At 42.0% G+C, this 66,719-nt stretch overlaps 4 protein-coding genes across 8 annotated transcripts; 3 read left to right on the top strand and 1 right to left on the bottom strand.

Moving 5' to 3' along the window:
- The first annotated feature begins 10,096 nt into the window (after nucleotides 1-10,096).
- LOC115201234 (phenylalanine--tRNA ligase alpha subunit-like) lies at nucleotides 10,097-20,028 on the top strand. Its single transcript, XM_029764691.1, has 13 exons — nucleotides 10,097-10,283; nucleotides 12,112-12,249; nucleotides 12,439-12,537; nucleotides 12,666-12,784; nucleotides 13,396-13,488; nucleotides 14,075-14,203; nucleotides 14,324-14,439; nucleotides 14,660-14,744; nucleotides 15,227-15,326; nucleotides 15,479-15,647; nucleotides 16,298-16,375; nucleotides 16,537-16,651; nucleotides 18,530-20,028. Exons 1-13 carry the CDS (start codon nucleotides 10,137-10,139, stop codon nucleotides 18,633-18,635), a joined length of 1,494 nt encoding a protein of 497 aa, XP_029620551.1. The 5' UTR covers nucleotides 10,097-10,136; the 3' UTR covers nucleotides 18,636-20,028.
- Nucleotides 20,029-23,871: 3,843 nt separating this feature from the next.
- On the top strand, nucleotides 23,872-26,552 carry LOC115201227 (synaptonemal complex central element protein 2-like). Its single transcript, XM_029764677.1, has 5 exons — nucleotides 23,872-24,163; nucleotides 24,477-24,563; nucleotides 25,733-25,821; nucleotides 25,899-26,115; nucleotides 26,268-26,552. Exons 2-5 carry the CDS (start codon nucleotides 24,480-24,482, stop codon nucleotides 26,460-26,462), a joined length of 585 nt encoding a protein of 194 aa, XP_029620537.1. The 5' UTR covers nucleotides 23,872-24,163; nucleotides 24,477-24,479; the 3' UTR covers nucleotides 26,463-26,552.
- A 960-nt stretch (nucleotides 26,553-27,512) lies between these two features.
- Nucleotides 27,513-34,496, bottom strand: LOC115201218 (glutaryl-CoA dehydrogenase, mitochondrial). Of its 2 annotated transcripts, XM_029764664.1 has the most exons (13): nucleotides 34,390-34,409; nucleotides 33,951-33,954; nucleotides 33,705-33,824; nucleotides 33,541-33,576; nucleotides 33,277-33,417; nucleotides 33,047-33,109; nucleotides 31,733-31,903; nucleotides 31,497-31,626; nucleotides 29,853-30,069; nucleotides 29,629-29,732; nucleotides 29,351-29,476; nucleotides 29,025-29,185; nucleotides 27,513-28,741 (listed from the first exon to the last, which is right to left on the bottom strand). In XM_029764664.1, the coding sequence occupies exons 3-13, from the start codon at nucleotides 33,805-33,807 to the stop codon at nucleotides 28,668-28,670; spliced, it is 1,326 nt and encodes a 441-aa protein (XP_029620524.1). In that variant the 5' UTR covers nucleotides 33,808-33,824; nucleotides 33,951-33,954; nucleotides 34,390-34,409; the 3' UTR covers nucleotides 27,513-28,667. The 2 variants fall into 2 exon arrangements, with proteins under 2 accessions (XP_029620524.1, XP_029620515.1); XM_029764655.1 differs by lacking the exon at nucleotides 33,951-33,954 and having other exon boundaries at nucleotides 34,390-34,496.
- A 1,962-nt stretch (nucleotides 34,497-36,458) lies between these two features.
- LOC115201198 (choline transporter-like protein 2) lies at nucleotides 36,459-62,051 on the top strand. 4 transcript variants are annotated; one of them, XM_029764632.1, is made up of 23 exons: nucleotides 50,463-50,650; nucleotides 50,719-50,929; nucleotides 52,593-52,641; nucleotides 52,751-52,824; nucleotides 52,996-53,080; nucleotides 53,242-53,326; nucleotides 53,432-53,542; nucleotides 53,768-53,828; nucleotides 54,032-54,158; nucleotides 54,256-54,339; nucleotides 54,464-54,576; nucleotides 54,741-54,872; nucleotides 55,123-55,222; nucleotides 55,367-55,459; nucleotides 55,594-55,678; nucleotides 55,836-56,098; nucleotides 56,238-56,332; nucleotides 56,502-56,605; nucleotides 56,782-56,855; nucleotides 56,954-57,024; nucleotides 57,172-57,260; nucleotides 57,396-57,480; nucleotides 58,261-58,671. In XM_029764632.1, exons 2-23 carry the CDS (start codon nucleotides 50,896-50,898, stop codon nucleotides 58,422-58,424), a joined length of 2,178 nt encoding a protein of 725 aa, XP_029620492.1. In that variant the 5' UTR covers nucleotides 50,463-50,650; nucleotides 50,719-50,895; the 3' UTR covers nucleotides 58,425-58,671. The 4 variants fall into 4 exon arrangements, with proteins under 4 accessions (XP_029620485.1, XP_029620492.1, XP_029620502.1 ...); XM_029764625.1 differs by lacking the exons at nucleotides 50,463-50,650; nucleotides 50,719-50,929 and adding an exon at nucleotides 36,459-36,636; XM_029764642.1 differs by lacking the exons at nucleotides 50,463-50,650; nucleotides 58,261-58,671 and adding an exon at nucleotides 61,136-62,051 and having other exon boundaries at nucleotides 50,651-50,929.
- The last annotated feature ends 4,668 nt before the right edge of the window (nucleotides 62,052-66,719 follow it).

Here is a 66,719-nt window from a genome sequence, read left to right as displayed (position 1 = left end):
TTGGTTTAACCATTTTATGAGGCTATACAGTGTTAGTTCACATTTACAATGTTTACAAACATTGGAGAAAAGCAAGCATATATTTTGTGTTCTCATGGAGTGTGACAGTTGAATTAAACTCATGAGGGATTTATTAGTTATATTCTTCAAGAATCAATGATGTATATGTCAAAAAATGGATGTAGCAACTACAGACTGCCCCTATAAGTCTATCAAAAGGGTGAGTTTGAGCATGTGTCCATTAGGCCTATGGATTTATTTTTATCAGCATGAATTAGATTGAGCAATAAAAGCCCCACTTTTATTCCATATGCTGGGATCCGCACTATGCAGCTGTTGCAAGAACGCATTTTTCACTGGCTGTCCACTGGTTTCAAAAACAATGATTGATAGGCAGCTTAAACGTCTTGAATTCAACCATTATTGGGTTCAAATACACAGATTTGTGAACACTCATCCACTAAAACCACAATCAGTAAGGCGCAAATAGATAAATGAGAGAGCAGCAGTGTGATTCACATCAATGAGCTATGTAGATATCAGTATCGCCTTAGACTACACCACTGCTGTCATCCTTACCGCCAAGTGTTTATTCAAATTGGATAATCTTTGGATGCAGTCGCACCATTGGAAGACATAGCTTGGACTGTAGCCTACAAAAGCCAATTCCTACTCTTTTCCCGCGATCCATCAAACACATTTGGTGTGTCATCATAGTGCTCTCTGACTTGTGGTCAGACTCGCTTAGGTGGAACAAACTTACATTTGATTTGAAGGTCATTGAGAAAACAGAAGTGTCAAAGATTTTTTTTTGCAAACATCCTTTCTGAATTTATAAGTAATCCTCGAAGTAATCATCTAGTTTTTATAAAGTATCTAATCTGATTCTAATATTTCTGCTGGTAACGTAACGGATTACAGTTACCGTTTTTTGTAATCTCTTACATTACATATAATCCGCTACTCCCCAACCCTGTTCAGATGTAGCCTGAATGAGGTGAACGTGGGGGATTGTGATGAAGTGTCATGCTTCGACAATTTCATCAGAAACCGGGATAACAACAGCTCATTGCCCTTACAATGCTGGGACAGCAGCATATGATCCAGCTCTTTGGTTTGCGACCAACTCCTACAAATTACATTAAGTGTCAAACAGATTGGATGAATCTAGGTATCCGGTACTTGATGAAGTGTTAAAATGTGTATTGATACAAAAAGGAATGACAGTTTACAACCAAGTAGTACTTGGTTGGGTATCAACTGATTCCTCATCAGAGTTGTCTGTGGAAATTGTTTGTGCCACAGCCCACTGAAAGAAGAAAAGCAATGGCATTACATGTCAAAATGTTTGATTCGATTAATACCATTTATAGCCTAACCAAAAGGCCTTTCCATTTGTGGTCAGCATACTCTGCTTACCCCAATTTGAGCTGATCTGGATGTCTCCCTCTGCCCCGCCCTTTCTGCTTCAGCACTGACTGTCAGTCTCGAGGAGCCACGGTGGGATGCCAGCTAGGTGTTTGTACCTACAGATGGTGGAGTGGAGACGGGCTCTGGTACCATCACCACATCAGGAATTACCTGCTCCGTCTTGATGTCTTTCGATGGAGTCGGAGGAAGCTTGGAAAAATGCTGGACTGTCAGGTTGCTCATGTTAGCCACCACCAAACACCGTTCTGTTATGAAGGTCTCGATTTTCGGGCTATTTTCTGGGGGGAACAACTTTGTGTAATCGTCGTACAGCATGCCAGGCATCTTGTCATTTGTGCAATGAATCTGGTGATACAGTTTTGCCAAATGTCACAAATGCTCTCCTCATATGAGCTCTTGACAAGAAGCCCAGAACCAAGGTAAGCAGGTGTTCAACTACAGCTTGTTACAGAGTGAAGAGCTATTGGTCTGTGATCTGTGCTTCAGGGTAGATCCTCCCTACAAAATTGCAGAATATGTATTTGAGGACAAACTCATAGTTAATACCAATATCTGGACTCACTAAAACCACATCTTGAAGGACTAGTTTGTTTCCCCGGTGTACCAACAGTCTCTTATGGACAGAAGTTACAAATTCTAAAACCTGCCTTGGTTCAAGACGGAGGTTGGCCATCGTTTTCAACACTGTGACTCGTTAAAATAAATCTACCTTGCTCACAACACAATCAATGAGCTGCCAGTCATGCAAGTCTATGATTTTGTTTTTTGGGGTGTCATCGTAGATCTGAATATGCAAGAGAGAGACATTGCACCTCACAGTGTCTGAGTGAACCAGCAAGTCCTCTTCTTCTGTTGGAGTCCTATTCCTAGTAGCCTCCGATAAAAGGCTGAGGGTAGTGCTGACTGTTACATTGAGGCTGCTGGGACCCACACATTCTTAACTTTAGCTGTGATCTCAGCAGTAATGGTGTTGAACAGGTGTGTGTCACCTGTGCTTAGTTTGTCAGTCAGGAGTTTAGTAGTGCCAAACTGGTGCTCTAGCTTCCTGAGCATTTTTTGGATGATCTTCTCAGCTGTAGGTATGGAAAACTAGAGGTGCATTCAAGAAGGCTTCCGTTTGCAAACGCTCGCGGCTAACTATATTTGTTTTCTACAGAGTTTGTTGAATGTTCCATTTCTGTTAGTTATTGGAAAAACTGATATGGATGCGGCAAGAAGAGCAGCTGTGTTTTCTGCAGCTAGAGCAATTGTGGATATTTTTTTAACATTTTGGTCCCAATCTTATTGAAGCACTGCTTCCCCAACTAGCAGTTGCTATTGATGGGACTGAAGATGAGTCCGGGAGAATACCTTTTCAAACTGTTAGCTAACGTTCCATTATGGCCAAGATCAGCTTCCACCACCTCAGATGGAGACTGCAGGCTAGAGCAGGACTTGTAGGCCAGGGAGCGTTTGATACTTATCAGAGCTCTTATGACCATAATGTTGGCCTCTTCGTCGTAGATGCTGGGTGGATCCAGAGATAATATAGACAAGGTTGATTATGCAAGTAAGAGGTATGAAAAAACATTCATGTGAACCGCCCAACTACAATTGAGGACATTTTAGGTAGGCTATTACATCTGTTACATCTTTCTGTAAAATGATGCAAGTAAATAATATAACTACTGGAGAGTGAATGTGGCTCATAGATTTCCCTGACTTGTTCCCCACACTGGCATCGTGGTCATCGCTGGAGGAGGATATTTCACCTCTACCTCTGCCTGATTCTTCATGTCAATCATCTTCAGGCGTTTGTTCACCTCCCAAACCTGGTCTCAGAACATTTTGTATTATTCTGCACATAAATCCAAGACACTCCATTTAGTATGATATTCTACGTATTGTATGGTATGTATTCATTTGTGGATGTCCATCACTTATTTCATATGATATGTTACGAATTACAATTCATATTATATATTATGAATTTGCAAAATGTACAATATGTTACGAATTTGTGAAAGATACTATATGGTACGAATTTGCAAAATGTATGATGTGTTATGAATTCTGGCGAGGTGGCTAATGTTAGGTAGTTGGCTAACGTTAGCTAGGCTAGGGTTTAGGATTAGGGGTTAGGATTAGGGTGATGAGATTCTAATTCTTAACCTTTGGGTTGCTAGCTGTTCGCCTTAGAGTAATTAACCATGACAGTTAGCCAAAAGGCACCTAAAGGATTCTGACCATGAGAAACAAGATTCTCTGGTCTGATGAAACTAAGATTGAACTCTTTGGCCTGAATGTCAAGCGTAACGTCTGGAGGAAACCTGGCACCATCCCTACGGTGAAGCATGGTGGTGGCAGAATCATGCTGTGGGGATGTTTTTCAACGGCACTGACTGGGAGACTAGTCAGGATCGAGGCAGAGATGAACGGAGAAAAGTACAGCGATAGCTTTGATGAAAACCTGCTCCAGAGCGCTCAGGACCTCAGACTGGGATGAAGGTTCACCTTCCAACAGGACAACGACCCTAAGCACACAGCAAAGACAACGCAGGAGTGGCTTTGGGACACATATCTGAATGTCCTTGAGTGGCCCAGCCAGAGCCCGGACTGGAGCCCGATCGAACATCTCTGGAGAGACCTGAAAATAGTTGTGCAACGACGCTCCCCATCCAACCTGACAGAGCTTGAGAGGATCTGCACAGAAGAATGGGAGAAACGTCATACCCAAGAAGACTTGAGGCTGTAATTGCTGCCAAAGGTGTTTCAACAAAGTACTGAGTAAAGGGTCTGAACACTTATGTAAATGTAATATAAGTTTTGGATTTTTTATAAATTTGCAAAAAACGTCTAAACCTGTTTTTGCTTTGTCATTATGGGGTATTGTGTGCAGACTGATGAGGGAACAATAACTATTTAATCAATTTTAGAATAAGGCTCTAATGTAACTAAATGTGGAAAAAGTAAAGGGTTCCGAATGAACTGTATATACTGCTTTGAGTGATGAACTGTCACGAGAATTTTCAATCCCAATGATGATAACTAACAATTAATAAGCTTTGACTAATACCCAAGGTTTGTAAGACACTGGGTTAAGAATAATTTGGCAAAGACTCAGTTTATGCAAAAGGTTAGTACAGTTTATTCAGAGAACGTTCTGAAGTCCATAATACAGAGACATTCATTTTATAACTTGCTTCTTCCTTACACACATACATACACACGAACAGTAGGTATCCTACGCACATACATACACACAAACAATAGGTGGGATGTATCCCTCCCCAGAGTTCTCACCACTGTTTATCACTACCCAGCGCTGTCCATTCCATTCCCCCGAGATTAGAAACACTGAACCACTGTAGTTTACATCAATTATAATTTCTAAAGTGGAAGTTGGAAAAGTTATATTTGAGTGTTTCAGTGAATGGTTAGTGAGGGAGGCCCTGCTCTCTCGCTTCCCCAGTTGTTAAGTTAATTTTCATTCCAATCTCATTTGCATTAGCGTAGCCTCTCCTGTAGCCTGTCAACTATGTGTCTGTCTATCCCTGTTCTCTCCTCTCTGCACAGGCCACACAAACGCTTCACACCGCATGGCCGCTGCCACTCTAACCTGGTGGTCCCAGCGCGCATGACCCACGTGGAATTCCAGGTCTCCGGCAGCCTCTGGAACTGCCGGTCTGCGGCCAACAAGGCAGAGTTCATCTCAGCCTATGCTACCCTCCAGTCCCTCGACTTCTTGGCGCTGACGGAAACATGGATTACCACAGAAAACACTGCTACTCCTACTGCTCTCTCCTCATCTGACCACGTGTTCTCGCATACCCCGAGAGCATCTGGTCAGCAGGGTGGTGGCACTGGAATCCTCATCTCTCCCAAGGGGACATTCTCTCTTTCTCCCCTGACCCATCTGTCTATCTCCTCCTTTGAATTCCATGCTGTCACAGTCACTAGCCCATTCAAGCTTAACATCCTTATCATTTATCGCCCTCCAGGTTCCCTTGGAGAGTTCATCAATGAGCTTGACGCCTTGATAAGTTCCTTTCCTGAGGATGGCTCACCCCTCACAATTCTGGGTGACTTTAACCTCCCTACGTCTACCTTTGACTCATTTCTCTCTGCCTCCTTCTTTCCACTCCTCTCCTCTTTTGACCTCACCCTCTCACCGTCCCCCTCTACTCACAAGGCAGGCAATACGCTTGACCTCATCTTTACTAGATGCTGTTCTTCTACTAATCTCACTGCAACTCCCCTCCAAGTCTCCGACCACTACCTTGTATCCTTTTCCCTCTCGCTCTCCTCCAGCACTACTCACTCTGCCCCTACTCAGATGGTATAGCGCCGTCGCAACCTTCGCTCTCTCTCTCCTGCTACTCTCTCCTCTTCCATCCTATCATCTCTTCCCTCTGCTCAATCCTTCTCCAACCAATCTTCTGATTCTGCATCCTCAACCCTCCTCTCCTCCCTTTCTGCATCCTTTGACTCTCTATGTCCCCTATCCTCCCGGCCGGCTTGGTCCTCCCCTCCTGCTCCGTGGCTTGACGACTCATTGCGTGCTCACAGAACAGGGCTCCGGGCAGCCGAGCGGAAATGGAGGAAAACAAGCCTCCCTGCGGACCTGGCATCTTTTCACTCCCTCCTCTCCACATTTTCTTCCTCTGTTTCTGCTGCTAAAGCCACTTTCTACCACTCTAAATTCCAAGCATCTGCCTCTAACCCTAGGAAGCTCTTTGCCACCTTCTCCTCCCTCCTGAATCCTCCTCCCCCTCCCCCCCACCTCCCCCTTCTCTGCGGATGACTTTGTCAACCATTTTGAAAAGAAGGTTGACGACATCCGATCCTCGTTTGTTAAGTCAAACGACACCGCTGGTCCTGCTCACATTGCCCTACCCTATGATTTGACCTCTTTCTCCCCTCTCTCTCTAGATGAAATCTTGCGACTTGTGACGGCCGGCCGCCCAACAACCTGCCCGCTTGACCCTATCCCCTCCTCTCTTCTCCAGACCATTTCCGGAGACCTTCTCCCTTACCTCATCTGCTCATCAACTCATCCTTGACCGCTGGCTACGTCCCTTCCGTCTTCAAGAGAGCGAGAGTTGCACCCCTTCTCAAAAAAACTACACTCAATCCCTCCGATGTCAACAACTACAGACCAGTATCCCTTCTTTCTTTTCTCTCCAAAACTCTTGAGCGTGCCGTCCTTGGCCAGCTCTCTTGCTATCTCTCTCAGAATGACCTTCTTGATCCAAATCAGTCAGGTTTCAAGACTGGTCATTCAACTGAGACTGCTCTTCTCTGTGTAACGGAGGCTCTCCGCACTGCTAAAGCTAACTCTCTCTCCTCTGCTCTCATCCTTCTAGACCTATCTGCTGCCTTTGATACTGTGAACCATCAGATCCTCCTCTCCACCCTCTTCGAGTTGGGCATCTCCGGCACGGCTCACTCTTGGATTGCGTCCTACCTGACAGGTCGCTCCTACCAGGTGGCGTGGAGAGAATCCGTCTCCGCACCACGTGCTCTCACCACTGGTGTCCCTCAGTTCTAGGCCCTCTCCTATTTTCGCTATACACCAAGTCACTTGGCTCTGTCATATCCTCACATGGTCTCTCCTATCATTGCTACGCAGACAACACACAATTAAGCTTCTCCTTTCCCCCTTCTGATAACCAGGTGGCTAATCGCATCTCTGCATGTCTGGCAGACATATCAGTGTGGATGACGGATCACCACCTCAAGCTGAACCTCGGCAAGACGGAGCTGCTTGTCATCTCCCGTCTGGATTACTGCAACTTGCTGTTGGCGGGGCTCTCTGCCTGTGCCATTAAACCCCTACAACTCATCCAGAACGCCGCAGCCCGTCTGGTGTTCAACCTTCCCAAGTTCTCTCACGTCACCCCGCTCCTCCGCACACTCCACTGGCTTCCAGTTGAAGCCCGGATCTGCTACAAGACCATGGTGCTTGCCTACGGAGCTGTGAGGGGAACGGCACCTCCGTACCTTCAGGCTCTGATCAGTCCCTACACCCAAACAAGGGCACTGCGTTCATCCACCTCTTGCCTGCTCGCCTCCCTACCTCTGCGGAAGCACAGTTCCCGCTCAGCCCAGTCAAAACTGTTCGCTGCTCTGGCACCCCAATGGTGGAACAAGCTCCCTCACGACGCCAGGACAGCGGAGTCAATCACCACCTTCCGGAAACCCCACCTCTTTAAGGAATACCTGGGATAGGATTAAGTAATCCTTGTAACCCCCCCCCTACCCTCCCCCCCAAGAAATATATAGATGTACTATTGTAAAGTGGTTGTTCCACTGGATATCATAAGGTGAATGCACCAATTTGTAAGTCGCTCTGGATAAGAGCGTCTGCTAAATTACGTAAATGTAAATGTAAAATTAGAGAAACCTTGAGAAGTACTCCCTATCATATCATCTAGCCAGGTCAAGCCAAACACAGTCTCTATTGTTCTCGGTATTTTCTTAGACACACACGTACACACATACATTTCTCTTCCTCATGGGTCTCTACTAAACCTTATGGGACTTACGTTTAGTACTTTAATTATTCATTATACATGCTACATAAACTAGTAATTACTAATTAGTTACGTTTCAGGGTGGGATTCTTTAATCATTACCTTCAAACATATAATTACCTTATCATGAACACACAGCTTTCTTTCTGCATAGGTGTATTACAGTCAATTGAGCCAAATATACACTGAATAAAAATATAAATGCAACATGCAACAATTTCAATGATTTTACTGTGTTACAGTTCATATAAGGAAATCAGACAATTGAAATAAATTCATTAGGCCCTAATCTATGGATTTCACATGACTGGGAATAAAAATATGTATCTGTTGGTCACAGATACCAACAAAAGAAAAAGTAGGGGCGTGGATCAGAAAACCATTCAGTATCTGCTGTGACCACCATTTGCTTCATGCAGCACGACACATCTCCTTCGCATAGAGGTGATCAGGCCTGTGGAATGTTGTCCCACTCCTCTTGAATGGCTGTGTGAAATTGCTGGATATTGGCGGGAACTGGAACATGCTGTCTTACACATCGATCCAGAGCATCCAAAACATGCTCAATGGGAAAAAGTGTCTGGTGAGTGTGCAGGCCATTGAAGAACTGGGACATTTTCAGCTTCCAGAAATTATGTACAGATCCTTGCAACATGGAGCTGTGCATTATCATGCTGAAACAAGAGGTGATGGCGGGCGGATGAATGGCACGAAAATCGGCCTCAGGATCTCGCCACGATGTCTCTGTGCATTCAAATTGCCATCAATTGTGTTCATTGTACATAGCTTATGCCTGCCCATAATATAGCCCCACCGCCACCATGGGGCACTCTGTTCACAATGTTGACATCAGCAAACTGCTCGCCCACATGACGCTATCTGCCATCTGCTCGGTACAGTTGAAACTGGGATTCATCCGTGAAGAGCACACTTCTCCAGCGTGCCAGTGGCCATCGAAGGTGAGCATTTGCCCACTGAAGTCAGTTGCGACAACAAACTGCAGTCAGGTCAAGACCCTGTTGAGGACGATGAGCACGCAGATGAGCTTACCTTATCAGTCGCGCAAACCCACAGTTTAATAAGCTGTCCGGGTTGCTGGTCTCAGACGATCCCACAGTTTCATCAGCTGTCCGGGTTGCTGGTCTCAGACGATCCCACAGTTTCATCAGCTGTCCGGGTTGCTGGTCTCAGACGATCCCACAGTTTCTTCAGCTGTCCGGGTGACTGGTCTCAGACGATCCCGCAGGTGAAGAAGCCGGATGTGGAGGTGTTGGTCTGCAGTTGTGTGGCCGTTTGGACGTACTGCCAAATGGCTTATGGTAGAGAAATTAACATCCTGTTAACAGCTCTGGTGGACATTCCTGCACTCAGCTCCCTCAAAACTTGAGACATCTGTGGCATTATATTGTGTGACAAAACTGCACAAAACTTTTAGAGTGGCCTCTTATTGTCCCCAGCACCTGTGTAATGATCATGCATTTTAATCAGGTTCTTGATATGCCACACCTGTCAGGTGGATGGATTATCTTGGCAAAGGAGAAATGCTCACTTACAGGGATGTAAACATTTGAGCGAAATAAGCTTTTTCTCTGTATGGAACATTTCTGGGAACTTTAATTTCAGCTCATGAAACATGGGACCAACACTTTACATGTACATTTACATTATATTTTATATTTGGTACAGCTATCCATCCAGATTTCCGTAGTAATTTGCTTTTGTATAAAGTAACATTTTATTATATTTCTATTGAAATATTCCTTCCAGTTCTAGGCAAACACGTTATAGCCCCCTTTTGTGGGATAATTCTGGTGTTGAGAGCCATTCAGAAAAACAGAATTCCAACTGTATGATCTTACATCCATTTAAACTTCACCTACCTACAGCAAGCACAATATTTCCAAGATATATCAGATCAGTCATTCAACTATATCCATTCATGTGAAGTGTTAATCATTCTCATCCTCAGTCGCAATTCAGTCACTGTCAGTACATTGCATGCAATGCATGGGATAAATCAAGTGTGTTGTGGATTTTTTTAATTCTTTAAGACGTCAATTCAGGTATTCATTTTCGCTTGTTCTTAGGAGTTTACGGTATTTCAAAAATCTTGCTCTTGTATTCCAGTACTTTCGACATATCCAATACTGAGCTCACTACCGGTCTCTTTTCGGCTTCGCTGTGACAAGCATGGCTGACACTGGTCTTGTAGAAACGCTTCTTCGGCGGGTGGAAAAGGTGGACGGTGGTCTCGACAGTCAGGATGTTGCGACCAGTCTTGGGGTGGACCACCAAGCTATCGTCGGGGCTGTGAAGAGCCTACAGGCACTTGGTGATGTGAGTTTACTTGCCCGTGTTGAAGCGGAAGTCAAGCGACCGTCCACTTTGTTCACTCGGCGGAGACTTTAAGGACACAGTTGACGCTTAAACCGACTAGCAAAAACATAAAACTGACCATTACCTTAACCCTAACCTAATTTTAATACATTTTGAAATTAAATATCGGTTTGGGCGTCAAGCTTGTACTAATAGCATTTTCTGTTCATCCTATGATGATGGGCGATTGGATAGGAAAGTGATGCAATAGGGACGTAAACGGGATCGTGATAACCATGAATAAATGCAGTGGTGACTGATAAGTCTGACTGTTAACTGCACTGCTTGTCAGCAAACTTGACTAAAAACAAAAACTGTTAAGACATTTTCAATATTTGCTTTTATTGAATCGTCATTAAGGCAATCTACCAACGTCTGATACACCTAGCTGGCTACTACTTGTATAGGATGGTAATTAATGGAAGCTTCTCTAATGTCAAACATGTAAAGTGTGGTGTACCACAGGGCAGCTCTCTAGGCCCGCTACTCTTTTCTATTTTTACCAATGACCAGCCACTGGCATTAAACAAAGCATGTGTGTCCATGTATGCTGATGATTCAACTATATACACATCAGCAACCACAGCTAATGAAGTCACTGAAACCCTTAACAAAGATTTGCAGTCTGTTTTGGAGTGGGTGGCCAGTAATGAACTGGTCCTGAACATCTCTAAAACTAAGAGCATTATATTTGGTACAAATCATTTTTTAAGTGCTAGACCGCAGCTGAATCTGGTAATGAATGGTGTGGCTGTTGAACAAGTTGAGGAGACTAAATTACTTGGCTTTACCTTAGATTGTAAACTTTAATGGTCAAAACATATAGATTCAATGGTTGTAAAGATGGGGAGAGGTCTAGATGTAATAAAGAGATGCTCTGCTTTTTTGACACCACACTCCAAAAAGCAAGTTCTGCAGGCTCTAGTTTTGTCTAATCTTGATTATTGTCCAGTCGTGTGGTCCAGTGTTGCAAGGGAAGACCTAGTTAAGCTGCAGTTGGCCCAGAACAGAGTGGCACATTTTGCTCTTAATTGTAATCAGAGGGCTGATATAAATACTATGCATGCCAGTCTCTCTTGGCTAAGAGTTGAGGAGAGATTGACTGCATCACTTCTTTTTATAAAAACATTAATGTGTTAAATCCCAAATTGTTTGCATAGTCAACTTACACGCAGCTCTGACACACACACTTATCCCACCAGACATGCCACCAGGGGTCATTTCACAGTCCCCAAATCCAGAACAAATTCAAGAAACCGTTCAGTATTATACAGAGCCCTTATTGCATGGAACTTCCTTCCATCTCATATTGCTCAAATAAACAGCAAACCTGGTTTCAAAAAACAGATAAAGCGGCACAACGCCTCTCCTCTATTTGACCTATATAGTTTGTGTGTATGCATTGATATGTAGGCTACGTGTGCCTTTAAAAAAAATTTATGTAGTTCTGTTCTTGTATATTGATCTGTATTATGTCATTCTGTTTTATGTTTCATGTTTTGTGTGGACCCCAGGAAGAGTAGCTGCTGCTTTTGCAACAGCTAATGGGGTTCTTAATAAAATACGAAATACCAAAATGTCAACATTGAGAAGTTAGACTGAGTCAATAAATTGGTAGCTGTTATTGTCACTGGATCTAAAAATGAATCCACGGTAAACATATAATGTGCAGTGATGGCTAATTCATGATGTGTACACCAATCAGACCTTGAGAAGATGACCAATGTGTAGTCCTCTGCCTCAAGGCTCCATTAGGATTCTGATCATGCTTGTTTGTTTTCCTGCGCAGGTGATCTCAGCTGAGCAGCGCTCCGCGAAGCACTGGGAGCTGACTGGGGAAGGCTGTGAGATAGCCGAGCAGGGCAGCCATGAGGCCCGAGTCGTCAGCTCCATCCCAGAGGAAGGGATGCCTCAGAGCCAGCTCATGGTGGGAGGACCTGCAGGGTGCCTGGACAAATAATATGTACCATGATGTTATGTTTATTTGGATGAAAAAAATCTGGCTGAAAAATAAAGAATTTAATGAAAGTTGATCTTTACACTGTGATTTTATATGCTTTCTACTTGGAGCATTGGGGCAGAGTTTACAGATTGTTTTGTCTCTATTTCTGCGTAGAAACTAGCCTTTGGGAAGGTGGGTTTCAGCAAGGCCATGTCCAACAAGTGGATCCGTCTGGACAAGGGCCACGAGGGCGGAGCCAGGATCTTCAAGACTGTGAGTTTATCTTCACATCTGACTTGGTGTGCTTTGTGATTGAGTGTGAGTGTTGCTTTTATAATGGAGAAAATAAGTATGACACACATAAACATCAATTTTGCGCGTGTGTGTGTGCGCGCACCCAGGTGGAGCACTTAGAAGACTTGGTGAGGGACAAGTTGCTCCTAGTACAGAAAGGCCAGGCGTCTCAACTGGAGGAGAAGGAGAAGAATGAGCTGAAGAAACGCAAACTGCTCTCTGAAGTGTAAGAATCAGACCGGTTGCTAATATTTGACAACTGTGAAAACGTCTGTGAAATGTTAAGTATATTCCTAACTGATATCTACCAGTAGATGGCAATAGATGCCATTCAGCAGTACAACAGTGTTCACTCATCTGGCATCCAGGCATGTTCAGGATGCCCCAGTCACAACTAGCCTCAGCATAGTCTCATGCTGATGATGTTCTCTGACTTGTTGACCCCTAAGTCTTTAGTTGAATAACAGCTGAGAAATGATATTAAATACATCAATAAGGTTTGGATTAGAATATAAATGATGTCTTATATCATAGTTACATCCTACTTACATAATATTCACAGATCAGATGAGTCAATGTTGTCGTCTTGTCTGAGTCAAGATGTCTAGTTCACCCAATGATATGAATACACTGAGCAACAGATTGTTAATTGTCTACTTCCTATTTGCTAAATAGTGTCCCAGGCCCTCACCACCACCACCACATATTCCCAATCTCCAATGTTCCCCAAGATAAGACCTCTTGTGGCCTTTGTGACTTATGTGATATAACACTTTCAAATGACCACATTTATGCCGTTTGAATGAGAATGATTGTATTTATTTCTGTTAATTTTAGGACGGTCAAGTCCTATTGGATCACAAAGGGCAGCTGTTTCAGCACCACCATCACCAAGCAGGAGACAGAGCTCACCCCAGAGATGATCGCTAGGTGAGTCCTACTCTGCTTTTCCTGTCAACTTTGTCATGGTCGCTCTATGATTGCTAAGATGGACGAGTGATTCCTCATTCTGTATCTCTAACCTGCATGCTGCTGCTGAGGACCCTGTCCTAAGGCAAATGTATATTAACCTGAAGTTGTTCATTCTCTCACAGTGATGTCTGTGTCATTTCTATTCATATCACTGCATGTCGTAGTCAAATTGGCAGTGTTTTCATTAGGTACTGCGCATGATCCAATATGTTTTGTTTTTACCTGGAAACTGCAGTCTCGCTCAAAATGCAGGTGATCTCTTGACCAAGCCTGATTTTCATGTGATTGTCTGAAACAATTTGTTAGTTCTCGTACTCCAAAACAGATGAATAAAAATGCACCTGGTCTGCAATATCACATGAGGGGATTTGGCACAGAACTGTATTCAGCTGTCCCAAAAAGTTAATTTGTGTATTTGTATATTTACCTCCACATTTTATCTGCACACAGACTTTGCTTGTGTTTGGCCATATACACTCATTAATTTGATGTTCTCTAGAACATTAGATGTTCTCCAAATTTACCTATTTCTGATCTGAGACAGTGGGAGCTGGAAGGAGAAGAAGTTCAAGCCTTATAACTTTGAGGCCTTGGGTGTGGCCCCAGACTGTGGCCACCTGCATCCGCTCATGAAGGTCCGCACGCAGTTCAGACAGATCTTCCTGGAGATGGGGTCAGTCACCTATCCTCTTTTCTGCCCTTGCAGGACACCATCAGTATACCCTATATAACTAATGTACGGTAAGACTAAGGTCTAAGACCTGTGTGTACTCACTCCTCCTTTCTCCTTCAGCTTCACTGAGATGCCCACCAACAACTTCATTGAGAGCTCCTTCTGGAACTTTGACTCCCTGTTTCAGCCCCAGCAGCACCCTGCCAGAGACCAACACGACACCTTCTTCCTGTCTGGTGAGCGACTGGGTGTCTCTGTGTGTCTGGACTTGATGCCCAGATAAGATAAAATGGTGCATTATTGATGATACGCTGAAATGGATATCTGGTTTCCCTAGCTAAAACAGACTCTAGATTTCCATTAGATATAACTCATCTGTTTTCCTCATGTACCATTAGTATTATTTCCATTTAATTTACCGGTAACTGTGGCCCCTCCTATTATTATATTTCTCAGACCCAGCTCAGGCCCATGAGTTTCCCCAGGACTACCTGGAGAGAGTGAGGAAGGTCCATTCAGAGGGAGGCTTTGGATCACAGGGGTGAGAGCTAATCTTCCACACACGTGCATACGCATGGACTTACACACACGTTATATATTTTTTATATATATTTTTTATTTTTATTAAAAAAAACTTTTTCTCCCCAATTTCGTGGTATCCAATTGGTAGTTACAGTCTTGTCCCATCGCTGCAACTCCCGTACGGACTCATTCTTGACACAATGTCCACTTAACCCGGAAGCCAGCCGCACCAATGTGTCGGAGGAAACACCGAGGAAACAGCACCCGGCCCGCCACAGGAGTCGCTAGTGCGCGATGGGACAAGAACATCCCTGCCAGCCAAACACTCCCCTAACCCGGACAATGCTCGGCCAATTATGTGCCGCCCCATGGGTCTCTCGGTCGCGGCCCGGCTGCGACTCTGCCTGGACTCGAACCAAGATCTCTAGTGGCACAGTTAGACCACTGTGCCACTCGGGAGGCCCAACATGTTCTATTTTTAACGCTGTGTGTGTTTGACAGGTACAAGTATGACTGGAAGATTGAGGAAGCTCAGAAGAACATCCTCCGTACTCACACCACAGCAGTCAGCGCTCGCATGCTGTACAAACTCGCTCAGCAGGTAACCCACTATCTACATTTGTTCATGCTGTCTTAGTATTTACTAAAATTAATTAGAAAGTAATTGCATGAGGGTGATGTTACATTTTAACTGTGCAGCAATTGGGCAACTTTCCTCTGTAACCATTTCAAATGTACCTTTCTTTCTACCAGGAAAAGTTCACCCCTGTCAAGTACTTTTCCATCGACAGAGTATTCCGTAATGAAACTCTGGATGCCACCCACTTGGCAGAGTTTCACCAGATTGAGGGAGTGGTGGCTGACTATGGCCTTACCCTGGGTGACCTCATGGGCATCCTTCATCAGTTTTTCAATAAACTAGGTGAGGGCTCTACCAGTCAGGGTTGGGGTCAATTCCACTCATTCAATTCTCTCCCAGGAAATGTAATTCAATTCAAATTTGAGGTCAGTCTTTGAATTCAGAGATAATTCAATTCCTCTCAATTCCAATGTTAGATAAATTCCAAGAATTCAAGTCCCAATTCAATATTATCCCCAACAATTCCACAAATTCCAATTAGAAATTACATTTCTTCAGGCTGATATTGTCACTGTTCAGACAGCCTAGCTATACTGGAAATATCTGAATACAGGTTGAAATGATTAAAAACAAATCCTACAGTAAATGTTTTTTTATACTATATGCATTAATTCCATTAAGTAGGAAATGTAAAAATATTGAATTTCAATTCCAAAGATTAAATGTTTTTACAATTCCATAACTTAAAAAATTTGAATGCAATTCAACATACATTCTCATGAATGAGGGAATTCAAGAATTGAATGGAATTTAAATTATATAGGAATTGACCCCCACCCTGCTTCCAGTACCTTTTTCTTTTTTTAACAGTGGGTTCTGTTGTCCGTACTGAAGTGGCCTCTAATGCATCTTAATGCCTGTAGTACAACATGAGCTTGTTTCTCTGTCAGTAGTATTTCTGAGAAAGTAAATATATTTACAATTTTCTCCAGGAATCACCAAATTACGCTTTAAACCGGCCTACAATCCATACACCGAGCCGAGCATGGAAGTGTTCAGCTATCATGAAGGTACAGTTCTTGTGAATATCCTCAAACCCTGGCATTTCTCACGTTTGTGTGATATGTGTGTTTCGGCCTTGGGCTTTTGTCTCACTCAAACCCAAAAGCCCATAGACGCAATCCTATCCACACTGAATCCATCTTAATTTGTCCATTCCTGCTCTCTCCAGGGCTGAAGAAGTGGGTGGAGGTGGGGAACTCTGGGATGTTCAGGCCAGAGATGCTGCTGCCTATGGGGCTCCCTGAGGGGGTGACGGTCATCGCCTGGGGGCTGTCTCTGGAGAGGTGAGTCAATGACAAAGAAAAACATTATCCTTTTCAACTAGAACTGATCCTGGTGATGTAATGGAATTGACTGACCGACATTTGTTAATACAGGAGCTACAATACACAACCCCTTCTGCCTGGCCTACCCCACTTCCACACTCTCTGACCCGTCTCTAGGGCCGGGAATTGCCAGGGACCTCAAGATACGATATCACCATACTTAGGTGCCGATACGATATGTGGTCTAAAACATTAGAAAGACCTGCTCTTTCCATGACATAGACAAACCATGTGAATCCAGGTGAAAGCTATGATACATTTACATTTACATTTTAGTCATTTAGCAGACGCTCTTATCCAGAGCGACTTACAGTAGTGAATGTATACATTTCATTTCATGCATTCTTTTATTTCTATTTTTTTGTACTGGCCCCCCGTGGGAATCGAACCCACAACCCTGGCGTTGCAAACACCATGCTCTACCAACTGAGCCACAGATCCCTTAGTGATGTCACCTGTTAAATCCACTTTAAGGAGACAGGTTAAAGGATTTTTAAGCCTCGAGACAATTGCGACATGGGTTGTGTATGTGTGCCATTCAGAGTGTGCATGGGCAAGACAAAATATTTAAGTGCCTTAAACGGGGTATGGTAATAGGTGCCAGGTGCACCAGTTTTGAGTGTGTCAAGAACAGCAACGCTGCTGGGTTTTTCATGGTCAACAGTTTTCTGTGTGTATCAAGAATGGTCCACCACCCAAAGGACATCCAGCCAACTTGACACAACTGTGGAAAGCATTGGAATCAACATGGGCCAGCATCCCTGTGGAACGCTTTCAACACCTTGTAGATTTGAGGCTGTTCTGAGGGCAAAAGAGGGTGCAACTCAATATTAGGAAGGTGTTCGTAATGTTTGTTATACTCAGTGTATGTTTGCTGCAGAGAGACAAGCGAGAGCATGAGAAAACAAGTTTTGATCAGTCAGGGAAATAAGTGCTGAAAAAATGTTTGATCACTATTTAAAAAGAAGATGGAGAACAAGCTATAGGCAGGTACAGCCAACTAGTGCTAGCTAACGCTACCGAGAGTAGCAAAACCATTTATTTATTATTAATTACAAATAAACTTAGATATCGATATGATACCATCCAAAAATAATATTGCAATATGTAACTATCTATTCGCCCCCCCCCCCCCCCCCATCCCCCCATTATTACCCGTCTCGCCACTGTTCCACTCTTGGGCCAGCTATCTCACTGGAATTGACCCACATCAGCTCCATATCCCTTACCCTGACCTTAACTCTCTCATAACCAGATGCACAGGGTCAACTGTTAGTGTACTTGAATTGGACATGGGATTTCAATAGTAAAATGTTTCCATAATGTGAAAATATACAATGTTATGCCTGTAATCCCAGTATGATTTCCCATAGAGGGGTTAAAGGTGGACAGTAGTGTGTGGTCATGTCCCCAGATGTGCAGCCATGCTTCCAGCACACACCACCAGTCTGTTGGCCCACATGTTGACATGTTTACTTCTGGATTGTTATATCTGAGCAATGAGCATAAAACACCATATCGCCTAATGAGCCTAGAATAATGGTTTCCTCAGATGCAGGTCAGAACTGACCATTTAGATATGGTGCTTGAACCCTGGTGACACAGAGGCCTTGTATCTATGAGAACAATCACTGCTAATGGCTATAGTTAGTGAGCTGGGAAGGACCATATCATCTACTCCGTGTAATCCCTCTCCTCTATCCCCTCTGTCCATACAGACCTTTGTCTCTATCCCTGTTTGTCCCCTCTTTTTCTTTGCTGTCTTCCACCTCTCCTTATAATGTACTATGTCATCTTCCTGACACTCTTTCCTCTGCCCTTCTCTGTCTCCTTCAGGCCCACCATGATCAAGTATGGCATCAACAACATCCGTGAGCTGGTGGGACACAAGGTCAACCTACAGATGGTCTACGACAGCCCTGTGTGTCGACTGGACTCTTAGATTCTGTTCAGGCTTCCTCTTGGACAGGCTCACATTACCATACACATCCCACCCAAGGCCTGTGTCATCAGGACCCCTTTGCCCATTAGCAACCATATGAACACTGAACAATCCCACAAACCCTTAATCTACCTTGGCCAGAGACTGCCAGAGAGACAGATCTGTCTGTTTGAGAGGGAGGGAAAGAGGACTTACTTTTCTCCTTATAGCTTGTCTGTGGTTCTAGCTGGATTATTGCCGTTGTTTAGCCACGTGATACACAGATTATACTTTAAACCTAATTTATGAAACAGTTAAAACTCATCATTGGTCCTAATCAGCAGCTATGCATGTGCTGAGGGGTAGTGCTAGTACTGTGTTCTCTGCTGATGTGTGCACTACATCAGAGCATAAGGAACTTGTGCTAGTACTGTGAACTCTGTGCTGTGTCCACTCAGTTCATGAGACAAATTGGAAATGGTCAAATAAAGATGTTTGAAAGTAGCACGATTTACGTCGTCAGTCTAATGTAATCACCATTGGTAATGCTGAGTTTTTGTTATTCTACTCTGGCTGTGCCAGGTCTGGTTTTAACCTGTCAGAAGAACATTCTTGTTTTCCTCAATCTTGTTGTGGCTGGTGTGTAACGTGGATTGGCGTGTTGAATGATGGTTTAACCCAGAGGATTTAGGAGTTATTTGTGTCATTCCAGTGAAGGTGGGATTACGAATCACCTTCATCGCCTCTAAGTCTCATGTCATCGTACACAGGGTAGACGTTTAGCTCTGTGCGCACAGGAGATAATTGGGTTAACACATTAGAGCACTTTGGTTGTAAGTGTCACCTAAAATAATTTGCCATGGTACTAAATAAAGAGTCAAGTCTATTCCTGTTAGTTTGTTTTAGGCAACGGCACATTGGATATGTGTTTTGCTGGTAGCCTAGTTCATCCCCAATCCCTGCAAGATTCTGAATAAATGTTCTGTTGTGAAGATGAGATGTTCTACACTCTACTGTTATGTATTGTAAGTCTTCCGTAGTCTGAATCACAGACTGTACGTTGTAATGCAAATCAGTTCCTTCTGAGGAGCAATATTGAAGTTGTACTTCAGCCATGTGTAATCACTTCACTGGAATTGCTTCTCCTGAATGAACCTGGCACAGCGACGTCGTGGTACATGCAAGTCTGCCTGAGCATCCTGTGCTGTCTTTAGACGCTTACATGGAACTGAATTTCTGAATTCGGGAGTCTTTAAAAAACCTTGCATGCTATTCAAGCTGACTTGAGGGCCCAGAATAGATGCTGTTGAAAGTTTGTGACAAAGAGAATGATGTTGCGTGCTCTGCCAAGACTGGGAAATCCTGTGTCTGCTGCAATAATGGACAGACAGGATTAAAGGTTGTTTACTTAATCAATTGCAGGAACTCCATAAGTCTTTCTGTTCAGCTAATCCTTCAACGTCTGGAAATAACATTTTAAACCGGAGTCTGGGAGTCCAGCTAAGGGTTCCCCAGAACAAAACAATATATAGACAGAACAGATCAACCAAGTTTCTCTGTAGAACCTCTAATTCTAGTTGGAACATACTTTTGGATGCAGTTTTATCCTACCAGGTACTAACTATCCTAACTATCTTCACAAGCACTGGGATAGAAAAATGCTTCATAGGTATTTGTATCCAGTTTTATATGCAAATTTCAGTCTATATATATTTTTTATCCTGTGCAATCTCATCCTGTGTGTTCACCTGCATCATATCATGTTTGCCATTTCTAACTTGCAGAAGTTGCACTACATACCCAAATCAATAATAACATTTAGTTTGAACTTGGTACACATATTTACTACTTCATTGAACATCTCAGCTTTGATGTGGTACTGTATAATTGTAGTCCCTTTTCATGTTATGTAGATACAGACAGTAAAGTCAAATTCCTCAGTTGGCACAACCAGTGGACAAACCTGTTAGCTGGTCCTTGATCGTGTTCACCCTCGTACTCTCATTTCAACTACAAAGCCACATCTGGGAGTCATTTTGCACACAGTTCCACATATATCACCATGCATGCAATGCTTTGCATTGATCATAAAATCTGACATTTCGTCAAGTCAATGATTAATACATTTAGGAGTTCATCAAAACTTGATCTACCAAGTCCTGAGAGACTTGCTGAAAGCTTTATTTAAAGTAGCCTAGTTAAGATTTAGCAATAATCAGTTCCCTTGTTTAGCCTTTACCCTATAGTTCTCATTATTTCCCTTTGATCATTTGACTTTGATCTTGAAATGAAGCAGCTCTAGATTTATATTACAGAGGAATAGCAGTTTTTAGAGGCCCCAAAATCCCTTCATGTTTAGATGGATACTGAAGCAGTATTTAAATGTTATATAAGAAAGAGGGCTGGTGTAGGCAGCTGATGGTGATAGGTTTGGGAGGAAACATGGCAAATCCTTTTCCATGGGATCAGTCTGGATCATTTTGAATGTGTTGCACATCTTTAAATCATCTTCTCATGGCAATAGCCATTGATTAACCCCTCTCCCTTCATGGTCCGTTCAGTCGACCAGGGGTTCTTAAACTTTTTCAGCTCGAGGCGCAAATGAGAAATTGACCGTCCTCCCATGACCCAAATTAAGAATAAATAGTGTGTGATTGTAGGTGTATTCTCATAACTCGCAACCCACCTTTCACATACCCAAGTTCCCAACCCATAGTTTAATTAAGAAACCCTGCAGTAGACAAATCTCAGTGTCAGTACAGGATGATACTGTATAGCACCAGCACGAAAGTTATCTTCAAACTCTCCTTTGTCAAGCTTTGGTTGCTGTGTGGTGTTAACATTTCAACCCATTTTAGTTGTCTTGTTAATAACCTTAAGTAGGTCTGTTGAGTCCTGTGACGTGCTTGGTGTAATCAGAATCAACCGCTGACCACAGGGCTGGAGGGAGTTGGTGCTGGCTCCTTTCAGATCTCGCTGGGGAGGGAGTTACAGTGCCCAGGCCAGGGGCTGCTGTCTATGGCCAGGGCAACAGGGCTCTTGTTGTTGCCGGTGCCATGGGTGGGGAAGAAGGGGATGTAGGGGATTGCAGGAAACAGCAAAGGGCTGCCCGGGAGGCTCTCATCCAGGGGCATGGGGAACCCCACATCATCTGTGTCCCACACGTGGAAGGCATTGTGGGTCAGGACTATGGGGGGGTGTCTGGCAATGAAGCACTCTGGGTTTCTGTTCTTCTCTAGGTCCTCCTCAGTGGGGCCAAGAAGACATTCTGATGAAAGGGGTAAACAGAGGGGACACTGGAGATAAGCACATTTGCTTCCGGACTGGTGCCCCTGATCATCTCTGTGTTAGCTAGTCATGTTGCCATTTTGCATAGAAAAGCTTAGATTGCGTACACGTATACATTGCGATGGAACAGCCTAACAACTACATAGATTAGTTACATTTACAACTGATTTTCGAACATTTTAAGTTCATACCTGTTATATCAAGGGCCAGGTCCTTGATCAGATGTCCAACAATAGCATAGGCGACTCCTACCACTACCAGTGCTGCAATCAGCAGGTAGACCACTGCCTTTGGCAACGGAATGAGGTCCCGGGCTGCCGGCATATACTCCTTGTACAGCGGGTCTTCCGTCCCGACTAGTACGTCGAATTTGGAGACTAGTGTGGAAACATGTGCCTCATCATTGAAATTAAAACTGGTGAAATTGAGGGCATTCATTATGGAAAAGTAGCCTAAGCGATATAGCTCTAATGATGATAAACGCGCTGATGTCCGGCGATGAGGCAATCCCCCCCCCCCCACACGCACACACAACACCAAGACCAGGACTTGATTGGTGGTGAGTCTTGTATCCGTGCAACACTCAAGACTCAACTTCTTTGATGTCTCAGTTCGAATGATCCTAAAAGGGATTGAAAAGCATGAAACATGTATATATGTTAATATCTCAGTGGAGTTGGAGGTGAACACAACTCCACCAAATATAGTTTTAATTTGTGGAGATATTACTTCCAAACGATTTCAATACCATTTTGACAGTACAAGCGTTAGCCGCTTACCTTGATTTTGGACGATTGCTGTTTTTGTGAAACTGGCTTTGCTTTGCTTTTTTTTTTAAAGGTCCCTAAATTGGAGAAAAAACTTTTGGATGTTTATCAGAAATTAATTTCCATGTTCATAAGTCAGTCCCCCTGGAGCTTTCCTTTGACGCGCTTCTTTGTCATTGTCCTTGGTGCTGAAATGAACCCAACCAACTTTCACGTTTTAGTAAACAGTAGTATTTCTAGACCGCCCACTGTTCATCACTCAAGGGATAAACTTTATCCCGCCTCCACTTAAACAGCCAACCTGTATCAGATAGATGCAGTTGATAATGTTCTCTTAATTCTATAGTTGATGGATTTACATTACCAAGAAATGTTGTCTCCTTAAATGTCCTAAGGACGCATGGCATGAAGATCCTCATGCCAATTACAACCTTTCCAGGAGATAGTTAATCGACACACGATCACATGTAGTGGGCCTGTTTGGTTAATCCATGTTGTTTAGGAAATATTGAAGAGCTTTTCATATTCAATATAAGCCTACTATCATCTTTGAAACAAGTAGTTGTTCATCTCCACTAGATTATTTTAGAGGAAATGTATTTCTCCACTCCACTGGGCATAATTCAGCGCACAGCCCTGCCCTTTGACCTTCAATGCTTTCCCACCATAGACTGGATTAACTGCTAGTTTCACTAGCAGCGCTAATTGTAAGAAGATTTTGAAACTCATCCTCATGAGCCAAATCCTAACTGGAAATAAGCATATAGTTCATGGCCTCATGGCCTCAATGTGTCAATATAGACTGTCCCTATCAAATAAATACATTATTATTATTAGGCTACGTGTTAAAACTAATAATTTCGACCAAAATAGGAGCTACATTGGTTCATGTTCAGTGACTGACTTCTATTTCCTTGGGTAGAGAGCAGGCTTGGGCATGTATGGGATTTATCTGTTTCATAATTCCCCATTTTAAAGCAGCAGTAGACATGCAAAGAAGCAGAATCTGAAGAGATTATAGGTTTATTCCCTTTATGAGACAAGCCTTTATCTGCCCACCCCATGTCCCTCATTTCCTGATGGATTTAAACTGCTAGAGCCACTGGAATACCTCCAGAGATTTATCTCCTGAACTTTGAGAACGTTTTCTTCTGTTGATTCAATATATCTACATATTGCAACAGAACGTGGATTTCTCAAATTGTGTATGCTTCATGTGTGTATGTGAATGTACTTGCCACCTGCTTTCGTTCATGCATGCCCATTGTCGAGGGAAGTAGGGGTGCTGAAAAATCAGATTATTTTTTCACAAAAGTACCGTTATACCCCCCAGTTTGCTGATTAAATTAAATTGTTGACACTAATTGAACAACTGACAAGTTCACCGCACGTGTCCTCCAGAACCCGTTTTTCGCGCGCAATTTTCGAGGTGGCCAGACAGTTCTGACGAAAACTTTTATGACACAGTGCAACTGAATAATATAATTTTTTGGGGTAAGTAGCCAGCAACACTATTTTGTTGTTTCTAATGGAGTTTCGCTAAATATTCCTAATATTTTGTTACCACCACATGAGTTACCCTTGACAAAACTCGATACTGGATACCTATTTGGTTTTGTCATGATCAGATCAGACTGAGGGGTTAGCTTTATGCCTAGCTAGGCTAGCTGGCCAGCATAGCCCAATGTAACGTTAAAGTAGTTGAGTCAGAGAAGGTTAGAGAAAGTGGTTTGGTTGAGTTGTTACAGAATTAGCTAACTTCCATACCGGTTACATTTATTTTTCCTATGCAACATTCTGCTCATAGAAAATGTCCCAGCTCTTCTTTGGAAAGCCAGCCCCTACCTTTCAGTCTACACCAAAACCTGGTCATCATCATCCCTCATCACCCAAGGTAAATGAAGGAAAATATGAGACTGTCCAGCTCAACTCTGAATGACTGATATCTTGCACCTGTGAATACTTTGCTACTTATTTTTGAGAACTGTACACTTTGTCAATGTATTTTACATTTACATTACATTTTAGTCATTTAGCAGACGCTCTTATCCAGAGCGACTTACAGTAGTGAATACATTTCATAAATTTTTTTTAAAAATCGCACTGGTCCCCCGTGGGAATCGAACCCTCAACCCTGGCCCATATCAGTCAATTGAAATGAATTCATTAGGTCCTAATCTATGGATTTCACATGACTGGGAATACAGATATGCATCCGTTGGTCACAGATACCTTAAAAAACAGGTAGGGGTGTGGATCAGAAAGTATCTGGTGTGACCACCATTTGCCTCATGCAGCGCGACACATCTCCTTCGCATAGTGTTGATCAGGCTGTTGATTGTGGCCTGTGGAATGTTGTCCCACTCCTCTCCAATGGCTGTGCAAAGTTGCTGGATATTGGCAGGAACTGGAACACGCTGTCATACACGATCCAGAGCATCCCAAACGTGCTCAATGGGTGACATGTCTGGTGAGTATGCAGACCATGGAAAAACTGGGACATTTTCAGCTTCCAGGAATTGTTTACAGATCCTTGCGACATGGGACCGTGCATTATCATGCTGAAACATGGCTGTGGATGAATGGCACGACAATGAACCTCAGGATCTCATCACAGTATCTCTATGCATTCAAATTGCCATAGATGAAATGCAATTGTGTTCGTTGTCCGTAGCTTATGCCTGCCCATACAATAACCCCACCATGGGGCACTCTGTTCACAACGTTGACATCAGCTCATCCACACGACGCCATACATACAGTCTGCCATCTGCCCGGTACAGTTGATACCGGGATTCATCCGTGAAGAGCATACTTCTCCTGCGTGGCAGTGGCCGTTGAAGGTTAGCATTTACCTACTTTAGTCAGTCAGGTCAAGACCCTGGTGAGAATGACAAGCACGCAGATGAGCTTCCCTGAGACGGTTTCTGACATAAATTATTCGGTTGTGCAAAGCCAGTTTCATCAGTTGTCCGGGTAGCTGGTCTCAGACGATCCCGCAGGTGAAGGAGCCAGGGATCAGAAAATGTTATGTTTGATTGACATTTGTCCCTGTATCCTTAGGACCCTGAACAAGGACATGGGCCAGACCAGGACATCCCTGATGAGACATTTTTGTTTGTGACACTGGACGAAAGCCATGGACAGCAAAGGTATGGAGTTACTGGGTTTAAAGCATTATTCATTGTGTTCTGTTAAGTATTTAAAGTTTTTTTTTTTTTTATGGAAGTGAGGACTCCGGCATCGACATTTCAAACATCTCCAATAGACGTGACGTACACAACAGTACTTCCAGTGAGATCCCAGGTGAGGAGACTACGACTGTTCTCAGGTCAACGATAGAGGAGATAGGGAAGAAGGCCCAGGATCTGATAGAGAGAATAAACCAGAGCCGAGCCATGGACCAGGAAATCATGACCACCTTTGAGAACAAGTTAATGAATAAGGTATCACTGTCCTACTGTTGAGTAAAAAGTACATGGTCATATTTTTTTGTAGTTAAAAAAGAATGCATTGAGATTACAAGTCTAGTTTAATGTTTATGTGAAGGAGTGTGACTGTGACTAGTGTGTATATGCGCGTGTGGGTTCCTCCCCAGGTGAGTGAGGTGTGCCAGCAGGTGAAGGAGCAGATGTACAGCAGCTATGAGGAGCATGGCCGTGGGATGGAGGCCAATCTGCAGGAGCTGTCTGAGGTGCTGGAGAGGAGCAGTCAGCTCAGTATGGAGCTACAGGGAGCAAGTCAGACCTTATCAGCCATCAACAACAGCCTGCAGCAGACAGCTGAGAACTGACATCTACCCAGCCATTCATTTATTTTAACTGCCTTACAGCATCCCGACTTCTGGGAGGTCTAGAATAATTAAAGCAATGCCTTGTTTGTTTGACTGTGGATATTTTTGTTCATATCTATGATCAAATAGCATTATAGAACATATTTCATGGGCCAGAATATACACTTGTGCCCAGTTTAGAATCCAAAACATTCACCTTAATTAATGCCTATGGGTCAGTCCACCAATTCAGTGCCTTTGGAGAAGTGTAACTTGGTAAAAAAAACAAAAAACATTTGACATGCTGTCATAAAGAGCAGAGAACGTCATTAAAAAAAGTTTTTCTATCACAAGACGTTAAATAAAAATAATTACTATAGTAAGTGCATATTAAGTGCCAAATAAAGTAACAGGGTTGACGACTTCTTAAAGCTGCCATAAATTCCCTTGTGACAGGGGGAATGGAAGCTTGTTGTGTGTAGAGTGGCAATTGAATGCAAGCTTCACCCAACAAATTCAATTGTTAAAACATTTCTAGCCTGTCTATCCATGGGTAACAGGGTTGACGTGTTATGCTCGACCCACTCAGTTTTCCATCACAAAACACCAGAAAAAGGTCAAAAAGAGTAGAACCTGCTTTTACACTATGATTTGACAATTAGATGTTCAATGTTTAGAAAAAATTGAGAAAACGAGTTCAGTTCACATAAGTGTTGACCTTAAAATGTACAGATAAATTAATCACAAAATAAATATTTGCGAATTACCTTGTCAAAGCAACAAAATAACTACAGCTTCACAATGATGGTGAAACCTTGAGACATTTTGAGGTTAAGTGCATTAAAGTCTTCCAGACGTCACAGAGGGGCATGTCAACATACTGAATTTAGGCAATTTAGCAAGTCTTTATTCATAATAGAAATCTGATTTATTGAATTCTCCATGTGGTCTATATTAAAGGGCACTTCATTTAATGTAACAGGCTTTTAAAATTCAATAGTCAATAGTGGTGCACAATTTCTATATCAAAGGGACGCAAAATACACTTCATGGAATAACCCCCCCCTCATCTTTTTTGATTCACTTTATGTTACTTAAAATAGGAACATTCAAAACACTACCACGAAATGAAGGATGAGTAATCCAAAAATCCCCAACCACTCTGGATTAAATGGACCACCTGTTGATGACAATTAATTTATAAACAAGAGACTAATTTAGCATTAGATAGTGAGCATTACTACAACACTATTACTTTGCCAGCAAAAGGAAATTGCAATGACCATGAAAGTACTGCAAGCGTTATTTGTGAAAAGCTTGAATTAACCTTTGACAGTGCAATTCAAACCATCCATAACATTTACATCTGGTTGAGTTCTGAGGAGAGCAAACTTAATAAAGTGCAAACGGCATTCATTGTCTTGTACCCCAAAATATAAATCTCTGATCTGCCTAAATGGTAAGTCACAAATACAACTATTTAATTACAAAAAAGCAATGGCATGATTATTTAAACTTTTAATTTATTTACTTTAGCTTAAACTGATTGATTTTTTTTTTTTAACTAACAGTAAATGCGGTATCATTTATTTGGCATTAAATTACCAATAACTGGTCATTAGTACCATCACAGTTCTAAAAACTCAGGACTTAAGTATGGATCTTGACCTCATTTTAAAATGTTTGTCCAACAACCATTTTACTACAAATGTTGTGAGGAAACAAGCGATTCATTCTGAACCATCTTAACTTCCACCGTATAGAAACTATTACAAAAACATTGTAGTCAGAAATTGTCCAAACAAACCAGTAAGTACTAGGGTTTTATGACAGAGTAGAAAAATAGCTTTGTTTTTCAAATTGAAATAATTACACTCATGAATTATCCATGAGATCGATGATAGACTTGCCTTTAAAACCCGACCTGGTCTTTCGCATAAAATAAAGATTTAGGACTGGTTTCCCGGACACAGACTAAGCCTAATCCTGTTCTAAAAAGCAATTTCAATCGAAATTCTCCATTGAGCATGCTTTTTAGTCCAGGACCAAGCTTAATCTGTGTCCAGAAAACTAGCCCATATCCTACAAACTCAAGAGAGAGGAAACATTAGCGTTACTGTAGAAGACAAGCCATCAAAGCAGTGTAGAACTACTTGTCCTTCGTTTAAGGAACATATTGACTTGAGGTTTCTGTTAGTGGTCTGTTTGAGCACTAGCAATAGGCAGTTAGTTATTAACAGTGAAAGACTGCAGTCCTGTGATGGCTTTGCCCAGAATCAGGGCATGGATGTCATGGGTACCTGGAAGACAAAGAAAACAATATAAGGAACCATGTGGAACAGTTAAACAGTGCTGATGCTGAAGTTGAGCAAATATATAAGGAGAGAGAGTTTTTTTTCCCTTGAAAATATCTTGGAAAATGCAATGGTTTTCCCATATGACCTATTTATTTATTGTAAATTACATATTACTGACCTCTACTGGTGAGGAAATATACCACGATAAAACAGTTTTTCTTCCACATCCATAGAAATGACACATCCATGTCCTCTTAGACCTGGTTATGGCCTTCTTTCTCCTCACCTTCGTATGTGTTGACGGCCTCCAGGTTCATAACATGGCGGATGATGTGGTACTCGTCAGAGATGCCGTTTCCTCCCAGCATGTCTCTGGCCTGCCGGGCGATGTCCAGGGACTTCCCACAGCTGTTCCTCTTTAGCATAGAGATCATCTCAGGGGCTGCCCTGAGGGAGGAGAGAAGACGACATATGAGATAAGTCTCCTCCTCAGGTTCTATTCCCTCTGAAACAACCAGAAATTGTACTTCCCCTATGGTGTGTAGTTCTTTGTTAAAAAGTGGTGTCACACTACAAGACGATTATGTCACATCATTTCCAGTTCCCTCTTACTTTTTGGCGTCGATGAGTCTCCCCAGCTGTAGACAGGCCTGCAGGCCAATGGTGATTTCTGTCAACATGTCGGCCATCTTTTTCTGCATGAGCTGGTTTCTGGCCAGGGGTACTCCAAACTGGATTCTGAGATTAACAAATATCATGAGTAGCAGAACATCTTAAATTCACTCAGAAAAGCTGAGAAAACAAAATAAGATTCAAGAGCTACAGACTTTTGCTCGGTCCTGCTCATCCAGAACAACATCTCATACCAATAGTAGCCACAGAATCCTCACCTGTCTAGTGTGTACTGACGAGCCGCGTGGAAGCAGAACTCTGCAGCACCTAGTGAACCCCAGGCGATGCCATACCGGGCATTGTTCAGGCAACCAAAGGGACCCTAGAGCCAAAGAGAACAGACAAAACATTTATACCAACAAGATTAAAACAGCATTGTAAGAAAGTCTGGCCATCCACATAAAAGTCAGTACATGACAGGGGTATCCTGGCCTCTACTCACCCCCAGGCCAGAGACTTTGGGCAGCAGGTTCTCCTCAGGAACCTCCACTTCATCCATGATGATCATGCCAGTGGCTGACGCCCTCAGGGAAAACTTGCCCTCGATCTTGGGTGTGGTGAAGCCCTTCATACCGCGCTCCAGGATGAAGCCACGCACCTTCCCATCGTCACACTTGGCCCAGACCACAGCGATGTCCGCCACAGGGGAGTTGGTGATCCTGACGAAGGTGAAGGAGATGAGGGAAGGCATTGTAATTTAGGGAGGAGCTATTTTATCAGTATGCTACAGAGTGAGTCTGGTTTCTAGGGCTATATGAGGCCAGTTTTGCATAAGTTTCACAAGACGTGATGGTAGAATTGAGCAGAACTACGTACTCAATGTCAAACTAAGCATTTGGTTGAAGTTGTTGAAGCTGCACTTCCCCAGAGGAAACAGTGTTACATCAACTATATAAAACATGAACTACAGGCCCAGGTTACCAATTAACATGTATTTATTCCGTGTTAAGCTTATGCAATGTGAGGGCCAATGCACTCAATGGTTATGTATACAACCACAAAGTCCAGTTCAGTCACTGCTGACGTCTCTCAGTTCAGAATCATAACACTGTGAAACCAGAGTAAAGGGGAACTGAGGGGAACCTAATATTCATGCACCAAGCATGAATATATTTGTGAACAGCACCACCCTGTGGACTAGTATACAGAGTGAAATGTTGTTTACAATTTAGATAAGAGCTAAACCACCTGATCGTGGGTTTATTATTTTAAAAATATATATATTTTTTTAAATGCTCTAATGAATACAAAAACTCTAATGAAGATTTCTGTATAATAGAAAGCACATATTCCTATTCTTCAGAATTTTTGGAAGTAGCCTATTCTTGATGTTTCATGAATAGATAGCCTTTTCAATCAGTAGAGGAATGCATTCCAAGGTGTTGAGACAAAGGTAGCTTTCATCAATGTTTGTGGTCTGTAGGTGTTTGTTCTGTTATATGATCCATTGGCTATTTATAGGAAGCAATTCCAAGGTTCTTTGCATGGGCTCAAACTCAAAACCCTGAGTACATCACATCAAAACATCAAGGTTCTCCTAATGCCTGCTATCCAGCTACACACATCTCTGTCCAGTCAGTCCTGAAGTCCTCATGCTCATGGGGTGATGAACTATTTCCGTCACTATGTAGTAGGGCTGGGAATTGCAAGGGACCTCCCACTACGCTATTATCACGATAATTAGGTGCCGATACGATATGTATTGCAATTCTCATGTATTGTGATTCAATACTGCGATTTTATTGCAATTTTATGTTCCAAACATATTGCTCACTATATGTCTGCTGCAGAGAGACAAGTGAGAGCATGAGAAAATTAGTTTTGACCGGTCAGGGAAATAAGTGCTGAAGACATGTTGGCTCACTATTTAAAAAGAAGATGGAGAACAAGCTATAAGATTAAAAATACCAGAGTTTTGGTGCAGGTACAGACAACTAGCACTATTTGGCAAAAAAATAAAATAATAATAATTAAATATATATATATATATATATATATCTTCAAAAATAATATTGCGACATATAACTATTGATTTCTTCCCCTAGCACTACTATGTAGTGAAGTACAGTCTCCCAGTCCTACTCACCAGGTCTTGGAGCCAGTGAGAGTGAAGGTGCGGCTGGAGGGGTTGAACTTAGCCCGGGTCTCCATGCCACTGGGGTCACTGCCGTGGTTGGGCTCAGTCAACCCAAAACAGCCCAGGATCTCCCCACGAGCTGGGAGGTAGAGGACGCATTACAGGACAAATACATCCAGATATAAACAGGATTGTGCGTCATTTAAGATGAGGCCTAAGGGATGTGGATGTCGCCTCCTCCTTACCCAGCCTGGGCAGCCACTTCTCCTTCTGCTCTTCGGTACCGTACGCGTAGATAGGATGCATGACCAAGGAGGACTGCACACTCATGACAGAGCGGTAGCCGCTGTCCACCCTCTCCACTTCCCTCGCGATCAAACCGTAGGCCACATAGCTCGTCCCAGCACAACCATAGCCTGGTCAAAGTGTGGAGGGAGAGAGAACACATCATAGACAATAACCTCCAAACAAACAGTAGGACTACATTAAAAGGAAATTAAGTGAATCTACATCCAATTATCTATATTTAAATGCTTCTGGCATCACACATATAGTTGATTCTGAAAAACAAATCACCTTCAACATTTTGTGGTCCAAATGACCAAAGTCAATTTCACAGAAAACAAAATCCCTCTTTGAAAGCTTTCAGAGAATGATATAACCCCCGGTGAGTTTACAGGTACATTATCCATTTCAAATTATACATTTATAAAACATGTACCAGTAGGCTGTAACTCAAATGAAAATAAGAAAACTGTAAGAAATAGAGTTTAAGTGATAAAAAAACAGCCAACCATGTTTCCCACCCCTTCCCATCCCGCTCACCAGTTTACAGAGTCAAGTATATTTGTCCAAGCCTCAATTGTTCCTTGAGTAGCACCATTCATTCTCGCTGTCAATAATTCTAATGTTAGAACTTCTAACAGTAACTGTATCCACTGGCGAACTTGGAGAGAGTGAGGTGATTACCATCTAAGAGCCAGTAATCATCTCTGATTGATTGAGCGATTCAAGGAGCTATCATCAAACATTAAATATTTACATTCATGCACATCGCACTTGTACCTTTGCCCCAGAAACATTTAACTGCAGGGCACTCCCACAGCATATGGAGTTGGGGCCAATTTGATCATAAAACGTGTTAAATACAGTCTGTGAACAAACTTAAAAATGTATAAATTGATGGTTTGGATTACATGATGACATTTTTTCCCCCCATATTCTGTTCCAGTTAAAGGGTTGTTCAGATTCAACAAGATCTGTGAACCAAACTGTTTTAATAGCTAGCTCAGAATGAGCTTTCCAAAAGTTGCTTATATATTATAGATATGAGTCCTTTCGAGAGCCCAGATAATTTATTTATAAATCCCATAATTGGAAGGTTCGGTAGTTGGGTTTCCCAAGGGACTCCAGACAGCATAGCTGACCTAAGTTGTAAATATAGAAAAAATTATTTACCTTGTAATGTGTATGTTTTTCAAACCTTGGAATGTTCTCAAACCATTACTGTCCATGATATCAGCAAGGCCACCCTCCAGACCGCAAAGGTATTGACTCACCTTTAATGGTTGGGCCCAGGATACCCAGCTCCCCCATCTCTGACACAATGTCTCGATGGAACACTAAGAAAGACAAAACAGGCAGCATGTTATGTTTGACGAAATTCATAATATTGACATTCCAACTTAAATGGCAAAACTGATACTTAAGGGTTCCTTCCTAGGTTATTGGCATGCATAGCTCAATGGGCCCTGCTTGGGTGATGGTGTGTCTCAAAAGTCAGACCCACCTTCGTTTCTGTTGGCCATCAGAATGCGGGGCATGAGTTTGTCCTGACAGTAATCACGGAATGAGTCTCGGATCATGATCTCTTCCTCAGTCAGCTGACCCTCCAGCTCCAGGCCATCGCGCCAGTTAAACTGAACCTTGGCTGGTGGTTCAGTAGAGAAGGATCATAGAGCAGAGAAGCACAACTGAATAGTCATCAGACCCCAAAAATAATAGAAGGGCAATATATGTATGATTGATCTGAAAGGAGTTGATATCGACATACGTGCTTTAGCTTTCTTCTCACTAGCTTTCTCTGCATCTGTGGAAAGGACACAGATTGAGTACTTCCCCTGACAAATAGAGGCATGATGATTGTAAGAATGGCTTTGTAAAACTACTACCATTGTGTTCTCATGATGGCAAGGTCATTATTGAGTAATGTTATACCCTTTTGTGCAGACGCTGCTGATCCCTGTGATCTTGATGCTGAAATGATGGCACATCTCTGGGGGTTGACCAGCAGACGGCACACAGCGCTTCTCAGTGCCATGATGGGTAGCTAGATTTCTATTAGAAGAAAATAATCCATAAAACAATGCAACAAACTCAAATAGTTGTCATTTCAAAGACATAATAGGCTATAACTTTTAACAATCATGTAATTTGAGAAAGCAACTAGCAAATTGAACTCACGTAGCTGCATAGGATAGTTTGAGAGGAGAAATGAGTCGTGATTCGTTTCGAGAATGTTGAAAGAGAGATGTGGTGGTTGCCAGACAAGTTGTTACACAAGATAACATTAGCACTAGCTAGTAGCTATCCCAACTATTTATACAGTAGCTAGCTAGCTAACGCAAGGTAGCTAGTTAGATAAATGTCGATCTGCAGGCAACTGAAACTTGGCAGCTATTAACACACCTCGCCACGTTAGTTGAGGTTAAAATGTCTGCTGCAGGCAGATCAGTTAATACTATTAGAAGGTTTACGTTAGCTAGACTAGCTTGAAAGTCAGTCTTGTTCTAGTATCAAGCTGTAAAAGCATAGTATCGAGTTTATTTACTTGACACGAGCACAAACTTACTGTTTCATCAATGTCTCAAATATGTTGGCTAACTTCAATACATAGACTGACCTGTAATTGACAGTGCTGGAGATCCGTGACCCAGGCCTCCGTAGTCCTTTCCAAATTGACAAGGTAGAGGAGGACTAACGTCAACACGGGCACCTGCGTAAAGTAGGTCAGGAATGGTTAGGTTCTGTCGCCATTTTGAGTGTGGCAAATGGACCTTGATCCACTTTTAGTATAAAAGAAAATGTTAATGGTATGTCTGGAACCAAATGTAAATGATAGTGGGAAGAAAATTACTATGAACTTCAAATATATGTTTTTTTGTGCAGCAGCATTGTTCGTTTTTTTTTTCTCTTTTCACCACTCCCTATGGCTGCTTTCTAGTGTCTCTCCCATGCAGTCGCGTAGTTTTTGACTAAGCTCTGATTGGTTTATTGGCGGGGGCGTGCAGATTCAAGGCGTGGCTATGAGAGGGTTCTGTTCATGCATTGACCACATTCATGTTCAGAACTATTTTCAGAACTTACGGACGGACAGTGGTGTAAAAAGTACCCAATTGTCATACTTGAGTAAAAGTAAAGATACCTTAATAGAAACTGACTGAAGTAAAAGGGAGAGTCACGTAGTAAAATACAACTTGAGTAAAAGTCTAAAAATGTTTGGTTTTAAATATACTTATGTATTTTTGATTTATTTTATTTAACCTTTATTTAACTAGGCAAGCCAGTTAAGAACAAATTCGTATTTACAATGACGGCCTACACTGACCAAACCCGGACGACGCTGGGCCACTTGTGCGCCGCCCTATGTATGGAGTAAAAAGTACATTATTTTCCTTAGGAATGTAAAGTAAAAGTAAAAGTTGTAAAAAAATATAAATAGTGACGTAAAGTACAGATACTACTGAAGTAGTACTTTAAAGTACTTTACATCACTGCATATGGACCTGTCAAACTGATAAAACGATTGTAATTTATCATAGCATACATTCACTTGACTATGACTTGGAATGTTTTACCTGTAGATAACAATTAAACATTGAGTCACTAGAGTCTGATTACTTGAGCAACCACTTTCATGACTTTGCCCTTCTCTCTGGATCAGAAAAGGAGGATCATTTTCATATATTTCTAAGATGTTGGGCCCTGACTTTACCAGTAGAGTGCAGCACATTGGCATTTGTGTAATGAGCTCAATGTAACATGCACTAATATGATAGAGTATAATAGAGCTATAATACTCTACAAAGCTCATTGAAGGTTTGTTTCTGATTGTTGTTAATTAAGTGTGCAAAGAAATGTTGATTCCAGACATGCACCTACCCCATCCCACATTTAGAAAAAGGTCTATAACTAAATGAGAATGAAATAAATTAATAATTGAAAATATACACTTAAATCCTGTGTGACACTTGGCAGAAGCAGTGTACTGTTGAAAGGCCCTAAGGAATCCTGCAGTGAGATGTCCATTTAGGTAAGACCTTCAAGGTACCAGCCATGCTGAGACAGAAACAAACTGACATGGTGTATAGTCACCGGGTGTTATGCTGAATTATCGAACTTTTTTTTATCAGGCCAGTCACACATTTTGAACAATAGCCACGTTGATATGGTGCCAATGTGATGCCTTCCAGTGTATTGAACATGTAATTGTTTGCCAGTCATCTGAGTTGGATATATAGGCACCAATTCCAGCATTCTTTTTTCTTTTGGAAATAATATTTAACTTGACTGCACGTCCAACACAGTTCTTACAAATGTATTGTGTAGCTCAATTAATCTGATAAATTAGAAAACAAATTAGTGAGAAAGTAGGTTTAACCTCTATCATACTCCTCCTAGTCCCTTTTCACAGCGGTTCTTCCACTCCAGTTCTGACATATATTATTTAGTATTTTAGGAAATCTTGCAGCTTCTCTTCTTGACACACTGTATCATACTGTATAAAAATATGTTCCTGTGCTCTGCATATGAAGATACATAGATAGGCTATACAGTCTGCATCTGATATGGTCACATTTATTTACCGTTATAATAGCAGTGTCATCGTGCTCACACCCACGTCCAGTGATTCGTTTATTTGCCCGTCATTCAAAGTTTTGTTGGCATTCACTGGTCAACTTTTTCAAGAAGGAACATCTCGCTAAATGTTTTGAGTTTGATTCAGATTTGGAGTGGACTTCAGCGCAGTAACTTTATCCGTAGGCTGCCATTTGGACTGGAAATTAGGATATATGTAGTCTTACAATTTTAGTTTACAAGTGGACTCACTAATTCATGATGGAACTGGAGGGTGAGAAACCGAAGTATGGTAAGTTGTTAGCTTGTTTAGTTTATATAGGCTGCCATATCTCTTTAACAGCGCTTTCACTGTCCTGGGATAGCTAGCCGACCAGACCCATATAGTTTCGTTTTCATGTATCAAGAAGACTGGAGTGTGGAATGCAACACTGTATTGGTGTGTGCTGGATGCATGTAATAATTTAACTCAGCATTGGACTATTACATATTTGATTTACCCCATTGACGTAGCCTAACTCAATCAACTTTTCTCTGTCTCCTTTTCAGAGAATAGACGAATGGAAATTGACTCTCACAATTCGAGCCATAATTTCCATGCGTAATAGTCTATGCTTGGTCTATGCTTTTGTTTTGGGCTAGTCTATAGATTTGATTAGCCTATGTTGTTGTTGCATCTCTCACACTCCCACGCCCAGGTCTCATCCCTGTGCCAAACAATGATACTACTGATAAACATTCCATACAGTAAATGCACACTTGTATGCAAATACTGTAGCCTATCTCAAATGATCATACAATATGATTCTCAAATAGGATGTGGGCTTTGAAGTTTCTTTCAATTCTCTTAACATTTTCAGTTAATCAGTAGTAAACATGTAGTTTACTATTGTTAGGGTTAAGCTGTAGTGTCCCTGCTCAGCCTTTGTGTGTCCAGTTGCTACATTCCTCAGCCTGGTATGGCACACTAGAGAACGACTCACAAGTTTTGTGCTGACAGAAATATGACCACCATCCCAATATAGATTAGTTAATTAAAAAATGCCTCATGGTGGGTCTGCATCTGAATTTAGAGAAGATACTGTGTGTATTGTTTCAGCTATTGTCAGGAAAAACCTGCTATTCCCTGCAATATAAAGGTAATGGTAGGTTAACGGATCCAAACAATTGTTGTTCATGTAAGGGAAATGTTTTTTCTTGAAGATATGTTCTCATAATATATTACTTCATTTATGCTGCCTAAAAAGAGCAAGAATCTCTGCTGGAGTAGACGAACCTCTGCCAAAATGATAGAGTCTGACTCCACGCTTGTAATTTGGACTTATATATACAGTACCAGTCAAAAGTTTGGACACACCTACTCATTCCAGGGTTTTTCTTTATTTTTACTATTTTCTAAATAGTAGAATAATAGTGAAGACATCAAAACTATGAAATAGCACATATGGAATCATGCTGTAACCAAAGAAGTGTTAAACAAATCAGAATATAAGATTCTTCAAAGAATGACAGCTTTGCACACTCTTGGCATTCTCTCAACCAGCTTCATGAGGTAGTCACCTGAAATCCATTTCAATTAACAGGTGTGCCTTGTTAAAAGTGAATTTGTGGAATTTCTTTCCTTCTTAATGCGTTTGAGCCAATCAGTTATGATGTCACAAGGTAGGGGTGGTATACAGAAGATAGCCCTATTTGGTTAAAGAACAGCTCAAATAAGCAAAGAGAAATGACAGTCCATCATTACTTCAGTCATTCTGGAAAATTTCAAGAACTTTGAAAGTTTCTTCAAGTGCAGTCACAAAAACCATCAAGCGCTATGATGAAACTGGCTCTCATGAGGACCACCACAGGAAAGGAAGACCCAGAGTTATCTCTGCTGCAGAGGATAAGTTCATTAGAGTTACCAGCCTCAGAAATTGCAACCCAAATAACTTCAAGTAACAGACACATCTCAACATCAACTGTTCAGAGGAGACTGTGCGAATAAGGCCTTCATGGTCGAATTGCTGCAAAGAAAGCACTACTGAAGGACACCATTAAGAAGAAGAGACTTGCTTGGGCCAAGAAACACAAGCAATGGACATTAGACGTGTCGAAATCTCTCCTTTGGTCTGATGAGTCCAAATTAGAGTTTTTGGTTCCAAATGCCTTGTCTTTGTGAGACGCAGAGTAGGTGAACGGATGATCTCTGCATGTGTAGTTCCCACCGTGAAGCATGGAGGAGGAGGTGTGATGGTGTGGGGGTGCTTTGCTGGTGACACTGTCAGGGATTTATTTAGAATTCAAGGCACACTTAACCAGCATGGCTACCACAGCATTCTGCAGCGATACGCCATCCCATCTGGTTTGGGCTTAGTGGGGCTATCATTTGTTTTTCAACAGGACAATGACCTAACATACCTCCAGGGTGTGTAAGGGCTATTTGACCAAGAAGGAGAGTGATGGAGTGCTGCATAAGATGACCTGGCCTCCACAATCACCCAACCTCAACCCAATTGAGATGGTTTGGGATGAGTTCGATGGCAGAGTGAAGGAAAAGCAGCCAACAAGTGCTCAGCATATGTGGGAATTCCTTCAAGACTGTTGGAAAAACATGTGAAGCTGGTTGAGTGAATGCCAAGAGTGTGCAAAGCTGTCATCAAGGTAAAGGGTGGCTACTTTGAAGAATCTAATTATAAAATATATTTTATTTGTTTAACAGTTTTTTGGTTACTACATGATTCCATATGTTATTTCATAGTTTTGATGTCTTCACTATTATTCTACAATGTAGAAAATAGTACAAATAAAGAAAAACCCTTATAGTAGGTTTCTCATTTTCACTGTTTGTGTTTTGGTTTTATGTGGGGTTTGCAGGGCCCTGTGAACAACATGGAGGAGGGATAAGGCGAGATTAATGGTTGACTTGTTAGCTGTCTCCCATCTCCAGCCATATGAAAGCTGTTTTTCTTCTTTCCTCTGCACACAGGCTTTTCCTCCCTCTGCCTGTCTTATGATGACTCATTTATTATTTAAAACCCTCTCTTTCATTATCTAATACTTTTCCCACTCTTCCTGGCACAATACATTTTACAACCTCAGCTACTATTTAGTATACAGTACTGTTTGCCTCTTCCCTCTATACATTATTTAGGAATGTGTTATAACCCTCATACAAACAAGCAGTCAGGTCAACACCAGAGCAAGATGTTAATGGGAAGAAAAGACAGTTGATCATCAAACTGCATTGTGGGAATAGTAAGCTGTGACTTGGCAGGAAATAAAGTTGAAGACATTCTGTGAAAAGTTGTTGGGTTAATGACCTCTAGCACTATATTGTGACACAAATGACTCTCTCAAATGACTGTCAAATTCAGTGTAGTACTCTTAAATGAATATAATGATGGAGGTGCAGATGTATTGGAATCTGACCAGTAGGAAGCATATTTAGTGATAATCAGGTATTATGTGTTTGTGTGGTTATAAATAGTGTAATGATTTGTAGTCAGAGGACTTATAGAGGCCCTTAGTTTTTCTTCTTCATGGTTTGTTCCTTGTGCGTTTGTTTTGCGGTCGTATGATTTCATGGAAATCTGTCAGGGTTTCACATAAGAAGGCGAAGGACAAAAAACGTAACTATGGGGAGTTTGACACAGGTTACGATCGTGCAGAAATGAACAGTCCTCACTTGGTTTTAGATTGTATCTGTTTTTATGAAGAAATTGTTTTCAATATCTCCCCCAGCATTGCTCAACATTCCTTTGACCCTAACTCTCCCATGTGCTAATGTTGTAGATGCATTCATATGGTTGTAATTGAGGTTTTCATGGTAAAATAGGACTGCCTCAGAAATACAGTGGGGTTTAAGCTGTGATCTAACATAATCATCCCCATTTCACATCATGGAGTAATTTCAGGCCAACACATATCAGGAAACCTCAATAACAGGGGAACTGACAGGATCAGACAGCCTACAGCCCTGTGCAGTCTTAGATTATGTGTAATTATAAGACATATTTAGGAGAATGGTTTGAAACTTGATCCAGAGTCTCTCTGATCTTTATTTCAAGCTCTGGCAAGGTCTAGCTACACTCTTAGAAAAAAGGGGTCCGAAAGGGTTCTTTGGCTGTCCCCATAGGAGAACCCTTTCTGTTTCCAGGTAGAACCCTTTTTGATTCCAGGAAGAACTCTTTTGGGTTCCGTGTAGAACACTCTGTGTAAAGGGTTCTACATGGAACTCAAATAGGTTCTGGCTGGAACCAAAAGGGTTCTACCTAGGACCAAAAAGGATTCTTCAAAGGGTTCCCGTATGGGGACAGCCAAATAACCCTTTTAGGTTCTAGATAGCACCTTTCTTTCTAAGAGTGTAGCAATAGTGTAGTTTTGTGCTATTCATGAACATTTGCATTTGAAGTCCAGTCCAGCTGTTTTCTATTACAACAGCTGTCATCTTGTTATAACTTCCCACATTGTCGCTTTTCTCAACAACTGTATTGAATAAACAGGCATCCCACTGGGCACACTCTGGTTGAATCAATGTTGTTTCCACAACATTTAAATGAAATTACATTGAATCAACGTGGAATGGACGTTGAATTGACATCTGTGCCCAGTGGCATGCCCCTAGGGAAGGAGAAAAGTGTTCCCTGCTAGCCCCAATTATTATTGTTTAATCTGCTTGATCACAGTCTGGTCCAAACAGACTCATGTGACTTATTAACCCTACAGAACTTACGTTTTGTTTCCATTCAGACAGCAGACAGCCTGAGTGTTTGATATTATTAGAGAAAGTTATTAGGGTCATGGGGCCTGAGGAGAAGAGAAGAAGCAGAGGCCAATTCCTGTAATAGTGATGTTGAGTTATAGGACCATCCTCGCTGTTATCATTAGGAACCCCCACCTATTTGTGTGGTATGCCCTTCCTCTTTCTGACTGATAGTCATCACTGTTGGACTTGGCTGCCCTCCCACAGCCTGTCTGGTCTGTCACATCTGGATGTTTGGAAGGTGAAAAACCCTATACTCTTTGGAATTCTGCATTGTTTTGTAGATTTTTTGTAGCTGAATCAGAGCCACGAGTAAGGGGTACAAAAATAGAGCACTATTTTGGAAATTACAGTGAGGGAAAAAAGTATTTGATCCCCTGCTGATTTTGTACGTTGCCCACTGACAAAGAAATGATCAGTCTATAATTTTAATGGTATGTTTATTTGAACAGTGAGAGACAGAATAACAACAAAAAAATCCAGAAAAACAGATGTCAAAAATGTTATAAATTGATTTGCATTTTAATGAGGGAAATAAGTATTTGACCCCTCTGCAAAACATGACTTAGTACTTGGTGGCAAAACCCTTGTTGGCAATCACAGAGGTCAGACGTTTCTTGTAGTTGGCCACCAGGTTTGCACACATCTCAGGAGGGATTTTGTCCCACTCCTCTTTGCAGATCTTCTCCAAGTCATTAAGGTTTCGAGGCTGACGTTTGGCAACTCGAACCTTCAGCTCCCTCCACAGATTTTCTATGGGATTAAGGTCTGGAGACTGGCTAGGCCACTCCAGGACCTTAATGTGCTTCTTCTTGAGCCACTCCTTTGTTGCCTTGGCCGTGTGTTTTGGGTCATTGTCATGCTGGAATACCCATCCCCGACCCATTTTCAATGCCCTGGCTGAGGGAAGGAGGTTCTCACCCAAGATTTGACGGTACATGGCCCCGTCCATTGTCCCTTTGATGCGGTGAAGTTGTCCTGTCCCCTTAGCAGAAAAACACCCCCAAAGCATAATGTTTCCACCTCCATGTTTGACGGTGGGGATGGTGTTCTTGGGGTCATAGGCAGCATTCCTCCTCCTCCAAACACGGCGAGTTGAGTTGATGCCAAAGAGCTCCATTTTGGTCTCATCTGACCACAACACTTTCACCCAGTTGTCCTCTGAATCATTCAGATGTTCATTGGCAAACTTCAGACGGGCATGTATATGTGCTTTCTTGAGCAGGGGGACCTTGCGGGCGCTGCAGGATTTCAGTCCTTCACGGCGTAGTGTGTTACCAATTGTTTTCTTGGTGACTATGGTCCCAGCTGCCTTGAGATCATTGACAAGATCCTCCCGTGTAGTTCTGGGCTGATTCCTCACCGTTGTCATGATCATTGCAACTCCACGAGGTGAGATCTTGCATGGAGCCCCAGGCCGAGGGAGATTGACAGTTCTTTTGTGTTTCTTCCATTTGCGAATAATCGCACCAACTGTTGTCACCTTCACACCAAGCTGCTTGGTGATGGTCTTGTAGCCCATTCCAGCCTTGTGTAGGTCTACAATCTTGTCCCTGACATCCTTGGAGAGCTCTTTGGTCTTGGCCATGGTGGAGAGTTTGGAATCTGATTGATTGCTTGCTTCTGTGGACAGGTGTCTTTTATACAGGTAACAAGCTGAGATTAGGAGCACTCCCTTTAACTTCTCTAGGGTAGGGGGCAATATTTTGACGTCCGGATGAAAGGCGTGCCCGTAGTAAACTGCCTGCTACTCAGGCTCAGAAGGTAGGATATGCATATTATTAGTAGGTTTGGATAGAAAACACTCTGAAGTTTCTAAAACAATGCCACTTTATATAATGTTTTCATAACCTACATTACTCATCTCAAATGTATATACTGTACTCTATGCCATCCTGATGTAATGTATTACTAGCCACCTTAAACAATGCCGCTTTATATGTTTTCATACCCTACAATACTCATCTCATATGTATATACTGTACTCCATACCATCTATTACATCTTGCCTACGCCGTTCGGCCATCACTCATTTATATATTTTTATGTACATATTCGTATTCATTCCTTTACACTTGTGTGTACAAGGTAGTTGTTGTGGAATTGGTAGATTACTTGTTAGATATTACTGCATGGTCGGAACTAGAAGCACAAGCGTTTCGCTACACTTGCATTAACACCTGCTAACCATGTGTATGTGACAAATACATTTGATTTGATTTGATTTAACAGAACTCATATGGCAGACAAAACCTGAGAAAAATCCAACCAGGATGTGTGGAAATCTGAGGTTTATAGTTTTTCAAGTGATTGCCTATACAGTATACAGTGACTTAGGGTTCATTTTGCACTTCCTAAGGCTTCCACTAGATGGCAACAGTCTTTAGAACGTTGTTTCATGCTTCTACTGTGACTAAGGAGAGAATAAGAGGTCCTGGAGTCAGATGACTGAGAGAATGACATGAGTTCAGTGGCGCACACTCACGTGAGAGTTAGCTGTGTTCCTTTTCATTTCTGAAGACATTGGAATTGTCCGGTTGGAATATTACTGAAGATTTATGATAAAAACATCCTAAAGATTGATGCTATACATCGTTTGACATGTTTCTACGAACGTAAATATAACTTTTTTTGACTTTTCGTCGTGAAATTTTGCGCGCATTTTGCGCTGCATTTGGAGTAGTGGACTAAACGTGTGAATAAAAAGGAGGTATTTGGACCTAAATGATGGACTTTATCTAACAAAACAAACATTTATTGTTGAACTGGGATTCCTGGGAGTGCATTCTGATGAAGATCATCAAAGGTAAGTGAATATTTATAATGTAATTTTTGTCATTTCTGTTGACTCCAAAATGGCGGGTATCTGTATGGCTTGTTTTGATATCTGAGCGCTGTACTCAGATTATTGCAAAATTTGCTTTCGCCGTAAAGCTTTTTGGAAATCTGACACAGCGGTTGCATTAAGGAGAAGTGTATCTATAATTCTTTGATTAACTGTTGAATATTTTATCAACGTTTATGATGAGTATTTCTGTAAATTGATGTGCTCATTCACCGGAAGTTTTGGGAGGCAAAACATTTCTGAACATTACACGGCAATGTAAAATGGGGTTTTTGGATATAAATATGAACTTTATCGAGCAAAACATTCATGTATTGTGTAACATGAAGTCCTATGAGTGCCATCTGATGAAGATCATCAAAGGTTAGTGATTCATTTTAGCTGTATTTCTGGTTTTTGTGACACCTCTCCTTGCTTGTAAAATGTCTGTGTGGTTTTTCTTGTCTCGGAGCTGTCCTAACAATCTAATGTTATGCTTTCGCCGTAAAGCCTTTTTGAAATCAGACAATGTGGTTGGATTAACGAGAAGTGTATCTTTAAAATGGGATATAATAGTTGTATGTTTGAGAAATTTGAATTATGAGATTTTTTGTTGTTTTGAATTTGCCGCCCTGCTATTTCACTGGCTGTTGAATAGTGTGCATCCCACATAGCGTCCCACATACCCCAGAGAGGTTTTAAGAGTGTGCTCCTAATCTCAGCTCGTTACCTGTATAAAAGACACCTGGGAGCCAGAAATCTTTCTGATTGAGAGGGGGTCAAATACTTATTTCCCTCATTAAAATGCAAATCAATTTATAACATTTTTGACATGCGCTTTTCTGGATTTTTTTGTTGTTATTCTTTCTCTCACTGTTCAAATAAACCTACCATTAAAATTATAGACTGATGATTTCTTTGTCAGTGGGCAAACGTACAAAATCAGCAGGGGATCAAATACTTTTCCCCCCTCACTGTAGGTTCATTTAGCAGACTTTTAGAGAGTGTAATCATGTTTCTTTGTCAATGTTATCAAAACATAGCCAAGTAATCTAATTGATGTTGCCTAATGGGTTGGTGCTGAGGCTCTGGCCTATCTATCTCTGCTATGAGCACAATGGAGAAAAAAACAAAGACAAGACATGAATGGCATCTGTTTCAGTGAAGTGCAGTGCTGTCTGTTGTCTCTCACTGGAGTAAATTAGGGAGACAGACAGTAGAGGTGACACACTCCTCAGGAAGATGGGCCTGTTTATCCAGCAGGCTTCAGAAAGTGGAAACTGAAGAAGAGATGGTAAGGACTCAGGAACATCTTATATTCAGAGATATTCATTGTAAATGTAAATGTTACAGCAGAGTTTTGTTTAGGATTATAGTCCATAGCAGGGATGGAATTACATATTGTCTCTTGGGATGCTCTAAAAATAGTGGACTGGACCAACATTGATATTTGTAACGTTTATGGGGGTGTCCTGGTAGCTCTGTAATTCGAACCCTGATCCAAAGTGTACAGACATCTAGTCCAGACCATAAAGAGGATGCTGTTTTTACTAGCAGAGATATTTGGAGAGAGGGCACACTTCCCTACCCTAACCACCAACAAGGCTCCATATCTAGTTTCGATATCTCTGAAGCAGTTATGTTATCTGCTGCAGTCAGCACTGTTGGTCAAGTCAATCTTATCTTGATGTTGAAAACTCCCTATGAGGGAAACAGTCATACATACACAGTGGCCTCCATCATTCTTAAATGGAAGAAGTTTGGAACCACCAAGACTCTTCCTAGAGCTGTCTGAATACTTATGTAAATGTGATATATCAGTTTTTTTGCCAAAATTTTGAAAAACCTGTTTTTGCTTTGTCATTATGGGGTGTTGTGTGTAGATTGATGAGGGAAACATTTTTTTTAATCACTTTTAGAATAAGGCTGTAACGTAACAAAATGTTGAAAAAGTGAAGGGGTCTGAATACTTTCCGAATGCTCTGTATGATAGTTGACTCAGGACAGGTGCACTTTGGATGAGTACATACTGTTTAAGTGCAGTGCTGTTCACCAGTCCCAAACAAAATACATTATTTCTGTTCTCTCCAGGTATGTGCATACACACATTCAGCATGGCAGTCACAATCTATTGCATAAATGAGCAACAGTACTCTATAATCTGTACATAGAGCACTGTAGACATCGGTATGGGTATACATACAGGCATGGAGGACAGATAAAACATTTATTGGAAGGTTGACCTTATTTATGGTCATTTTCACTATGAGAGGAGGAGAGGCTAGGGAGGAAGGATAATATTGAGGGGAGACTTGGCTCAGGAAAAAATAGAAAAGTTCCAAAGCAAATACATGAAGGTCAAGAAAACCAGAAGGAAAACTGCCTTGTGTAGTACACTATACAATGACTTCTCTGTCCACAAGAGAAACAGTGGTATATCAATTTCTTTGTGCAGATTCTTGGGAAACATCTAGCCACAGTAGTGTACCCTAATAAACAACCGATGTAGCAAATAACATTTGTCCTGATAGTGAATGTAGTGAAGCTGGGCCATAGGCCCCCCTTTCAGAAAGGATGCATTAATGGATTAAAGCTGCCAGGGCCTGACAGCACACTCCCACTCACCATGCTTCCCCAACAGAATACCACATTGTGCTCTTGTTCCTAATGTGTTGGAGCTTTTTTAATATCTTTTCTCAAGCCATAGAGAAGTTGTAGAGAACATGTGACACTGAAATGTGGGAATTTATGTCATACCCATATTATGTATTCAGTGGAGATCCAACTCTTGCAGGGTGAAATATCCTCCCTGTGCATAGCCCATCGAGATGTTGAGACTATTTTGGGCTGGTAGCTTGTAACAGTCTGCTACTGTGCTTGTAATAATGGGCCAGTAGGGTTTTACAGAAAATTAAGATAGAGGGAGATGTTGCTTTCTCTCACTAACTTGTAATGAATGGAAAATGGGCAATTCCCAGAATGACATAGACTATCCCATTGGCCAAAACAAGTGACTACACTGCCTGGAAAGAGTATGGAGAGATTCCAACAGAAGCTTCTCATCAATACCCATTTTCCAAACACAGCTCATCATGAAACATACACAACTTCCCCATAATCTGTCTTTATCATCAGCATACACAGCATCCCGTTGGGTTCAGACAAAGGCAATCTAATTTGAATTCTTATAGAGATTGCTTTTCCTTGCTCACTGCTAAATGTTTTTTAATAAAAAGTAGTCTAATATCCCGCTAGCGTGCAAACCCAGAGTAAGCAGAGGAAATGGCACAACAGGATGTGGTTATGGATATGTGAATATCCAGCCAGGCTGGGTGAAACCACCCAATGTAATACAGTCATGTTCCCACAAGAGGGTGGAAAACACCTATGAATATGACATGCAATGGCTCTGAGAGGACACACCTGGATATAACAGAGAGGAATAGGCGAAGCGCGAGGTTTTACTCAGCCCAAAATATGTCCATGGTCAATGAAAGTGTCGATTTGATAAAAGAAAAATGTAAGATTAGACTTTATTTTGATAGTCCATCTGTAGATGCCCTATCCAAATAAAATGTGGCCAAATGTAATTGCTATTTTGCTACGTGAGGCTTATTTGATCGAAAAGAAGTTTCATAATGGCTGGGTTGTTACGAATGCACTGATATAAGTGGACGCACATGGCATTTCGGCAACTTTGGAAGAAAAAAAACGACTTTACATCTGCATTGTGCCTGTTCTCATAGAGATAGATAGAGGACTCATCATGGACAGGGCTCGACATTAACACTTGTTCGCTTGCCCGGGACAAGTAAAACAATTGTCGAACAAGAAGAATATAGATTTAAGTTGTCCAAATGGACAAGTAAAAAACAATCACGCAAAAATCACAATATCAAACATTAGGTTACTCTGATCAGAACAGGATCAGTGTCCTCTGGATGCAATGTGTTGCACACTGTCCTCCCAACCTCAGCAGAGCGCATCTGAGTATAATATTGTAGGCCTGCATTGACAGGCCTTTACATCTTGCAGTCGCGAGATGCGTTTTTGAAATCAAAGCAAGCCGCATGTGCACATTTGTTGATATTCATTGCTAGTTAGTGAGTTATTTGCCCAGTTATAGCTAATTTTAGTCATGAATGAAAATCCTGTAAAAGTCATGGTGTGTGTATCACCTGCTTTCCAGTGGGCCATTACCAGAGGAGAAAGAGAGAGATATTTGTGCAGCAGGTAAATAATGATATACAACAGACTAACTAGATAGCCAACTCAAAACATATTGTGCAGTTTGGCTGGTTAACTCGCTAGTAGGGCTGGGCACCGGTAGGTGTATAACACTTAAATAAATCATATCAATTATTAACTATCTAGCTTTTAGCATGTATTAATGTCATTGTCATGTCCGATGTCCTAAAATAACTTTCCACCGGCACCGGTATAATCGCAAGTGGCCGACATGCAGTTGATACGGGTGCACAGTTGATGAAACCAATGCTGCATACTCCGGTTGAAAAACCGTCTCTCAAGCGCTCAAAATTTCAACACTGGCCATATAATTCTGACAAAGTTACAAGAAAATTCCTAGACTAGGCTAATTGACAAGTAACTCCTATGCTGTCAAGATCTCCCCTGAACACTGAATATTTTAACCTTACAAATAGATAAACATCTTAGTTAGCTACCTCATCCACCTTAGTCATTTGATCCCTGGTTCATTGAATGAGGGAATTATTTTATAAAGATCATAAAAAGTATTTGGTTGTAATTGTAATGTTGCAGGGTGGCCAATCATGCTCCAGGAGATTCCAGGAGTGCTATTTGGTGTGCAGGCTTTTGCTCCAGCCTTGCTTGAACACAGCACATTGCAAAAAATCCACTGCTCAAAAGGACCTTGATAAGCTGACTCTGATGCGTATTTTACTTTGTGGGGGTTAAGTGCCTTGCTCAAGGCCACAACGGCAGGAGACACTGTATAATACATGGGATCAGACCAGCAGCCTTCCATTGTCAATACCAGTGATAATAATGAATGTTGTTTTGTGAAGTGGTTACTTGCATAATACAAAACAATTATCAGTCATATTTTTGGCTTTTTTTGGAGGGGGGGGGGGGGGGGGGGGGGTACAAGTGACTTGAGCTTTCGGACAATTAAAAAATCTGTCCTACTTGGCTAAAAAAGTGAATATCAAGCCCTGATTGATTTAGCCATTGAGGACTTCCACCATTTTTAAAGTAGTCAACTGGGTGGGGATTCCTATGAGTTGGAAGCAATCAGCCAATGAAGAATAAGAAAATGTACTACCTTAAAATTGTGGTGCCATGCTGTCACGGACAATATAATGGCACAGATACAAAGATGAGTCCTCTATCTATCTCTATGGCTTGTTGTTCACACGCTTATCTGCCCTCTCATTGGCTAGAATGGTCCCTCCTCCTGCCTGCCTTCCATCTTTGAGAATATGTATTTCCATTGTTAGAGCAGTCACGTCTATCTTGTCAAAATAATAGACAATCTTTGGCTATAATGAACTTCCTAATGAGCAGCTTTGAATTGATTGCACCTTGTGAATAATCCATTGGTCAGAGGTGCACTCAGTTTGCTTGAACGTTTGCTACTTTACAGAAACGGTTTGTACTGATGCTTGTACGTTTTTGAACAGACTTTGAGGTACATTTGCTCCCGTTTGGTGGGTGTGGCGAGTCGTGCATCGATGCTATGAGTGACGTATTTAAAGGGCAGAGGCCATGATACAGCGTTCCCCAACCGACAATCCAACCCCCCTTCTCACCTGGCCGTTCAGTACATCACTGTTAACGTTCAGTTGAATGTTCCAGAACATAAAAACATACTGAACGCAGCCCTGGTGTGACAAGAATTATTCAAACGTACAAGAAGTGACAGTTAGAAATAAGTAAATAAAGCTGCGTTTACACAGGCAGCCCAATTATGATATTTTTTCCACAAATTGGTCTTTTGACCAACCACATCAGATCTTTCACATCAGGGCCCGGTTTCCCAAAAGCATCTTAAGGCTGAGTTTATTGTTAGAACCAACAATGGGCCCAGATCTTTTTCAGAGCTGATCTGATTTGTCAAAAGGCCAATTAGTGGAAAAATATCAGAATTGCCATTTAAGATAGCTCTAGAAGTTAAATAAGGTATCAGAATATAGCTTTGTGTTCAAAATAGCTTCAGGGGTGGAGATCTTGATTAATGCGCTCATCTATCCAGTATTATAACCAGCCCACCTTATTATAACCAGCCCACCTTATTATAACCAGCCCACCTTATTATAACCAGCCCACCTTATTATAACCAGCCCACCCGAGTCTCATCAGTCTTCAGTGCACACAACAGCTTTTTTGTTTTTCCCCCCAAACACATGCTTTTGATCACTCCTGTGTAGTTTGCTTGGGATCCACAAAGATGTCCAGCAGCTCTTTCACAGAGGGGGAGGGGAGAGTCAGTGTAGTGAAAAACAAGGAATTGTCTCCACCCATTTTGCCTGGTTTGTGCTCCCACCCTTCCCTGTAGGTGAGCTGCCTGACCAAACTCTGGGGAGAGAGTGTGAACGAGGTAGAGAAAGCCAGGAACAAAGTCAGAGAGTGAGAGAAACACAGACAAAAAGAGCTCTGTGTGGAGGGAAAGGGGAAGAGAAAGGAACAGGTGGACCAGAGATTTGAGCTAGGCAGCTGTTGGGGGAGGGAAAACAGTGGGTGGACTCTGAGGAACAGGTGGACCAGAGATTTGAGCTAGGCAGCTGTTGGGGGAGGGAAAACAGTGGGTGGACTCTGAGGAACAGGTGTGCTCAGAGCTGTTGCAGACAGGTTGGACAAGTTCCTTCCCACAATACCTGTCTCTCTCACTTTCTTAAACACACCAGTTGGCAGGAAAAGGAAGTGAAGCAAAAAAGGGCAGAATAAAAAGAGGGAGAGTGTTCCGGTCATTTATAAGCTGACTACCAGAAAGGAATTTAAAGATGCCTGAGGAGCAACCCTATTACGGAAAGCATGGTAACTTCTAATTGCTCCAACTTGGTTTTAGTTTCATTAGAGCTTATGTGGTTTTACCTTTTTAACCTTATGAAAAGCTGTTTGTGTCTTCTATGATGGTTGGTTTGGTTGTAGCTTAAATGTGTTCTTGAAGTGGGATAGAGCTTTTCTCACTGCTTGAATGTTTTAACGACTCTATCAGTTGGCGCTTTTTAAAGGGTGGTGTATTTTGTCTCTTTTACTGGGTGAAACTAGACCTCTAGTATTGGCATTATGACAACATGGCTGAGAATGGGTGTGGGTTAAACCTGCTGATTATACAGGTGTGTGGAGAAATGCAAGTGAACAATAAATCAGAATGTTTTCTCTCCTTTATCAAATGCTGCTGCATTGTGTGTGTATATAAGGACTGGACTGAAAAATTGGCAGGAAACATTATTTGTTTTCAGCCCTGAAAAAATCTAAATGCGTCAGCTATTGTTTTGGGCAAATGTTTCCGCACTTTGCTCCAGCCTACACTCCCTCTGCAAGCTGTTTCCACCATGTCTTTTGAAGGGCATCTCAGGCTGATTATGCCCATTTAACACTTTAACATCCAGACTCTGTATCTCTGTGCTTGTGGATTGATGTTCTCTGGGGGCAGGCCCACTATAATGCATGCTGCAATTGCACCCTGAACACTGCTCTGCATTATTAATGGCCGCCATGCTGAACATCATACTCTATAGTATCTAGCCTAGACACAGTGGTTCATCCACCTAAAGACTGTAATTATTGATGTTCTGTGAAGTTGAGATTCAGTATGGCTCAACTTGAGCACTTCTGACTGATTCGTTATAATCGTACCCTTTCTCATCTAGGCCTAAACGTAGTTGACATTAATGCCTCATTTTGGTCGTCTGAGGATTTAGAACTGGCAATGAGTGAATGTAGTTTGCACTTATATATATATATATATATTAATTAATTAATTAATTAATTAATTAGTTAGTTAGTCCCTCCTTGTACAGTAACTGTAGTTAACTTTGACTTATGTGGGCTGATTGCAGATGTGGAGAGTCTGTACTCTGTGCTCCTCCTCACCCTGTTGGAACTGTTGGTTCAGATCCAGGCTACACATTATATTGGGTGAAAGGGAGAGAATATTGTGCACTGGTTTATAGCCTAGTTTAATTTGGGGGATGTTCTCAAGTTAAGAAAATCAAGAAACATTAACAAGAACCAAAACTTTTTTTACCTTTTTCATGGCATTCATCAACATTTACTTTTTTAAGAAGTAATTAATACTGATGAAAACGGTAATCTGTCATTTTGTGTGTCTTATGTCCTTCAATCAAATGTAACATCGGCTGAAAGAGACATCACACACGTTCATTCCCCACATACGCTGCTGCTACTGTCTTATGTATCCTGTTGCCTGGTCACTTTACATCTACCTATGTGTAGATCACAGGAGGCTGCTGAGGGGAGGACATTTCATAATAGTGGCTGTAATGGAGCAAGTGAATGGCATCAAACGCATGGAAACCATGTTTGATGTATTTGATACCATTTCACTCCAGCCCATCCTCCCCAATTAAGGTGCCACCAACCACCTGTGATGTAGATGGCTACCTGCAAGCCATTTACCATCTGAAATGGTATTCCTACTGTATGTTTCAGTACTTGCATTCTTTCCATCTAGGTGAACCAAGAAAGTATGACCCCACCTTCAAAGGCCCCATCTATAACAGGTGAGAGGATTGCCAGTTCATCCACACTGTAGTCAGGACGGCACATAATTCGCATCTAAAAACTATGGGTCCCATAACATTTCCATATCTCCCGCTCTCTTTACTCTAGGGGCTGCACTGACATTGTATGCTGCATCTTCTTCATTATTTGCATACTGGGCTATTTTGCAGTGGGAATTCTGGGTAAGTAAATGTGTCCTGTAGGCACAAGCAAGCTTAACTGACCCCATATTAAGGACTTGGGTATGCCCTTGGGTATGTCTCTGAGTGCTGCTCACCTAAAGTATGTCTGTGCATTAAAGATGTCTGGTATTTGATTGTTTCTTAGTTGTTGCTCGTTCCCTTCTTCCCTAGCCTGGACCCAGGGAGACCCCAGGAAGGTGATCTACCCCACAGACAGCAGAGGACAGTTCTGTGGGCAGGCAGGCACACCTCTGGAGTAAGTTCTGCCCTCACCATACATGCATAACAGACAATCACTAACACTCACATGTGTTGGTTGTCTCCATCATTCCCCCCTGGGCATTCACTCTCTTTAAACCTGTCTTACCCAACACTGCTCTTGTGTTCTCTGAACAACTGGTTGTGTGTGTATTGTAGGACGAAGCCCCTGCTGTTCTACTTCAACATCATGAAGTGTGCCAGTCCCATGGTGCTGCTGGAGTTCCAGTGCCCAACCACACAGGTGACCTGATCCTTTGTTTTGATACATTCTTGAACGCCATGTTATTTACGTATGCCTATGCACTTGTATTATCTTGTCTCATGGTGACATTTCTTTTGCCATCAGATGTGTGTGGAGAAATGCCCTGATAAGTTCATGACGCTCCTGAAGGCCTACACCAATAAAGAAGACTTTAAGTATTATAAGAACTTCTGCAAGGAGGGTCTAGAGGGGCTGGTGAGTAGCATGTGAAGAGGAATCTGAGATGGGTGGTGTAGTAGTTTTCCAAAATCAACATGGATGACAATGTCAAGATTCCTTGGTTTCCAATGTCAAGAATGTGACCGTGTTTTGTTCTACAACAATAGTGTTCCCAGTGGCAGTTTAGTGTGAACACTTTGAATATACGTTGCCGCACCAATGGTTGAGATACTAAGTGCTGGATGTTCATGTGTGTTTTAGACTGTAACACAGATCCTGAGTTCTGGCCTGTGTCCTGCCATGCTGACGCCAAGTAAACCCTGTAAGTACGGCTCTAGTCTCTTTTGCTCCCCTATCCTGTCTACCTGCCCTTCTTCCGTTCCTCTGAGTCGAACTCCCCAACCCTCCATCTGGCCAGCCCGTCCTCCACATTTCCGGAATTTGAAAAAAGTGAAAGACATTATTTTAGCTGCTCTCCCTCATTGTCCTGTGTCTTCTCCTTCACCCCCCTTCCTCTTCCTCCAGTCACCCGCAGGTGCTTCCCTGCCCTGGACCAGAAGAAGGGAGGGGAGATCACCGTGGGAAATAACTCTAAGTTTGATGATGGGGAGGGGAACATTAGAGATGCCAAAGATCTGGTGGCAGGGGTCAAGTGAGTCCACAGAAACAGAATTTGCATGATGTTTTCCTGTGATGGGTGCTAGTGCTACATCAACAATCAGCATTGGTCACTGTATTTTCTTCTATAGGAATGCCACAGTGGTCATTGAGGCTCGACAAGTGGTCATGAAGATCTTTGAGGATTACACCCAGTCCTGGTACTGGATCCTAATGTAAGTCAGCGTCTTCCCTTTGACACTATTGTGCAGTAATGCATTCACACTGAATTCCAAAGCACTTGATCAGCACAGAGTCAGTTACGTAGCCACTCAAGTCTGTCTTTGTGTCGGGGTTCAGAGGGTTGGTGATTGCCATGCTCATCAGTCTCCTCTTCATCGTCCTCCTGCGCTTCCTGGCCGGGATCATGGTGTGGGTCATGATCGTCATGGTGATTCTGGTCATTGGATACGGTAAAGACCAGTTCAACAGAAGTCCATTTTGAGTTGTTTCTTAATGTTCATATCTCTATATAAACTCTCTATAATCAACAAAGCCATATCCTGTGTCCCTTTTCCTCATTTCTATCTAAATGCTGTACTTCCTTCTTGTGGCCATGCTCTGTATTGCACCACAGGCATCGTTCACTGCTCCATGGAATATGTTAGCCTGAAGTCAGAGGCAGGCTCTAATGTCACTCTAAAGGACCTGGGCTTCCAGACAGACTTCTCTGTGTACCTGCATATCAGACAGACCTGGCTGGCCTTCAGTAAGTCTCCCCACTAACCTCCTCTCAACCTTACAGCAAGTGTGTCTCAGGAGGTATACACCTGGACCAATGCATTAGTTATACTGTATATCACGTTAGCCAGGTAACCTTTATAAACCCTTAGATATATTGCATTGCAGTGTTATCGCAAGCATAAACTGATACTAAGGACAACTAGGATTCCTGTATAAATGGTCATGACTGAATTCTCCATTTGTTTTTATGCCATTTCTCTCTCCTGTTCTCTTAGTTATTATTCTGGCCATTGTGGAGGTCATCATCATTTTGCTGCTCATCTTCCTCAGGAATAGAATCCTCATCGCCATCGCTCTCATCAAAGAAGCCAGCAGGTCAGGAAACGGGAGTGCTCTCTGCACTTACAGCCATTTCTAATGGGATTGGATGGGAAATGGATCATTGAATGCTAGATCATTGTGGTACATAGATGGTGGATAAGACCTTTCTAGTGCTAAACTGTGATGTTTTGTTTACAGGGCCATTGGGTATGTGATGTCAGCCCTGTTTTACCCCTTGTTCACCTTTGCCCTCCTATCCATTGTCATCGCCTACTGGGCCGTCACCGCTGTGTATCCTTCATGTTTGGAGAAAAATGACTCATAGGCTTGAGTAACTCAACATGCTCTTCTGAATGATTGATGTGTATTTGCTGGAATTTGTAGTTCTCTGGGTCATACTGTAGTCCTTGACAGCCTCTGGCCAGTTTCCTGTCCACCTCCAATCAGCCCATCTATAAGGTGTTCAATGAGACGGCCTGCGATCACTCCAGGAAAATCTGCGAGCCAGCTGTGAGTCCTGCTTTTCCGTTAGCCCATGCAGTATATCACCATCGAACAGCCTGATCTTAATTGGAGAGACATTGAACCATTGGCTCACCTCCATGATAAAAGTGTATACAATGGATAGAATGTCAACTGTTGATTCTTCTCTACCTGTCTCCTCCAGAACTTCAGCACCTCCAGTATGAAGGCGGAGTGCCCAGACTCAAAGTGTCTGTTTGCCTTCTACGGTGGAGAGACGGTCTACCACAAGTACCTGATTGGCCTGCAGTTCTACAACGTCTTCCTGTTCTTCTGGTGTGCCAACTTTGTGACAGCGCTGGGTCAGATGACCCTGGCTGGGGCCTTTGCCTCCTACTACTGGGCCTTGGTCAAGCCTGACGACATGCCTGCCTTCCCCATCTTCTCATCCCTTGGCAGATCACTCAGGTGTGTGTGACTGTTTACATTCATGTTCCTTACCAAGTTGGGTGTTCAGATATGTACGTGATGCTCTGTTGCATATGTGGGTATCTTGACGACATTTTAATAAGGTTGGTTAGTGACATCTCCTCACTCCCCTGCTCAGGTATCACACAGGTTCCCTGGCGTTTGGCTCTCTCATCCTCTCCATCATCCAGATCATCAGGGTTCTGCTGGAGTACATCGACCACAAGCTCCAAGGTGAGCCATAGATCCTGTATTAGCAGTACTACGGTATGTTGATATTAACACAGCTGTCATTGTATGCCCTCATCATACTTCACACTAGCTGTGTATGAATGTTGGGTTTTTTAGTACTTGTGTTGGCTCTGATTGGTTCTGCCCTACTGTGTGTTATTCTCCCCTAAAGGAACCCAAAATAAGTGCACAAAGTTCCTGCTGTGCTGTCTCAAGTGCTGCTTCTGGTGCCTGGAGAAATTCATCAAGTTCATCAACAGAAATGCCTACATTATGGTGCGTGTACTACCTGTTTGTGTGCACCTGCTATGCCCAATGTCACCCAGTTAAATGCATGTCATATTGGATATAATTAATTGCAAAGAAGCTTTGTCACCTGGGTCATCTGACTGTTAACTGTGGGAAAATGTTTGGTTTATGCTTGATTATGAATTTGAGCCTGCTGCCACTAGGTGGCGATATATGGCAAGAACTTCTGCACTTCTGCCAAAGATGCCTTCTTCCTCCTTATGAGGAACATGATCAGGTGAGTGGGTGTGCTGTCTCTTAATGTTTGTGTTGACTTAATGAACTTTACAAAATGGACTATGATCCATCACAACGTATCACTGTTTGACCTTGCAGGGTAGCCGTCCTGGACAAAGTGACAGACTTTCTGTTGTTCCTGGGCAAACTCCTTATCGTGGGGCTTGTGGGTAAGTGAGGCTGTTTCTACAGGAAACATGATGAACAATAACACTCAGTAGGGCCAGTCTTCTAATGATTGTATTTAGTTTTATTACGTTTCACTGTTGACCACCAGTTGTGCTATTGGATGAGAACTCTTCCGTCCTGTTTCCCAGGAATCTTTGCGTTCTTCTTCTTCTCTGGGAGGGTGAAGGCCTTTGAGAACACAGCCCCCAACCTCCACTACTACTGGGTTCCCATCCTGGTGAGTAGTATAGCCATGCTCCGGGTCTGGTGGGTTATGTACAAAGACATGTAGTTTAATCTATGCTTTAAATGTAGCTGAGTGTAACCTACGGTGTTGTGTATAGTAATGGTTGGAGTGTGTTTCTCTCCTCAGACGGTGGTGGTTGGTTCTTACCTTATTGCCCACGGCTTCTTCAGCGTGTACGCCATGTGTGTGGACACACTCTTCCTATGCTTCTGTGAGTAACAGTAGAACCATCCCCCTCTTGCATTACGCATTGTCTTTCCCCCACAAACACAAGGTACCAGTGGTGAGAAGGTCTTCCCTGTGGCTCAGTTGGTAGAGCATGGTGTTTGCAACGCCAGGATGGTGTGTGCAACGCCAGGGTTGTGGGTTTGATCCCCACGGGGGGCCAGTACAATTTTTTTTTTAATGAAATGTATGCATTCACTACTGTAAGTCGCTCTGGATAAGAGCGTCTGCTAAATGACTAAAATGTAAGGTAAAGGATTATGGTGTACACAGTATACTCAGGAAATGACTGCCTCGTGTTGGCAACTCTTTTACATCTCAAAGCTTTACTAAATGGCAAGTTTTGAAGTCAAGATGTGTCTAAAGTTCATGTTGTCCTGAAACGGTGACCTCCTCTCCCTTTCTCCATGACCTCTTTCACTGCTAATGGTGTTGGGCTGCCACTAATTATGAATTGCATGATGGTATTCTTCATAATGCTTTATTGCTAAGTTATTGATTCTAACCCAGCTATCTAGGACTAGTGTTAACTTGCTGGTTGCAGACAATGGGGAAGTTTAGGTGTTGATCTATTCATTTAAAATGCGAATGGGTGCTTTTGCTGGGAATTTTGACTGACTTTCTCTTTCTCTCCCTTCTCAATTCATATTGTTTTCCTCCATCTCCCTTACTAATGCCACCCTTCACCTTCATCATCCTGTTTTCCAATCAACCATCCCTTGACCCCATTTAACACATACATACATACATACATACATACACATAGGCGAAGACCTGGAGAGAAATGATGGCTCTCTGGCAAGACCGTATTACATGTCAGCTTCGCTCCATGACATTCTGTCAGAGAACAAGGCTGTGGAGGAGACAGAGGAGCCAACCCAGTCCTCGACTCATCAGCCAGACGACCAAGACGTCCAGCTGAAACAATAGCAGCCTCCGATGCAGGAGAAAGACGAGGACGTTTAGGAGTAGTTATAGCAAAGATACTGTGGACGAGATCTCGATCTGCAGATCTGCCTTGTAGAAATGGGCATGCTACTCATGATTGGTAGATCGACATGCTTGACCAGTCAACTGCTTGACCAGTGTTTTCCTTCTCCCCTATAGAAACGTGTGTGTGTATGTATATACAGTTGAAGTCGGAAGTTTACATACACCTTAGCCAAATACATTTAAACTCAGTTTTTCACAATTCCTGACATTTAATCCTAGTAAAAATTCCATGTCTTAGGTCAGTTAGGATCACCACTTTATTTTAAGAATGTGAAATGTCAGAATAATAGTCAAGAGAATGATTGATTTATTTCAGCTTTTATTTCTTTCATCACATTCCCAGTGGGTCAGAAGTTTACATATACTCAATTCGATTTTTGGTAGCATTGCCTTTTAAATTGTTTAACTTGGGTCAAACGTTTTGGGTAGCCTTCCACAAGCTTCCCACAATAAGTTGGGTGAATTTTGGCACATTCCTCCTGACATAGCTGGTATAATTTCTAGGTCTCCTTGCTCGCACACAGTTTTTCCGTTCTGCCCACAAATTTTCAATAGGATTGAGGTCAGGGCTTTGTGATGGCCACTCCAATATCTTGACTTTTTTGTCCTTTTGCCACAACCTGCTTGGGGTCATTGTCCAATTGGAAGACCCATTTGCGATCAAGCTTTAACTTCCTGACTGATGTCTTGATGTTGCTTCCTCATGATGCCATCTACTTTGTGAAGTGTACCAGTCCCTACTGCAGCAAAGCACCCCCACACCATGATGCTGCCACCCCCGTGCTTCACGTTTGAGATGGCGTTCTTCGGCTTGCAAGCTTCCCCCTTTTTCCTCCAAATATAACAATGGTCATTATGGCTGAACAGTTCCATTTTTGTTTCATCAGACCAGAGGACATTTCTCCAAAAAGTACGATCTTTGTCCCCACGTGCAGTTGCAAACCATAGTCTGGGTTTTTTATGTTGGTTTTGGAGCAGTGGCTTCTTCCTTACTGAGTGGCCTTTCAGGTTATGTCAAAATAGGATATATATATATATATTTTTTTTTACTGTGGTTATAGATACTTTTGTACCTGTTTCCTCCAGCATCTTCACCAGGTCCTTCGCCGTTGTTCTGGGATTGATTTACACCTTTCACACCAAAGTACGTTCATCTCTAGGAGACAGAACGCGTCTCCTTCCTGAGCGGTATGCTGGCTGTGTGGTCCCATGGTGTTAATACTTGTGTACAATTGTTTGTACAGATTAATAACGTGGTACCTTAAGGCGTTTGGAAATTGCTCCCAAGGATGAACCAGACTTGTGGAGGTCTACAATTGTTTTTCTGAGGTCTTGGCTGATTTTCTTTTGATTTTCCCATGATGTCAAGCAAAGAGGCACTGAGTTTGAAGGTAGGCATTGAAATACATCCACAGGTACACCTCCAATTGACTCAAATGATGTCAATTAGCCTATCAGAAGCTTCTAAAGCCATGACATAATTTTCTGGAATTTTCCAAGCTGTTTAAAGGCACAATTATTGTATGTAAACTTCTGACCCACTGGAATTGTGATACAGTGAAATAATCTGTCTGTAAACAATTGTTGGAAGAATTACTTGTCATGTGCAAAGTAGATGTTCTCATCGACCTGCCAAAACAACAGTTTGTTAACAAGAAATTTGTGGATTGGTTGAAAAACGAGTTTTAATAACTCCAACTTAAGTGTATGCAAACTTCCGACTTCAACTGTGAGTGTGTGCTCTTAATGGTTGGAGTTGGCAAATTATAGTAGTTTCATTGACTTGGAAAAAAGAGACCAAACAATGCTAGGGATTCCACTGATGTTTTAGTGAAAATGTTACAGTTCTGACATTGTTGCTAGAAGGGAAACACTGTCGGCCATAGGAAACAATGTGCCTAATTGACTAACTATCCGTTTTGGTCTGATGTATTGAACCTCCTACATATCACATTGTTTACAGTTAAAGCATTCAAAAGATCTCTGCAATGCTACCATCGTTAGCAGTAATACTATCAGTGCATTATTAAAATGTTGATATTTTCAATGATCTATAAAAGCCATATGCAGTTTTGTATATACTGAAATGTATTTCTTAGTTCCACTTGTGAGGGAAGCAGCTCCATTTTGTTCTGTAAAGCAATTGCAATCAGATCCCTTATTGCCTTGAAATGTTTGCCTGTCAGCAAGGTCTGTTTGATGCACTGCCCTGGAGATGGACTCCTAGGATCTATGAGCATTAACTGAATACAGTATCTCTTTTCTCTCTCTTGTGCTATTGTGCATGTTGGTAGTATGTCTGCTAGCGATTAAAGCTGCCAGTCTTTCTGTTATTTGCCTTTCCTCCTCATTATCTTTCTGCATTGTGTTGATGGGGAACAAGCTAAGGTAAATAACTTCCTTTTGGGTTTGACTAGGCAAGCTTTAGCAATTCTGTTAAAAGCAGGCCAATTATATGTTTTGTAGGATGACATGTTAAATGACTTAAAGCATTTCTGTTTAACTTGGCATAATCTTTTAAGCTTTGCTAATGCATCACAAGTTGGTTCTTATCTGGCCCCTGCTTGGAAATGTAACAATGTTCAAGTTTTTCCTTTTGAAGTAATTTTCATATTTTTGTCTCATGATGTTTTCCCTGATTTCTTCAGTGGAGGACCTGGAGAGGAACGATGGCAGTGCGGAGAGACCCTACCTGATGTCTGACCGCCTCCTCAGAGTCCTGAATAAGAAGAACAAGCCTGAACCAGCACAGTAGAGCTCTCCCATGTGGTGTGGAGGAGGGCAAAAGCTCTGGTGTGTACAGGTGTGTAATTGTGTATATAGTGGAGTATGCCATAAAGACCGGGTTGGCCAAGGACCTCATGCTGTCACTCATCCAGTACCTATGTGGCAATCTGTTGTCAGAAGTCCAAACGATCGCTGCCGTCCTGTGGTGGAGTGAGGCGTATAAATCCTAAATGGAATTTTAATGCTGCATGCAGAGTGCTTCTTACAAGGATGTTTTTTTTTTCATTGTTATTTGGTTTGGATTAAATCAGTTTAAGTATATTTTGATGACCTAATTTTCAAAAACCAGCAACCAAATGTGGTTCTTATTGAATATAGTTGTATGTTACTGTAATCAGACCAGCTGTAAGTCAGTATGTTATGAGCATGCTTTGTTATGAATATTACTTGGAGTGTGTTACATGAAGGTGAGCACAGAGCTGATCTATTTAGTTAAGTATTTTATACATTTACATAAAGCAGCACTTTTGTATGTAACCTATGCAATTATTTTAATACATGCAGTACTTCAAACAAGTTTAAAATGTATAACTACTTTTTAATTGTTGCAATATTTTCTCTGCTTTGTCATTGCCATTAATACAGTACTGTATCCCCTTTTTAACCTGCGGTTAAACATCAATGCTTGCTCTCTGTTTATAACTGCCAGGGAATGAGCGGTAAAGGAATGTATTAAGATGGTGTGAAGCTGAAAGCAGGGAAAAATATGGGTTGAGTATGTGAATCTGTTTTAAGTGCCTGTGGAGTTCTGAAAATAAAAATAGTTTTGTACATTTAGTCCTGTGTGTGACTGCCTGCCAGGGCAGATGTGATTATTTAGCTATAGAGTAACTGTTTTAAAGGTCAGCTGTGGATCCTCATGGCTCTCTGAATGACAAGTAAAGCATCTATAAACAGAATGAACTGTTCTACAGACAATCCTCAATTATACAGTTGATGTTGGAAGTTTACATACACCTTAGCCAAATACATCAGTGGATTGTCTGTAGATGTCCTAACCAACTTGCTAAAACTATAGTTTGTTAACAAGAAATTTGTGAGTGGTTTAAAAACGAGTTTTAATGACTCCAACCTAAATGTATGTAAACTTCCGAACAGCTCAGCATAGCTCATTCTGCAGAAGGTGACGGTGTTGTAAGGCATCTCCATACCTCTCCCAGTCCCAATGCTGGCTCTGCGTCAGGTGCTTATTCACCTACTCATCTGGCTAGGAACCATTATGATCCAGGAAGCATCCATCATCCTTAACACCAGCATGACTGACTGTCTTGGCATTGTCCCAACAGGACGTTACATGAAACGTATACTGGCAGCACCATAGACTACATTTTTCACAGTCACTACAATTGAGTCATTGTGTAACATATTAGAGATGACTCTAGATCAGGCTTTCGGGCATATGTTCAGTGACCTCACTTAGGCTTGTGATTATTTAGGTCTTAACCTATGGACGTCTGTGGTTCCTCCATGGGACTCTATGATTGAACTGTGGATGTATCCAGAGTCATATGTTTCTTAGAGGTGATGACAGAGCCAATGCACCTTCTCAGCTCACTCAATTCAGGAAATAACTTGATCCTATTCACTCTAGAAAAAAGGGTTCCAAAAGGGTTCTTCTGCTGTCTTCATAGGAGAACCCTTTTTGGTTCCATGTAGAACCATCTGTAGTAAGGGTTCTACATGGAACCCAACATGGTTATACCTAGAACCTTTTAGGTTCTGGATAGCACCTTTTTTTTCTACGCGTGTAGTCTAAAATATGCATTCATAAATGCCTGAATAATGCAAAATTGAATCTAATAGGTCGGCCATTTATTGTGCCATCTATTGAAGTCTTTTCATGAAAGGTCTTTGTGTAACAATATTTTGTAACCTACTATGAAAGGTCATCCCTTTTCAGTCCCTTTATTCCCACATTGAGTCTTTACATACACAAATGCCAATAAAAGCATATCAGTTCAACAAAATGCATTGTGCTCTTTTACCATGGAAACAAAGCCTTTTCAATAGAGTATGTCTCAAGTGACAATCACAAGACTTTGTTTCCCTCTGGTGCTCTGGTACGTCATGCCAGTCCTACAGCACAATAATGGGGTATTTAGTGCGTAAGAGAAGGACACTTCCCCCAGAGGCAACTCAGCTTAATAGGGACAAAACTCCATTGTAATATAAGTGATGCTATTCTCAAACCCTTTAGCGAAAACGTAATCAACTTGTCCAGTTTATATTGGCTGGCTGGACCACATTATCATATCACATGGCTTTTATGTAACAACTAAGTGTGTATCTCGTTTGGAATCAAACAGGGTAACAATGGCGAAGGGATGCTGGTGGCCCGGTGGCGGTGTGCGTCAGCATTGCAGAGGTCTGAGTGAATCACGGTATTATGAATTCCTCTCATTCTTCTCCCAGTGGACCTAGAGGGCTACAAAGTCATTATCATTAGAGGTACAGGCCTTGAGACAGTCTGGCATGCACTGAATGTGGTGGCATCATGGTCTGGCTGCTTCAGAAATGTCAAGTACCTGATGATGCTATTTAGGATTATAAATGAAGGATTATTACATGCAAACATGCCACTGTTGACTAGCACTTCCTTATACAAAACGCTAAGAGATTTTATCTCATGGCATGCAGTATGAAGTGATCTTAGTGATGTGTAAACTAGGAGTAGTATTTAGTTTAGCTTGTAATAGTAAACATTATAAGCTTCACTTTCAACAATCAGACTGCTAACCATGCTGATGTGATCAACCACCAGGCTATATCAGTCATGCCACAGAATGCCAACAGGGAGAAGAGAAACGATTCACCTTCTGTGTAATCATGAGGAATGTTCCGACCGGTATTCAGCACGCAGTGTGACTCCAGCAGGCATGCCACTGTTTACATGCAAAAAAAAAGTTGACCTCATTCAGCAGTAATTTATCTAAGACACGCTCAACTTGCTGTCAGTGTCACGTGTCGAGCTTCATCTGCACCATGGGTTAAGGACTCATCTCTACATTAGACCACTTTAGAGATCTGAAACCTCTTGATTTTAGTGAGAGTGAACTATCTTAAAATTCCTATTTTTACTAATTGTACTGTTTTGGATTGTTACATGATGTAAGTAAAAGGTTCCCCATCCAACCATACAGTACAGCACTTTCTCTCCACAGGTAGGAATGTGTTTACTGTAAACTCCACCTAATGCTCAACCACATTCCCCTTAACAACTTTAAACGTCAAAGTTATGTCTAGCCCTCTACAAACACCATCCTACATTCTAAGAAAATGCATTGACGTCATCTGTTGTCAGATGCCCATCGAACATCTGACTGCTAAAACTGCAAATAAGGTTTAGAGGAAGACATTGTAATGGAGCCAAGACAGTCGTGAAGAGGGCACGACAACACCTTTTCCCCCTCAGGAGACTGAAAAGATTTGGCATGGGTCCCCAGATCCTCAAAAGGTCTACAGCTGCACCAACAAGAACATCCTGACCGGTTGCATAACCGCCTGGTATGGCAACTGCTCGGCATCTGACCGTAAGGCGCTACAGAGGGTAGTGCGTACGGCCTAGTACATCACTGGGGCCAAGCTTCCTGCCATCCAGGACCTATATACTAGGCGGTGTCAGAGAAAGGCCCCAAAAAATTGTCCGATTCTAATCACCCAAGTCAAACTGTGGCAAGCGGTACCGGAGCGCCAAGTCTAGGTCCAAAAGGCTCTTTAACATATTCTACCCCCAAGCCATAAGACTGCTGAACAATTAATCAAATGGTGTTACTTTTTATTTTAATTTAATTGTATTTAGTAAATATTTTCTTAGCTCTAATTCTTGAACCGCATTGTTGGTAAAGGGCTTGTAAGTAAGCATTTCCTGTATGTGGCAAATAAAATTTGATGTAGGAGTGGCAAATGTAATCAATGCTCCGCCCCTGATTAATCATTGCGTGCATCACTGTGAATAGTACAACCCCTAATCGTTATTTCAACAGCAGAACAGAGACGATTGAAAACAATCTGAGAGCTGAAGTGTTTTACACACAGGTTTGTATGATTACATCAGTTACATATAATCCGACTACATCAGGTACATGTAATCTGGTTACAAAAAAAACTACCTGTAATCACTTACCAGCAAAAATATTGTAATCAGATTACAGATACTTGCGAATAACTAGATAATTACTTTGATTACTTTTAAATTCAGAAAGGATATTGGCAGAAAAAAATGCAGTGACACCTTTGTTTTCTTAATGACATTGAAAAAAGGCATATGATGAAGTTTGTTCCACCTCAGTGAGTCTGACCACAAGTCAGAGACCACTATGATGGCACGAGTTTGATGGATCATTTTTGTTTTCTTCTAATGCCTCTTAAAGGGCTACTGCACTTCCTGATTTGGTCTTGTTATTAAGAAATGCTACCGGTCATGACTAAAGGCAAATGAGAGTTGTCTTGGGGGTGTGGTTTGATGTGGGTGTTTCTTGGGTGTGTCTTTGCCGTTCAATCACAACAAACAAGGACATTAGTTAGCCAGTTCGAGTTGAAACATTATTGAAAGCAAGCTGGCAACATACTTGCATCAAATATGTCATCAGGTTTGCTTGATTATGAGCTAGCTAGCTAATGTTAGCAAGGAGGGATCAAACCTGTCTTCAGGTGCAACGTTAGCTATGCAAATCTTCCTCTCACATTACATGTTAGGAAGAGGCTGTATGTTTAGCTAGTTACATCACAGTATCATGGGCTATGCCACTATGATACTAGGCTATCAAATAATGACAAAACTTAGCTACTTAGCAACAACAAAACAGACTCAGGTTTGACAGTTGACAGGCCAAGTAGAAACTAGTTGGATGTAATCAATATCCAGGCCATTCCATGAACAACTTTATGGAAGCCCATTTTCACTAGAGTAGCTATTTCCCAAGCAAGGGCAAGTAGTAACCACACGTCTTGTCTGGGGAAGAGGTTCCAGTGGGCAAGTTCATTTTGTGTGACCCGGTGCCCCAGGTGGGCGGGGTTTGGTCATTTTTGACCATTCCATTGGTCCTCCTTAGGAGAGGTCTCCTGCAGCCCGGGGCACCGGGTCATGCAATTGAAATCCTCCAGTCTTTTCCCAGAGAACATGGTACCACCACATGTTAATAGGCAAAAGGGAGCATGAATTGTTGACTTTATTGTAATCCAAACCAAAACCTCAAGTAAATCATGACACAGTCACTTACCAAACTCAGTTTTGAACAAGACTGACTTTATGACCAAAATTATCGTATTTACACTACAGTCAATTTTGACACTAGAATTACTGTTTCTGACTCATATCGATGCCACATAGGCCGTTTAAAACCAGAGAAGTTGGTTCTAAGGGGCAGTTGACCTTTAAAGGGAAAGTCATCCAAAAGTAAGTAATCAAAGTAATCAGTTTGAGTAATAGTTTTGGGCTGCAGCGTA

The sequence above is a fragment of the Salmo trutta genome, chromosome 1, assembly GCF_901001165.1.
Source record: "Salmo trutta chromosome 1, fSalTru1.1, whole genome shotgun sequence".
Lineage (NCBI taxonomy): Eukaryota > Metazoa > Chordata > Actinopteri > Salmoniformes > Salmonidae > Salmo > Salmo trutta.
The sequence above is the reverse complement of the archived record's forward strand: the minus strand, read 5'-3'. Positions and strand labels throughout refer to the sequence as shown.

Bases quoted from the DNA above. Each gene is read 5' to 3' on its own strand.
- LOC115201198 (XM_029764625.1), top strand. From the start codon at position 36,603: ATGATGGAACTGGAGGGTGAGAAACCGAAGTATG. The intron at 36,637-52,592 runs GTAAGTTGTTAG...CTTTCCATCTAG, and splicing joins GGGTGAGAAACCGAAGTATG to GTGAACCAAGAAAGTATGAC. The intron at 57,025-57,171 runs GTAAGTGAGGCT...CCTGTTTCCCAG, and splicing joins CCTTATCGTGGGGCTTGTGG to GAATCTTTGCGTTCTTCTTC.
- LOC115201234 (XM_029764691.1), top strand. From the start codon at position 10,137: ATGGCTGACACTGGTCTTGTAGAAACGCTTCTTCGGCGGGTGGAAAAG. The intron at 12,785-13,395 runs GTAAGAATCAGA...TGTTAATTTTAG, and splicing joins CGCAAACTGCTCTCTGAAGT to GACGGTCAAGTCCTATTGGA. The intron at 16,652-18,529 runs GTGAGTCAATGA...TGTCTCCTTCAG, and splicing joins TGGGGGCTGTCTCTGGAGAG to GCCCACCATGATCAAGTATG.
- LOC115201227 (XM_029764677.1), top strand. From the start codon at position 24,480: ATGTCCCAGCTCTTCTTTGGAAAGCCAGCCCCTACCTTTCAGTCTACA. The intron at 25,822-25,898 runs GTATGGAGTTAC...TTTTTATGGAAG, and splicing joins GAAAGCCATGGACAGCAAAG to TGAGGACTCCGGCATCGACA. The intron at 26,116-26,267 runs GTATCACTGTCC...GTTCCTCCCCAG, and splicing joins AGAACAAGTTAATGAATAAG to GTGAGTGAGGTGTGCCAGCA.
- LOC115201218 (XM_029764655.1), bottom strand. From the start codon at position 33,807: ATGGCACTGAGAAGCGCTGTGTGCCGTCTGCTGGTCAACCCCCAGAGA. The intron at 33,577-33,704 runs GTATAACATTAC...TCCTTTCCACAG, and splicing joins AGCAGCGTCTGCACAAAAGG to ATGCAGAGAAAGCTAGTGAG. The intron at 28,742-29,024 runs GTGAGGAGAAAG...TTTGTCTTCCAG, and splicing joins GGCCGTCAACACATACGAAG to GTACCCATGACATCCATGCC.